We start from the raw sequence: 72089 nt of genomic DNA on the forward strand, positions 1-72089 counted from the left end.
ATATTAGGCGCTCTGTGCCTAGTTCGCTCCTGGACCATTGTACTATTGTTTTGACACATTTCTCTTGGCGCTTTGCACCAGTGTTCTGTTGGTGTCAGTGTTGTCTCGTTGCTTAGCACTAAAACTCAAAGCACCAATGTTTGTATCCTAATTTTTATTCTCTCGTCTCGGGTCGTGGGTGTTCTCTCTCTCTCTCTCTCTCTCGTCTCCGATCGTGGGTGTGTACTCTCCTTGCCGACTTGCATGGGGGCTGCTTACATACCATCACGGTGGTCCCCCAAACTCCCAAAAATAGTAAGAGATATATGCACACATGCCAAATTAAAAATATATTTATACTTATGTTAAGAGGTTTATTTATTTATTCACGTCACATCACATTACATATATTACATTAACGTAAATATTTATATATATGTATTTCTCACGCATATATACATTCATGATGTCACAATATATTTAACATATATTGTGATTATATATTTAATGGATATATAATTGTAATGTAATAAATATACATATTCACAATGATAAATATATACTTATGTAATTGTATTCTCGATGTAAAATTATTTATTTATATATATATATTTACATAATGTATTTTGTTGCGTATATTGACAACTATTTGATCTTATCCTTGAGGAGAGGCTTGGTGCATCGACAACTCGCACTTGTTGCCATTGCTATGCAAGTAGCTTTCCTTGTTACATGGGACTCATTTTTTGAAGGTTAAGATTTTCACATCCTTGCAAGGGTGAAATCGTTTGAAAAGCGTCATGTGATTGGTACTCTATATCATCTGGGAGGTTGGACAGTAGTGAAGGGTCTCATCTAAAGTGGTGCCACCTAATGCAAATTGGCAAACGTAGAGCTTGTTCAGGATAAAAAGAGTCACATTTTAGGTGCAATGTCTCAATTCATCTTTTAATACTTTCTTTCTTCCATGGTCTCTATCTTCGGAGTCCTCGAATCACTCACCCCCTCCTCTTTCTCTCTCTCTCATGGTTTGTGGCTAATAGTTATCACGACTTTTTGCTTTTCCTTTCCACTTGCATGTTACATGTACCAACAAACTATTCAACTCTTGTCCATTTATTTTGCAAAGGATCGATTCCATGGTCCTTGATTCAAGGCTTTCTTGTGATTGTAGTATCATGATGCATTATTTGTAGCATCTACATCTCAATTTCCTTGGTTTTGCATCCACACATTGCACACACTCACAAACACATGTACATATTAGCACACAAGGTGAAAAAAAAGAGGAGAAAAAAAGAGAATAATAATGGAGAGTAGACACATTTATGAGACCGCACAAATAAACACATTAAGCACATATGCATATGTACATGTGCATATACATAGAGCATAGAAAAAACAAGAGGCAAAAGTGAAAAATGTATGTCATTTGTATACATACATATATTCACATACACATACGCATGCATATGTGCATGGAGGAAATGGAGACAGAGAGAGAGAGAGAGCAAAGGAGAGAGATTGGACACTTATATAACACCTACTTAAATACATGCACACTCGCTCATATATAAACACACGTCCACACAAATATATACATGTACATATGCATATATATACCTGTATACATATGCACATGAGGTGAAGAAAGATGAGAGACCATAAGGAAAAAGGAGAGAGATGATGAGAGGGAGAGAGGGGACACATGAGACCACAAATAGACACATGTATTAAACACACACAAATATTTATGAGACCACACAACTTGACATACATGTATTAAGCACATATATATACATATACATACGAGAGAGAGAGAGAGAGAGAGAGAGAGAGAGAGAGAGAGAGAGAGAATAAGTCAATTCACTATTAATAAAAAATATATAATTGTATTTCAATTAACGTTATTAATTATGAGAGAGAAGAAGAATAGTTTATGGATTATCAAAATTATGGAATGTTGTACGCTCAATATGTGAGTATAATATATATGCCATGATGGGCTCAATGTGAATAGAAATCACTATTGAATGTGTTTGGCTTTGAGGAACTTTGAGAAATGATCATAAGGGTTCTTTGGAGATATAATTTAGGCTTTGATCATGTAATGTTGGTCTTTCAATTCCCTATATATTAGTGAGTGTCACATCCCCATATATTACATTTTTGTGAGTATCACATCCTTATCACGCATTCAAAATTGTATTGGTCTAAGTTGCCAAAGCTTTCGAAGTTCAACTTATGTTGCGTATATCAACCTCCCATGAATCCTCTTACCACATGGAACATGCTTTTGAACCTTGATGTGAAGTATTAAGAGAACACCCATGGGAAGTATTGGGATAATCTAGGCCCAGAGTGCCTAGTATTTATTATTTGAAGATTTTCTAGGGATCACCGAGTGGAAACCTCGTGCACTCTACCATAAAACCTTTGGAAGGAACTTCGTGAGTGCCGTGTGGTATCCTTTGATCCCCCCATGTGTATGCGTGTATCATGCCCATAATTCAAAACCTTTATATATTTGCTCCTCTCGACCTTCTCTTTCTTTTGCTATAATCCCAAGACTCATCTCCCCTTGTGTGTCTGTGAAGAGTCGTGTGGGGGAAAGAAAGGAATATGGAGAAGTGGAAGGTCATGATTCTTGAGAATCGATGATGGCTTTGGAGTCTTGGTTTTGTGTGTGTGTACATGGTGATGCTTTCACCTCTCCTCAAACCCTCGAGCTTTAGACCCTCTAGATTAATCCCCAAAGGGCAAGATCATGGGGATGAGGACGATGTTGATGATGATATTGCTACTTATTGTTGCATGGTTCGTATAGAAATTATCCCAGTTTTAGTTAGTAGCAATCTAGTAGCAAATTTGATAAGGCAATGACCTTGGTCTATAAAAATAAAGTTTTTTCTCATCAAGAAGGGGTGGTGGAACATTATCAATGGGAAGGACAAATGCCCAAGAGTTCCAAAAGAAAAGGAAATATGGACCACTAAGACTGAAAATGCACTGGCCACTCCAGTGCTCAGTATGGGGGATGATTATGTTCACCGCATTGGTGATTGTGATACTACTAAAGAAGCATGGGATATTCTTGAAGAAACATTTTGTGCCAAGGGAAAGGGTACACCAATGTATCTTCTTTAGTCTTATCATGGATATTGGAGTGCCATTTTCAACCTTCTCAAACCATATGAGGAGTCTTAGTTCTTAGATCATTAGCCAAGGGGAGACTACCTCTGAAGAAATCTCCATTGCAATTCTATTGAAGAGTCTTCTATCAAGCTATGCTATGTATGTGAAAGATGGATCTACTTCAAGATCTAAGGACAAGACTACTTGCAATCATTGTGGTAAGCTTGGACATCTGGAGGATTGCTGCTTGAAAATCAAGTGCTCTATTTGTGGGAAGATTGGACATTCAGCTTATTATTACTTTAAGAAGAAAGAGCAAGCAAATGTAGTTGACGATGAAGAGGCCAATGCTCATAGTTTTTTATCATGATAATAATGAATATGATTGGGCTTTTTAGACTTTCCTTTTATAGTATTAATAAATTTTCCCTACTTTGTAATAGCTTTTTGGCCAAATAATCCTTGTAATAATAGGTTAGTATCCAAAATGTCGAATCCCATGCTTTCTTGGAATAGTAGTCAAGTTGTAGGACCAAGTAGGGATACTTGGAGTCATAGTTTGATAGTAGTAGTCAAGGCATCAAACTACTGGTCAAATATGGAATTAGTCTAAAGGGGAATGTTGAAATTATCCACTTCCAATTAGTAGAGATCTAATAGCAGAAGCTATATCTATGATAGTGGAAAGGGGAGCCAAGTTTGGTCAAATAACTTAGGTGGATATTAAATTATGGTCTTCTAAGTAGTTTGATCTCAACACTTTGTATTTGCTTATAAAAGACACCTCAACTCAAATTAAAATTCATTCTTGCACTCTTTTTTTTTCTCTCATTATCTCTCCCTTCATTTGCAAGATGTGTCCATCTTGGTTCATTGATTGAGCTATTCTCTGGTTTCCAATAATTTCTTGCAAAGGGCAATATACATGGCTCTCTCTCTCTCTCTCTCTCTCTCTCTCTCTCTCTCTCTCTCTCTCTCTCTCGGCCTTGCGAAAGCAAAGACACGATGCTATGACATGAAGACTTGCATTGTATACATGTATTCTTATGAATCAATCTTCTTTTGTTTTTGCTTTTTACGATTGTCTGAGATTAGAATATAAGAAGGTGCAAAGTGTGCGCTAGCTTTGCAAAGCACGAGGCCTCATCTCTTCTTCGAGTAAAGAGATCAACCTCTTGACTTGATTGTCACTCCCTCCCCTCTATATTCCACACACAACACACACACAACAACAACAAAGCAAGGTAAGAACTGTGGGCAAGCTATGTTGGTAGGTAGGGGATGTTCACAACATGGGCAGTTAGGATGGAAGAATAAGAGGCATAGGAACACACATGCACGCATGCACATGCACACAGAGAGAGAGAGAGAGAGAGAGAGAGAGAGAGAGAGAGAGAGAATGTATTTCATATGACCTTTAATAGATGTATGTTTTTTGATAAATTTAAAATGGCTTGAATATTAACCTTTCAATAATATAAAATATTTTAAAGTAATATAAATATTTTATTTTAATATAACACAATATTTAATGTTAGCATTGGCATTGCATTTTAATGGTTCTTTAAAAAATTTAATTACTTATATTTTATGACTTAAAAGGTTAATATTAATGTGAATAATATAAGTTTAATTATTGTTAATATAAAATGCTAATGATATATTATTAATGTCTTTTAGCTTAATATAGTACTTTAATTTGATTATATTATAATATATAATAATGTCGTGTTACAAAATTCTACAATATAATTATGATTTATTACAAGAAACTTTGTACAAATCTCATGATACAAGTGGAGGCAACACAAAAGGTGTCATGAGCGATACACTTGGATAACCAAGACCTCAATATATACTCTACTAAGCCTGTAGTATGGTAGTTTCATGTTGCAACTCACGACCAGCTACTAGCAAAAAGAGGGGTACTATTCAGGTGTGTCAACCACTAGATTACATGGAGGATTAGAACAAGCTCATCTTAAGTGCTTACCTACCCCTAGTCATGTTTTAGCTACTTCCAGTCTTCCCAATCTCTCTTTGGGCTGCCTTGGATCAGCCCCTAGCCATTCTCATTTGTGTTCTATATTTAACCCTACCCATTTAATGGATCTTCACATTGTCTCACTAAGGATTAAAAACTCTTCATATTTAGAAGCATCTTCAAGATGGAGCAACTCAACCTAGTGCGCAAAGAAGTTGATGCAATGCTTTCTCGAGGCCCAATACTTTGTTATGGAATAATTACCTACTATGCACCTAGAGCACTACACTATTTTTGCATTTTTGCCAATCATACACTTTTCCATTTAAATCTCCTTGAGAGGGCCATTGAGGAGAGTCCTAAATGAGATCAAATTTCATTGCTCATTCAGCTTATGAGCTCCTCATTCTATGCATGGGAGCAATGCCCAACATAGCTTTTGCGTGCTCTCTTGGCTAATATTTGGTTGAAAGGTGCACTCCCCCCCCCCCCCTTGTGGGCATTTGTGTATATGCACAAGTGATCTCAAGAACAAAGAAAAAGTTATGCATGCATTTGTATGCCTCAACACATCCATTTGCATAAATTGTAAAAAAGTTGTAATGAGAAAAAAAAACACGGGTGGTTCTACACAAAAAATGCATTGATAAAGCCATAGACAACGTAAGGCTAAGAACACTAGACAAGAGGATAGGCATCACAAAAATGGAGAAGATTTACTCAAATTCAACCAATGGTCAATCATATGATCATTGCATAAATTCAAACAAACAATAACCAAAGCAGAGCATATAAATTATGACACGTGTGTGTGTGTGTGTGTGTTAGATGACAATGATTAAAAGAAAGTTAGTCTAAAGGCCCTTTGAATTTGTAACAAGCTTATCCTCCAACATTTTAAGACCCACTTCTCTTATTATTTAAAGATCTTTCAATGCCATCCAAATTACACAAGGTGGCAAGAGGCTCATCACCTGATAGGTTGCATTATTTAGGGTTTAGCAACAATAAGCATTTAGATTTGTTTCAATACACACACACACACACACACACACACACAAACGATCATGTTGTTACCACCTTGACAACCTTCTCGTCTCTGTTATAGCATGGGAAGTTCGTGTTTGAACCTATTCTTTTATTGACCTCTATATCCTAGTAGTTGTAGAGGGAGAATTCTAATCTGGGCATTATATACACCTACCATCTTGCTAATGGTCTTGTAGGCATGAGGTATCACTTTGCCCATGACCACCCTTTCCCTTGCTAAAAGCATGTTTCCAATTTACAATAACAATTTGCCATTGGTGTACATGTTCAGTTAAAATTCTCAAGATAAAACATTGCAACATTCATTTGCTTGATCTTTCAAGGCTAAATGTTGCAATGAAGCAAGATCACACACTAACAAATCTACATTTAGGCTGTACAAGTGGCTTGCAAACTAGGTTCTTAAGCTTGCATCATCTTAAGTGGAATTTATCATCAATACTGAGATCTCATGATTTGTATGTCTTGCTAAATTACAAGTGCATATGATTTGCATCATCATATAGTAAGGAAGGTGCAAAGCTTAGGTCTAAAAAGAAACTGCAACTTATATTCACTTCATCCCCATTCTTCCAGTAGTAGCCAAGGTGCTAGACATTTTGTAACCCTGCTAGATTACCAAATTAAGAAGTTTAGAAGCTCCCTTCAAAAGTTCAAGTCCTGCATGCACGACTTTCCTACAATTAAAATTCTACTTATAGATGCTTTTGGAGGTTCTGAAACTGGAGTTGTTTACAGGCCTCTAAAGAGCAACACCACAAATACTTTACCATGATAGCACATATTGGCTCAATCATAATTACTTCAAATTAGACGTAATCTTTTCCTTTCCTTCCCCTAGCACATAACATTGTTTTGCATTTTGAAGCAAGGTTTTCTCAGCATGTGGGTACCCGCACATGCTTATGAGTAAATGTAGACAATTCATAGCTGATTAAGGTATCACCCTCACTTGTGCCCCAAGGCTTCGTACATTATTGCCTGTTCGCTCCATTTCATGAGACAATCCCTTAGATATCTTAGAGTTGCATTCAGCCCAAGCTTTTCTTGATGTGCTACCAAGCTTACTTGAGATTTATCAACAACCTATGTGATCAAGATGATGCTGCCATCTTGCAACAAGAGATTTCGCGAGCATGAAACGAATATGATTAGTCCTTGAGACACCTCTCTAGGGAGATGTAGCACATTTAAATGCGGAAATTTGATCCAAATTTAGCTTGTCATGAATTTTCACCAGTCCATTGATACTTCATCTTACTCTGTCCACATGATTAGGCAATAAGACTTCACCTTCTATATTCACTGCTTCTGTTTGTACTATACAAAAGTTCATTAGGATTAGCCTTTCAAAAAACTGCTGTTAGACTTTTAAACAGGTAATATATGAATACAATCTACTCAACAGATTATGTAGATGAAGTGATAAGTAAAAAGGTGCAAGCACAGCCCACAAGCCACTAAAAGGCACTGTACCTGATATCTGCAAAATTGTTTGGCACGCTAAATCTTAAAAAGTGCCTCTTTATTTACAGCACTAGCAAACAGCTCGTCTAGTGTTTGTGTTGAACTACAAATGGTTGAATAATGTGAAAAATAGCCCAATGATTTGGATGTAACGTAAAAGCAAGGGCGGAATCGCACTCCTACTTCCACACCAAGTCCCCAGCACTTCTTTTAAGTCCGACATTTGCAGGAACCTGTACTACGCACCAGTCTACAAATGACCCAAAAGCAATGCATGCCTACAACCTTTGAGCACTTTCAAACAACAGTTCCTGGAACCTCTGGTGTCCATGTCTGTTTAAAATTTGAACAATAGGTACCAAATAATGACCTCTTTGAACAACTATAAGGATGTAACTCGAAGACCTACCTAAACAGAGCCTTACTAAAACTGCCTGCACATTCATTTGCTGAGTAAACAAGTACACAGTTTTCAGATTCAGCACATGTCATTGAGGCTTTGCAACAGAAGCTGTTTCAGAAAATCATGGGCGTTCGATGCAACCTCAATGAGACAACCTTCTGTCTCTTCATTAGAAACCTCATACCTGCAGAACCATAGGTAGTCACAAGGGACTTGAGTTTGCACGTGGATACAATGGCTCAATCAGCTCTTCTCTTGATTTGATTCTTTGTTGTTCCCATATTTGACAGACTGTTGTGGTCCACTTTGTGCTTTGTGTATCCTCTCCTTTACATTTCAAAACCATAGGACGTAAGCATTTCATTCAATATAAAGCAAGTATCTCTCACGTGCAAAAGCTAGAAGAAACCCAACTTACCAGTAACGAGCTGTTTTCAGATGATAGTTTCTTGCATAAATCATTAAGACGATTCACTTCTGTTTTCAGAGTATCATTTTCAGCCGTAAGAGACTCTACTTTAGCTGAGAGGTCTTCGAACTCTGCCTGTTGAACTTAGAGGTTGAGGATTTGCTAAGGAGAAGACGCTACATTTCATTTAGGTGGAAAACTGTGTTCTGCTCTATGTGGTTAATATATCAGTCCTCAAATATGGTCAAACAAAAAACAAGAGTAACCTGCTTGCGCATTCTGGATCTCCTTGCTGACTCCCTATTGGCCTGTTTTCTTCTTTGTCTTTTCATTTCCCTCTCATCCTGCACATATCCTGAGTGTATTAACCAGTATGAAGCCATTTGACACAGCACATGTCACAGACCTCATACTGTACCTAGGACCAATTTTCATCACTGTACCTGTACCCATAGTTCTCCAGAGCCTCCATCACTACTAGGACCACTAAAAGCAAGAGACCCAATGGTTGGCACTAGACCACCTGGCACACACTGGGACTTGAACATTTCAAGTTCAGCTGGAATCGCATGTGTGGCTCCTGGACCATTCCAATACTCCGTTCCGATATTCAGGCTTGGTGTTGACAAAGCAGCCTTCTCGGCCATCATCATATGTGAAGTAGCTGATGGTGGATGCACAGGCATGATTCTGTTACCTTCAGGAAGCCCTAGATGAATGTTCACAGTAGACACATTGTTCCCTTCAGGTCCAGAAGCTGTTGAAGTAACAGTAGACTAGTTGGCACTTTTTACACCAAGCAAAGCAAATCAATGGCTGCATACCATTTGCTATGTGAGATAACAAGAGAAAACAGGCAATTTACAACAAGAAAAGAGCTTTAATTTCGCACAGATTCATCGCACAATCAAATCTTTACCACATCCTACAATGTCAGTGCATTATATAGAGTATTTGCATATCCATAATACTTCCAAAGTCTGCTTTAAGCCACAGGGAAAACAAGGAACTAAGGCACATGTACATCCTGCAAGGGAAATGATACAATAATGTATACAATCATTCAACCGATTTTCTTTCTACATCTTTTCCAAAATTAAAAACTACTTACCTTCAGTAGTGGGCTGTTCCAAGCTTTGCTTCGGAAGTACCTGCTATGTTCCATGGAAGGATGTCAGAAGACTTTTGAAAGCAAGTAATAAGATAAAATGCAACATAATATTGAGCTGATGAGCAGAAAGAATGTTGCCTTTACTTACATAGTCCCCATTGTTATGACTCCTATCATATGAATCTTCACTTCCATTCTCCCCGCTAAAAGTCACAAAATACATGAAGCCATGGGACAAACTGAGTACAAAAGTTACTGCTATATATTTCACAACTCAGCCAAACAGAACAACCAGATGTCCTAACAGGATCCATACCTTGAAGAATAAGCACCACCATCTGCTTGCATTTCCTTCCTGTTCAAGCCAAAACCTGTCCTGAATGCCACGTCAACTAGTTTAACATCTTTGCAATGACTCTGATACAGAGAATAAGAATATAGGACAGTACGTTTTTACTTGGAGTTCAGACTGCTTGGCACCACACGCCCAGCTGCAACATGCACACAATTATGTGTTCTTTTTTTTTTGGGCAGAACTTTTATTATCTTTGGGAAATTCCAAATAGGGTGAAAACTCACCATGAAGTGCAGTCAAAGACTACAAAACCCTGGTTAGTACACAGACCTAGGGTCACTTGTAGAAAGGAGAACTTCTCCAGGGGTGACCGTGTTGCTATATTATTAATGGAAGATGGATGGCATTGACTAGGATGATCTAACCATCAACAGAAGTAAGTACAAAATGGTTATCCCTTTAGGATAGAAAGATACTCCCCAAATTGTGTTTTGATCACTATACGGCCCAGTTTGTGAGGAGTGAGGTAATGGGCACACTTTCATGAACAATATCTTGTGGTGACAGAGGATCAGGCTCCAATCCTTGTGGTAATTTCTGCTATCTGAGGTCCCAACTCCCACCAATGCAGTAGAATAACATGTTGGCTGAGATATATTGACATCTTTATCTTAATCCATATTGGATTGAACACCCATGCATCATGAGGGCAGCAAAAGAATTTGAGACTGACTTTCGGTACATGTCCTATATGCTCCAGCTTCCATATGTCATTCCCAAAATTGAGGTGGAGGGAGGCCACCTTGAGTGCAATTCAGCCAAAATGTTGCCTGCAGTGAAGCAGCAAAGGCTCCTGGCAAGGGAGGTAATGAAACAGGCGCAGAAAAAGGAGTGAGGCCACAGCAAACAACTACTCCTGTGACTTACAGGCGGTGAGTGAGGAGAGGGGGGAGTGAGAAGGGGGTGACAGCAGTAAGCAGGGAGACAATGTCTGTGAGGGGCTGCTGCAGATGGGGGCAACAGTAGTGAAGGCTGAAGGGGGAGGCGGGGCTATACTAACATCACAATGCCCTATTGTAATCACACAACAATTCTTCCCAACAGAAAAATAAAAAAAGAGAAAAAAAATTCTGTTGAATTAAGAGAGACTGATATCTCCAGTGGGATCACAAGTAGATAGGCGTCAAAATCTCCTAACAGTCCAACACAACCAGACTAAACTGATAACAGACTACAATGCCAAGGTCTCACAAATCTCAATGCTAGTTAGGCACAACTAGAAGCACAAATGTTATAAGACCACATTCTAACTGCATAACTCAAGTAAGATGAGAGAACCCAAAAAGCAGAAAAGATCCCCAAATCTGTGAGATTTTGCAACAGAAGAGGAACGCAAACAAGGAGACAGAAGGGAATAGAGAGACTGAAATGAACACAGAGAAAGGAAGGAATAGATTGCATTGATCTGAAAATGACTGCTGAATACAATGAGGACTGATCAGTCCCTGCACACAGCTCAAGGCATCAATGAGGGCATTGGATCAGGTCAATGAGAGAGAATGGCAGGCTGAATGGAGAGAAAAAAAGGGCGACGAATAGGCAGCAGTAAGAGGGGGGTGACTATTTATCGCAGCCAGAACCCCAAAACTGGCCAACCAGAAGGACTGACAGGCCAACCTGCTGCAAATGCTGCTGCCTCATCAAGGCTGCTATGACAGTGTGAACACAGCCACAAAACTGGTGCAAACTGAAATGCACCAAACTGGATCACTGCTTGCCAGTGTGAACACACTATAAATGAAATACGAGGCTGGAAACTGAAATGCAAGGGCTGTCAGAGCTCCAACGCCTCCATCAAACTCTGATGGAGCTCACAACCAGGAGATGACCAGCATGAAATGTAAGGAATGATAACACCCCCCTTGGATCCTAGAGAGTGGCTGAAGACTCACCCATCTCATGTGATGGTGCAAAGACACCTTAGACAAAGGCTTCATGAAAAGATCCGCTGCATTGTCCTCCATAGGACAAGAGCACTAGCTTGGACTACACAATCCACTTGTTAGAATTTGACAATTCTAGGCAGTGCCCATGTAATTTGTGTGGTGTGCACACTTATTGAAGTGTCAATGTAGTGTGCGTACACCTAGTGTCTTAGGACATTAAAGTGGTGACCCTAGGGTCTAGAATAAGTAAACCTAACTCTAGTTAGTTGATGGAAGGATGGTTAGGTCAACCTACGACCTCAATTGGAGTTGTACTTTCACTCTATCCTTCAATTCCAATACACTCTAAACTCTTGCTTCAGCTCACTCATTGTCATTGTCTCTCATTTCTCTCTTCTCCATAGCTAGTGCCATTTCTCACGTTAGGTATCAGAGCAGCTTCTACGCGCCGGTTCCACCGTCAACTGATTCCGATCTGCCCAAGGTCTTGCTGCCACCAGTTTCCGTTCATGCGAGGAAGAGGAGCAGCTGCTGAAACTGAGAAGCCGCATGCCACACGTCAGCTCTGCATCGCCATTTGCCTACCGCCTAAACTTCTTGTGCCAATTAATGTTGGGAATAATGGCCCTCGTGCCTTTTAAATGTGCACGGGTGTGAACACACCCTTAGCACTTGTACTTTCATATATATATATATATATATATATATGTGTGTGTGTGTGTGTGTGTGTGTGTGTGTGTGTGTGTGTGAATCTAAAGAGGTACACTCATCATTGTACCCAAATATCGTATTCACTCTCCTCACTACTCTGCATTCTCTCTCTCTCTCTCTCTCTCTCTGCTGCTAGTAAGCACTGCGTGTCTCAATCCTCGCGTCACAAAGCTCAACAAATTGGTATCAGAGCGGCAAGGAGTGCACACTTCTCGAGACGAAGCGGTCGACAAGTGCAAGAGAGTCGCAGGTAGGCTTGTGTGCAAGAGAGGCAATCAACAAGTGCAGAAGAGGCAGTCAACTGGTTCCGACTGCACGGTGGGTAAGTCAAACGAGCTAGCGATGACCAGTGTGACGCAGACTTGACTAGAGGCGTGGACAGTCAACGACCAGTCGAGCGGGGGAGCATGTGTGCCGCAGCACACGACAGGACTGCGTGACGACCAGTTGGTGGACAGCGACCATGCGTAGGCGTGGACAGTTGACCGGACAAGACTGCAACTGACGAGACGGCGAGACCAGCGGGCGACTTCACAGGCGACCTGCACGGCGGGTCAACGTACCCCCCCCCCCCCCCTCGTCACGTTCCTTTTTCTTTTTTAACAAAAAGGGGAAAATCAGTTTTTTACCCCTATTTCCTAACGCGGGGTTCGCGCGCGCAAGCAGAGTGCGCAGATTTGTGCAGATTTAGGCCCAGAAACTTGGGGCTTGTCCAGATTGAGTGTTGTTTGTGCGAAATTGAGGCATCAGCGTCAGAAATTGCAGACATCGTGCGCATTTGAATTGGGGATTTCGCCAAATTTATTGAAATTTTGCTCATTTGAGTGAAATTTCTTAACATTGGACCCATAAAATTTGGGGCCTTTACTGTATTGGTGAAATTTTGTTCAGCTGAGTCAAATTGGCTGACATTGGTGCACATTTGGACCAGAGCAATTTGGGGCTTTTGCAAAATTTTGTGAAATTTTGCTAATTTTGCCCGTTTTATGCTTTCGAGAACATGTATTAATGCAATTGGGACAAATCAGTCAGTGAAATTTGGGGGTTTTGCTGAAATTGCTCTATTTTGGCAAAATTGGCTTGTTCTATGCATGACAGAGACAGTGCAGATGTATTGTTGATGCTTTGAGCACAAAAATTTTGGGGCTTTTGACCGTGTGTGTCAAATTTTATGCCCGTGGGTACATGTACAACAGAAATTGCAGCTAAAATTTGGGACTTCTCATGTAATGTGATGTATTTGCCCTTGGAACAGCCGTAATCAGTTTTGGAATGCTGTAGCACATGGTTTGGTGCTTCTGAAAATTTACTTACAGATCTGAAATTTCTGCTTCTACGTGGTCATTTATTGCTGGTTGGTACTTGTTTGTACCTTGGTCACTTGGGTGATAGTTTGGGCCTGCATTTGCTGAAATTCTGGTCACATTTGGGCTGAAAATCATGGCTGGCAGCACTAACAGCAGTAATCTCATGCACATTAAAAAGCTTGAAGGAAGAAGCAAGCAAAGCCGATTAAGACCAAAGGGGCAAAGCCTGCTGACATGGAACAAGAAGATTGGGATGAGTTAAATGAGCTTGCACGCTCAACCATCGAGCTATCGATTTCTAATGCCTTGCTGTTTAACATTGAAGGTTTGGATTCTGCATATGCTATTTGGACTCGACTGGAAGAACTGTATGCACAGAAGAGTGCTGCAAGCAAAGTGTATTGGCTGAAAAAGCTTATGGATTTGCGTACGAAAGAGGGTACAGCAATGTCTACTCACTTGCGTGAGTTTAACTCCATTTTCAGCCAGCTGGCTGCCTTGAAGTTCTTGATTGAAGAAGAATTTAAGGCTACGTTCTTGCTTTGCACTTAGGACTGCTATGAGCAATTCTAATGCGATTCTTTTGTATGCTGATGTAGAGAGTGCTCTACTCATGGAAGAAATGAATCGGCAGAACAATGCATCCAGTGAGTCTTCCAGTGCTTTGCATACTAGAGGCAAATCATAGCAGAAAGGCAAATCTAATAGCAAGGGACGCAGTAAATCACGTGGCAAAGATGTTGAATGCCATCATTGTGGCAAGAAGGGTCACTTTAAACGTGACTGCTACAAATGGAAGAAAGAGAAAGAAAAGGGCAAGAAGACAGATGATAGCAAGGAAGAGAAGAAGGAGAGTCAACCTAAAAAGAGCAGCGTCAAAATTGAAGAGGTGAATGTAGTCACTCATGACAGTGACACTGGGAATGACATACTCTTAGTCTCTTCACACTTTAGTGCACATGCTTTACTTGTAAATACAGATGAGGACATGCACACTTGGATTCTCAATTCAGGTGCTTCCTTTCATGTCACCCCTCATCGTGAGTGGTTCTCTGCCTATACAGGGGGTCGACATGGTGTTGTCTATCTTGGGAACAACTATGCATGTGACATTGCAGGTATTGGCAATGTGCAGTTGCAGTTTCAGCATGGTTCTGTCTTCACACTTCAGCATGTACGGCATATACCTCTGCTCAAGAAGAGCTTGATTAGCACAGGGTAGCTAGATGATGATGGATTTCATACCACCTTTGGTGATGGGAAATGGAAGATCTGTAAGGGATCTAGAGTGATTGCCAGAGGTTGTAAAAGTGATACCTTGTATCCTCTCCACGTATCTAGTGTGAGTGATCATGTTGTTGCCGTGACCGAGCAGCCAAGTGTTTCTTTGTGGCACGGCCGGTTGGGACACATGAGTCAAACTGGAATGAAAGTGTTCTCTCATTTGGGTTACTTGCCTTGTCTTCGTTATGCTGTTTTTGAGCATTGTGATCATCGTATTTATGGTAAACATGCACAGACGTCTCATAAAAAGTCTCTTTCGCTATTCTCCTCTAGAGTTAGTACATTCCGATGTATATGTCAGATGCCAGGATTATCTTTAGGGGGAAAGAAATATTTTGTCACCTTTGTTAATAATGCTACACGAAAGGTATGGGTTTATCCTATTCATAACGAGGATAAAGTGCTTGACAAGTTTAAAAAATTCTTGGCATTGGTTGAAAATCAAACTGATATGACACTGTAGCGTCTTCGCTCTGACAATGGTGGGGAATATGTATTCAAGCCCTTTCAGGCATTTTGTGACAACAAAGGAATCAAGAGGGAGCTCACTACCCCTCATAATCCACCCGAAAATGGAATTACAAAGCGTATGAATCGGACCATATAGAATAAGGTCCGTACGATGCTGTCTCATGCTACATTACCCCATGGTTTTTGGGCAAAGGCTGTTATGATAGCCGTACACTTGATTAATCAATTACCAAACTTTTTTTTTGGGGGGGGGGAGGGGGTCGGGTAAGCCACCTTCATATACTCACCTGAAAGTGTTTGGCAACGAGGCTTTTGTGCACATTCGTAAAGAAAAACACAACAAACTTGAGCCAAAGTCCTATAAATGCATTTTTCTAAGATATGGTGATGAGAGTGAAATGGGGTATAGATTATGGGATCTTGAGAAAAAAAAAGTAGTACGCAACAATGATGTTATCTTCCAAGAAGATCGCATGCATAAACAGCCCGAAAAGACTGAGGAGGTCTGTAGGGTTGTATTCCGAGAAGTACATTTTTTACAGCAAAATGTGCACACTGTACAGCAGCAAATACCTGCTGTAAATGAATCTGTAAATGCAGAAAATAATGCTGGAAATGATCAGCCAGCTATTGCCCATGATAATGAGCCACTACATGTGCAAAAACAACCAAGACAGCAAGCTGAAAATGCTCAACAGCTAGCAAACAATGATCATTGGGTTAGGAGATCGTCTAGGACTACTAGACGACCTGATAGATTCATTCATGGCGCAAACAATGTGGCTGATTATGTCATGTTGATAGACTGTGATGAACTGACTTGCTTCAAGGAAGCAATGAACAAACAAGACAGTAAGAAATGGTATAAAGCCATGTTGTCGGAAATGGAATCTCTTGAGAAAAATGGCACTTGGGACTTGGTGCAGTTGCCTAAAGGGTAAAAACCCTTCCATGAATATGGGTTTACAAGATGGTCACTTCTAGTTCCTCACCAAAGTACAAAGCAAGTGGTTGCGAAGGGGTACAAGCAGGAGCACGAAATTGACTTTGATGAGATCTTCTCTCCTGTAATCAAGATGACTACATTGAGAACCATTTTGGGCTTGGTTGCAATTGAAGATATGGAGCTCATACAAATGGATGTAAAGACTGCATTCTTACATGGTGTAGATGCACGAAGACATATATATGCAGCAGCCTAAAGGGTTTGTGGAAAAAGGGAAAGAGAAGACTGTATGTAAACTCAAAAGGAGTTTGTATGAGCTAAAACAAGCACCAAGAGAATGGTATCATAAGTTTAATACATTTATGCAGTCTCAAGGTTTCCATAGAAGTCAAGTGGATCACTGGTTATACACCAAGAAGGCAACTGATGGCAGTCTAATTATCTTGGTTCTGTATATCGATGACATGCTGATTGCTAGCAAGGATACTCATGCCTTGGACTCACTAAAGCAAAGTCTTCATGGCAGCTTTGACATGAAGGATCTTGGTGATGTAAACCACATTCTTGGTATGCGAATACTCAGAGATAGGTCTCAAAGTGCATACAGATGATAATCCTACAGACCTTCTCATGAAGGGTCTCCCAACAGAGCGGTCTGCTCATTGCCGACACATGATGGGAGTTCGATAGATATATGTATTTCAGCTTTGTACATACCTAGACTTAGCTGATTTCTTTCTCCTCTTAAGGCACATTGCCTTTAGGTGGGAGGTTGTTGGGAATAAAGGCCCTCGTGCCTTTTAAATGTGCTCGGGTGTAAATACACCCTTAGCACTTGGACTTTCATATATATATCTATCTAAAAACCTAAAGAAGTACACTCATCATTGTACCCAAAAATCGTGTTCACTCTCCTCACTACTCTGCATTCTCTCTCTCTCTTACTCTCTCTACTGCTAGTAACCACTGCGTGTCTCGATCCTCGCGCCACGAAGCTCAACAGTTAACACCTCCAATCCAACTACGCCTCTTGTGTGCCATTACAACCTGTAGTTCCGTCTCCTCATCAGCACCTCCCACGGCTCAACTTTGCCAATCCCTATCTTTGATTTCCCTATTAGTAAAAAGAGCTATTATTTCACATATTCAGTCTTATAGAACCTCAAAAGCAGCTTGGGATGTACTAGAGCATTTGTTTGCAACCTATAATGAAGCTAGGATATCTTATCTACTGTAATATTTCCACGCAATAAAAGTTAGTTGGTTAGTTCGAAAGTTAGTTAGTCAGTTAATAAGTTAGTAAGATTACTAACTAAAGACTAACTAAGGTAAAAACTAACATTAATAACTAATAATTTTTATTTAATTAAAAATATATTTAAAAATAAACCAAGAGTCGTAATCCGACATTTTTCTCAGATTGACAAGGACCGTAGCAACCCTTCACGGAAGTTACAACATGAACGAGACTTATGAGCCATATTGATCACTAGTATTAATATGTATAGTTTGGATGGTCCAAAAATATTAGAATTTTGGGAAAAAAAACTAGTATATTTTAGATATTATCCTAAAAAGATAGAATTGAAAGTCACTTAAAAGAAAAGACAAGTAATGTTTTAGTTAGTTTTCGAGATTTTATAAAAAGAAAAAAATAAAGAAAAGTGACTGGCAAAATCGCGTGCGCCGCGATCGCAATCTATAGGTAGTAGACAACACTTCGAATAGAGAAAAGAAAAAGGAGTGAACTGAGAGCTTTCTAACCAAGTGTCTTGGTATCTTGGGGTTTTACCTCCCTTTTGAAGCCAATGCAACTATCAGATTTATGATCTGAGCATCAAATCACTGAGTCTTCTAAGAGCCCCTCCACTCTTATTCTCAGCCTTATCCCCTCCTCTCTAATTCGTTATAAATATGAGGCATGGGGAGGCACAAGGAAGCACAAGGAGACCCCAAGAGGCTGCGAGAGAGAGGTAGAGAGAATACCCCTCCAAGAGATTGTGAGAGAGAGCTTGAGAGAAAGAGAGAGAGAGAGAGAGAGAGAGAGAGAAGAGTTACCACGAGAGGCTGCACAATTCTCTCTATCTCAATCCTCGACTTAGCCATCTTCTCTTACCCTCTCCCATCTTGAATCTATTCCGTCTTCTTAATCTCTTGAGTCTACTTACGGACGATAGCCTCCAAGCGAAGAATGTCGCGTGCAGATGGCAATCCTACAATCAGCAACGAAGCTTCGAGCGAAGGCATCACTGTCAATCCAATTGCGATACCGATCGTAAGTAATGTATTTTCAAATTGATAGATGCTTGTTTTGATTCTTGCATGAGATACATTAGGCTCCATTCTATGATGGACGAGAATAGGTCATGGGAAGGGATAGGTCTCTTCTCACATATTTGAAAGATAGAATTTTCAAAATACATATATCAAGGGAAGTTAATTACACTTAGTTGCGAATTGCTTATTCGTTGATAGAGCAATTGGTCAGGGGTTATTATGACATAATCGTAAAAAGAATGACATTAAGAATTGTGCATAAGAGTATTAAGAAAATTTTTCATAGAATCGCTCTTTGATCCCAAGGGGAAGAGCGAATATGCGATGGAATTATTATCGCGTCTATTATTGTATTGTTTGGAAAAAATACAATTAGTTTATTGGTTGATTGGACATCCTAAATGCTTTTCTTTCAATCAACTGATTGTTGCATTGTGATTTGGATAAATATTCCAAGTGTTGATAGCCAATGCATGGCAGGAGTCTGTAATGACAAGTTGCCATGGAAATAAAGGAATGTTTTCCTAAAAGATGATATTAGGGCTAATTGCCTTGATTGTGCTTGACTCTTAATTGGATTAATTAAGGAATGATATTTTGCACGCATGGATCATCTCCAAGATCGCACCGCAGATTACCCCGAGAGGGCACTGCTCGATTCACAGGCCAATGGTCGAGTGGTCAAAAGGCCAACTACGGAAATTGCATCTCACTCCTAGACCGCTTGTGGGTCAGGTGAAGCTTTGGACACCCTTGCTTGTCCAGAATGGAGTTGGAGATCCCCGTGAGCCCAACGTCTAGCGCGTTGGAAGATCCTATTCTAGATAAATGATGGTAATTTTGGTGCTATGTGATTTGGACCAGATACTTTTGTTGGACAGAAGGGATACATAATTCTCGTGTATGGGCAAGAGACAAAGATTAACTTGAAGATAAGTTAAGGAACTTGTTTGTCAAAAGGACTGCTTGTTTTGTTTTCATGTCTATGTTGTAAGTTATGCGAACGAACCATGTTTCCTAAAAGACTTAATTAATGAAGCTGGTTTTAAATGTCGCACATAAATGTGGTAGGACCTAATTAGAAAACTAAAGCTATCAAGGAAAGCGGGTGGGCGGAATCCCCGACGGATCCATCCTACGACTCGATGGTCCCAGAGAACTGAGAGGCTTCTCACAAGGTTTTACCAACGATGACTTTAGGTATTGTTAAGTTAGAACCCAATTCATGCCATTTTAGGGGACCGGAATGGGACTATGCCCTACGGGCAGAGAGGTTGAGCAGCGCATCTCTCTCGTTTCCCATTCTCTTTGAACCAAGTGCGGTATAGATCTGCTTCGGATTGGATATCTCTGCGTAAAGTAGAATGTCCAAAACCAGACGCTAGAATGTTGTTACGAGACCTTGACAACTAGGAACTCAAATTTTAGGTCGATCGTAGTGGGTTCGGCCACGAATGTTCCGTTGTGAGGCAGACTCAAGAAACCCTAGGCGACAAACCCCGGAACATTCCATGGGAGTGCCGGGCAGCGACGCTTAGATTCGTTTCTCGATGGACCGCTAAAACGTGCTTAGATAGCCAATAGGCGAGCACGTTACATCTACGCAAAGAGCTAGGTAATGTAAACATGGAAGAAGGCAACAACATGACTAATCACCTCACACACATATAGGATTTGAATGAGCAGAAGGTTCGTGTTGATGAGATCATTCAAGATGTAGAATTGGTGTCATATCTTGGATTTCACATCTTGTTGATGTTGTCTCTAAAAAAAAACAAAGAAGGGGACAGGGGGGAAAGGAAGTTGGGATATATAGCGGCCCCTTACATTTGTGGAATTGGAAAGCCTCTTGTTACAAGAGGAACAAACTCGGAAGAATGTTGCATTGTGTTCTGATGATGTGGCTATGCTCTCAAAGTACAAAGGCAAAGGGAAAGTCAAGTAGTATGTGAAAAATCAGCAAAAGGCTGATGTGGGACAACTGTCAAGTAAGGCTACCCAAGACATAGAAAAGTCCAAGAAAAAAGGAAAAATGTTATTATTGCAAAAAGCCCAGTCATTATATTGATGAATGCAAGAAGCAATTGGCCATAGAGAAGAAGAAAGACTTCACTCTGGTTGTTGAGGAGACATCAACCAGCAAATCTTCGGATAGTGATGCTACAACCAACTTTGCGGAGAAGGGTTATACATTTCTTACAGACATGCAACATACATGGTATTTTGACAGTGGGATGTCCAAGCATATCAATTCTACAAAGTGTCTCTTCAAATCTTTGCATTCAACCCCTGCAGGAAAACATGTTACATGTGCAAACAGTAGCAATCAGGATGTATGTGGCATTAGTTCAATTATGATTATTATTGCAAATGGTTTCAATTTCATGCTCCTGGATGTCTTGTTTGTGCCTGCATCACAAAGAATTTGTTGTCTATATCTGCTTTCAATAAGCGTGGCTTTCAAGTCATCTTTGAAGATGACAAATGCATTTTCAAAGATAGAGAGATGGATTATGTACTCAAGCTATCTAGCACCTTATATAAGGGTCTTTTCTTGTTGGATACGTATAACAAACGGTCTCATGATGCTATGGCAGTTAGTACTCTTTCGCTTGCAATGCGAAAATGCGGAGCTATGGCATGCTCACTATGAACATATGAGTTTTGGCAATCTAATGGCCCTTCAATAGTGTCAGATGGTAGATGCATTGCCTCTAGTGGAGGCCCAACCTCCCCATGCATGTAAGAGATGTATTTTGGGCAAAATGCATAGGTTTACTTTCAAAAAGGATGGTGCCATGCGTGCTATTTGGAAAATGCAGCTTATCCACTCCGATGTTTGTGGTCCCATGAGGACATGTGTACTTGGGGATCATCTTTATTTTGTCACTTTTATTTATGACTACTCACGATATACATGGGTATATGGGCTGAAAGTAAAATCTGATGTGTTTATGCATTTTAAACATCTTATTGGAAAGCTTGAGGCTAGCACTAGTTTGAAAGTGCAGACACATTGCACGGATAGAGGGGAGGAATACATGTCTTATGCTTTTGAGACATTTTTACTTGAAAATGGCATTACACATTAAGTCACTGTTAGCATGACACCTCAGCAAAATGGCGTTGCTAAAAGGAAAAAGCAAACACTTAACAGAAATGACTCATTGTATGCTCAAGAGCAAAGGGCTACCACACAAATTTTGGCTTGGAGGTCTTCAGTGTGCGAATTGTGTCTTAAATCATGCAGCCACCAAAGCACTAAAAATGGTCACGCCGTTTGGAGCTTGGCATGGCAAGAAACCCAAGATTGATTACTTTCAGGTGTTCGGATGCATAGCCTATGCACATGTTCCGAAAGAGCTTCGTGGAAAACTTGATGACAAAGCAGTAAAATGCATTTTTATTGGCTACAGTTCGAAAAGAAAGGGCTATCGTTTGTATGATCCACGCAAGAAGTTGTTAGTCGGGATGTTATATTTGCTGAAAATGCTACATTTTCACATGATTAGTTTGAGATGCCAACCACCCATGACATTGGTGATGTCTTTGAGGGTCTTCTATCACTTTCTTTGGAGTTTGTGACAATTATAAATGGCCAAACAGACATATTACAGCAAGTCACCACATGCTCCCAAACAACATGCACTTGATCTTGGATTGCCTCATGAAGTGGAAGATGCAGTACAGCATGAAAGAGCTGCTGTAAATGCTGTTAGCAGTCATGTTTATCATGCCTTGTCATTTCTTGCTTGTGAGCCTCAGTCTGAGTCAGACAAGGACTTTAGGAGCTGTGAGGTCCTTTAGGAGCTGTGACTTGTCTATCACTTGTTTTAACAGAGGAGGTAGCTCATTCTAGAGCACTCGGTTTATTGCATTTCAGTGCATTTTCTCCTCTAGTTGGGATTTTATGTGCATTTCCCGAGGCAGTTTCTGCATTCTTCAGCCTGCCTCACTTGCTGGACATTGTCCACCCTTTCCGGGGTTTTTTTGAGCATTCGTGGCATTTCTACCAGCATTAAATGCTGGTCAGACATATTTTTGGCCTCAAATTTCAGGTCGGCCAGTTTTTGGGTTTTTTGGCTATTTATAGCCATTTCCCACTTGGCAGTCAGTTGCTTCCCTCCTTCCTTGGCGGGTACACACTCTGACTCTATCATCTTCCTCCGTCTTCGGTGTTGCTTCCTTCTTCCGTCGCGCGCTCTCACAAATGCAAACTAAAATAGTCCCTAGATGGCTATTACGCACTCTCCAGGAGAGTAGAATGGATACTACCTTACCTCAGTGCACTAGAAGGGCTACTAGACATGTAGCATATGATGCAAGGGGGGCCCATTAGGCTGATTTTACGGAAGTAGATGATGTTTGTGATGAGCACGTGCTCATGAGCTCACTGTTAGACGAAGATAAGCCTACCTCCTTGGACAAAGCCAGCAAGGTGTACATTGGATGCAGGCCATGCGAGAAGAGTTAAGACTCTATTGCCACTAACTCTGCATAGGATCTTGTGGATTTACCACCTAGTAAAAAGGCTATTGGCACAAAATGGGTTTTCAAACTCAAACGCAAGGCTAGTGGCACTATTGACAAGTACAAAGCATGGTTGATAGCAAAAGGCTGTGCATAGAAAAAAAACATAGATTAAAAGGAAACAACATGAAGCAGCCCAAATCTAGCCGATCTGGTCAAACAAGGGGTAAAAATGTTGGTTGTTGTGACAGAGTGCGATGGAGTGCGAGACAGGAATGGAGCAGGAATACAGTTGAGAGAGAGTGAGAGAATCCGAAGGCGAGTGTATCAATAAGTGTTACATTACACAAAGAATGAAATGTATTTATATGTTAGGGTACAAATAAGGGTGCGTTCACACCCGTAAGTTTATACACATGGAGATTAATGGGACTTTACACCCAACAACCTCCCACTTAAAGGCCCGAAGTGGTACCCTTAAGCTAGCCAACTCCCACTAATCAAATGCAATGCTCATATTGAGCCTTTGCAATACTTTTAGGAAGAACATCTGCAAGGTTATCTTGGGTTTTGACCTTAGTCAATGTGACAAGACCATCATCCAAGACCTATCGAATGAAGTGATATCGAACATCTATGTGTTTGATACGTGCATGGAACATGGCATTCTTAGCCAAACATACTCCACTCCGGCTATCACAACCAAGCACTGGAGTACATGAAGAAAGACCAAAATCCTTGACCAAACAGCGAAATCAAATATCTTCCTTAGAAGCTTTTGTGGCTGAAATATATTCACTCTCTGTAGTACTCAGTGCAACAATTTTCTACAACCTTGAATACCAAGAAATAGCCCCACCAGCCAAAGTAAAGACGTATCCATTGGTAGATTTTCTAGTGTCAACATGTCTTGCCATGTCTGAATCACAAAATCCTTGCAACTCTAGTGTACCCTTTCCATAGCATATACACTTGTCTTGTGTACCTTTTAACTATCTAAAGATACATTTCACTACTTCCCAATGTGGTTTGCTAGGGTTAGATATGAATCTACTAACAACTCCCACTGCATGAGCAATGTCAAGGCGAGTTGCAACCACGGCATACATCAATGAACCACAAGCTGATGCATAAGGTCTGCCCTTCATAGTAGTAGCAGTTGCATCATCTTTTTGGCAATCAACTTTGTATATGGCAGTAAAGGCATACCAAGAGGCTTAGCATCAGTCATATTTAATCTGTCAAGTCCTTTGATGATGTACTTCTCTTGGGAGAGAAACAAGAAGCACTGCCCTCTATCTCTTTTAATGCGCATACCCAAAACGGGTTCAGCTGCTCCCAAATCTTTCATTGAGAAGGCTGAATTCAGCTGCCTTTTAAGAGCATGTAGAGTACTCTTGTGCTTTTCTGCAATCAACATGTCATCCACATATAAGACCAGCACAATAAGGCTTCCATCATCAGCCTTTTTAGTGTATATAAGCAGTGATTTGCATGACTACGTTTGAATCCATAGCTGAGCATAAAAGTATCAAACATTTTATACCACTGTCTAGGGGCTTGTTTCAGCCCATATAAGCTGCGTTTCAGTTTGCAAACTAAATGCTCTTTTCCTTGAATAGCAAAACCTTCAGGCTATTTCATGTACAGCTCTTTATCTAGGTCACCATGAAGAAAAGCAGTCTTTACATCCATCTGATCCAACTCTAAATCCAAGGATGCAGTGAGAGCAAACAAAACACGGAGCATAGTCATCTTCTATCAAAGTGCAGCGGTGCGGAAGTGTAGGACTGAGAGAGAGAGAACGCAGAGAGAGAGAAGAGAGAGAAAGAGACAGTGGAAGATGAAGATCTGCTGTATAAAGTGTGCTGTATACAAAGATATGCAGATATATACACGGGCGCAATGCGCTGGATTGCGTGTTTCCACCTCGACGATGCAACTTGCTGTTCACCTCGAAGTCCGCTGCAGTCTGTACGATCTCCTGTCTCAAATCTGCGAACAGAGACGGAATCTGCGCGAGCCTCCAGCCTGTAATCTGCAAGCAGAAGAATGCATGAGACTACCGGAAAAATTGGCTATAAATAGCCAAAAACCTGGGTGCCAAAATATGCAGGTCGGCTGCATTAAATGCAGCCGACTAACAGGAACAGGTCGGACTGCCACGTGGCAGTCCGACTGGCTGCCGGCCTAACGGCTCTAATCGCTAACACCCCCTCTCAGAGCCTGGGCGGGGCAGAAGCCTGAGGGATCTGGCATGTCTCCGAAGTAGAGCCTGGGGAAGTGCCTTCGTAAACAAATCTGCAAGATTGTCCTCCGTCTTGCAATACTCCACGGTGATGGTCTCATCCAGAAGCTTCTCTCTGATGAAGTGGTACTGGATCTCTATGTGCTTCGTCCGGGCATGAAAAACAGGATTCCGGGCCAAGGCAATGCAACTCTCATTGTCGCATTGCAGCAAAGTAGGACGAGTCTGGGGGCAACCAAGCTCCTCCAACAATCTCTGAAGTCACACACTCTCACATGTGGTGGAAGACGCGGCCCGATACTCCGCCTCAGTAGACGAAAGGGCTACCGTGGGCTGCTTCTTGCTACTCCATGAGATGACACCTGCACCCAAGGTAAAACAGTAACCTGTAGTAGACCGCCTGTGGTCCACATCACCGGCCCAATCGGAGTCGCTCCAACCTGCAAGAACAAGATCGGAACCACCTGTGCCTGCGGCATAATGAATCCCTAAATCAGACGTCCCCCTCAAATACCGAAGTATCCTCTGAGCAGCCTGCCAATGCACCGTCTGAGGTTCACTCATGAACCCCGCCAAGAGCCCAACAACAAAACAAAGATCAACATGAGTGTTGAGGAGCCAAATCAATGATTCAATCAACTGACGATAGCAGGAAGCATCCGCCAGGGGAGAAGCTGAATGGGAAGTGGCCTTCCAGTTCGGATCCATAGGAGTAGAAAGGGTCCGACAATCCGCCATCGCAAAAGAAACCAAGAGCTCCTGTATATATCTCTGCTGAGAGATGAAGATCCCCCTCTGAGACTGATAAATCTCATGGCCCAAAAAGAAATGGAGTAGACCCAAGTCCGTCATCTCGAACGTCCGATGTAAAGCTGCCTTCGTCTCTTGGACCTTCTGTGCATGATCACCTGTGACAATCAAGTCATCAACATACAACACAAAAAGCACACAACCAGCCTCGGAAGTGTGTACATAAAGCTGCGGATCGGCCTTAGAACGCCGATAGCCCAACTGTGACTGAAGGAACGAATCAATCTTCTCGTTCCATGCACGCGGAGCCTGCTTGAGGCCATACAAGGCCTTCTTCAACCTGTAGACTTTCCCATTTGAAGATCCAAAGCCAGGAGGCTGCTCGACATAGATCTCCTCCTTCAAATCACCATTGAGGAAGGCCGACTTCACATCCAACTGGTAGACAGGCCATCTCCTATGGCCAGCCAAGGCAAGAACAGCTCGAATAGTCGCCATACCAGCAGTGGGGGCAAAAGTATCATGACAATCAATCCCTGGGCGTTGTGCAAAACCTTTAGCAACAAGGTGAGCCTTGTGCTTGTCCAAAGAACCATCGCTAAGGTATTTGGTCTTGAAGACCCATTTGACGCCAATCACCTTCTTATTCGGGGGCCGTGGCACGAGTGACCAAGTGCCATTCCTCTCAATAGCCTCCAACTCGGCTTCCATAGCTTTCTTCTGGTCCATAATCGTCTGGAACTCCAAGTCAATCTCTGTAGACATCTTCACCTGTAATGCCTTCACAAACGCAAAAGCAGCCCCCTCTGATTGTGAAAACGCAGCCTGCTAGGGCTCTTCTGCGTCCCGAATCTTCTTCACCCGCCGGAGGCGATGAAAAAGCAAAACCTGCACTTGAAAGCTGAAAACTCAAACTTCCTCCTCGTCAAACAACAGTAAACAGCAGCAAATCCACCACCTGGACTCCTTTCCGACGCGCCCACGCTCGCTTCAGCCTTGTTCCGAGGTGCAGCCCTCCTGCCTGCCCTCAAACGCTGAAAACGCAGCCTTGTGTCGTGATGAAAACTCCTCTTCAGGTTGGTTCTGCACTCAGTCAGCCCTTCTACACTACTCTGATACCATGTCAGAGTGCAGCGGTGCGGAAGCGTAGGCCCGAGATAGAGAGAACGCAGAGAGAGAGAAGAGAGAGAAAGAGACAGTGAAAGATGAAGATCTGCTGTATAAAGTGTGCTGTATACAAAGATATGCAGATATATACACGGGTGCAGTGCGCTGGACTGCGTGTCTCCACCTCGACGATGCAATCTGTTGTTCACCTCGAAGCCCTTAGCAACCAAACGTGCCTTGTATTTGGGCTTCCCATCAATATATTTCACCTAATAAACCCATTTATTAGGAATAGCTTTCCTATCCTTGGGCAAACGTGCAAGCTCCCATGTCTTATTCGCATACAGAGACTTCATGTCTTCCTGCATAGCAAGCCCCACTTTCTCTTGTTTTCACATGACTATGCCTCTCTAAATGTCAAAGGCTCACCTTCATCAGTCAATAAAATACAATCCAAAGATGGCTGAAACCTCCGTGGCTGCCTTTTGACACGTGTAGACCTTCTTACCCAATGATTTGTATTGATAGGCAATGGGCCTATGTGACATTAATGTGACATTAAAAGTGATATTTAATGTCACATTAAGGTCATAAATATGGAATGTGACATTAAAAGTGATATTTAATGTCACATTAAGGTAAATCTAGGGGAACATGCACGAGAATGACCGTCCGGGCTCTTGGGCGCCCGAACGGGGTTAAGGGGAGCCTAGAGAGTAAGAGAGTCCAGGAATAGTAGGACTCCAGGAAGTTGACGGCTGGCAAAGGGATCAGCTTAGGGGGCCAGCACTGATCTAGGCGTGGTTGGGAGGAGAAGGACTCGTGCTTTCATCGTTTTTTGTTTTCTGACTTTCCATCATCTAACATTGGTATCAGAGCTTATGGTTCTATGTCTCAGATCGATAATCGTTTGTCAAACTGTCAGAAATTCGTCAGGTTGTCAGTCGCCAGTCAGGCCGCCAGTCTTTGTAACGTCGCGTGAGCACCAGGCGACGGGCCGTGAAGAAAAACGGACGGAAGAAGTGCCACGTCACATCGCGTGAGTGTCTGGAACCAGGCGCCGTGAAAACGCGACGGGCCGTCGGAACGGGCCGTGAAGGAAAACAAAAGAGAGGAGTAACGCCACGTCACATTAATGTGACATCTAACGTTTCTGGCATCTAACGTTACGGGCAGAAACGTTAGAAACGGCGACCCATTTCTGGTCCGTCGACTGGCGAAAGGCAAAAAGGGGATTTCGTTTCTGGTCAACGCCTGCACAACGAACCAGAACCAGCGCGAGATAACACGATTCCGTTTCTGGTCAATAAAAGAAGAGGCGTCAGCTGCATCAGTCGAGAAGCATCAGCCGTGAGGCAAAAGTGATCTGATGGTGCTCAACGGAGGCAAAATGTGTCACGATTGCTGTGCGTGAGACAATTGCTGTGAGACAGACAGAAAAATATCATACACGACTGAAGCCACAGCCTGCCATTAAAAATCAGGGAAGTACTTTATCTTGTATGCAAATTTCTTATTTTTGCTTTCCAATTCCAGTGTATTAATGGCAGAAAAAGGGAAAGAAAGGGTAATGGAAAGTTCTAGTTCAGGGGATCAACCTATGGTAGATCCCCATGAACCAGATATACAAGAAGAACAATGGGAAGAATTTTTTGCCACGCGAGAGCAATTTGATGATCTTACTGCTCGTGTGCAAACTCAGGGGGTTCAAATGGAATTTTTAACTCAAACACTTACTGAAATAAAATCTCAGTTAACTTTATTGTTGGAAAAAGATAAAAATAAGAAAGAAATCTCAGATATTCCATCTTCATCGAAAGATTTAGATGTGACTATGCGAGATCCTAAAGAACCCCAAACTTACCATAAATTGAGGGATAATCCGGTTTTAAAGGATATGAAACCACCTCAATTTTACGGGGAGGAAAAAGATAGGAATAAAGATACAATCTTTAATTTCCTCCAAAAATGGGAAGATTTACATAAATTAAAAAATACCCCACCACATCTCCAAGCACTGGAGGCCAGTTTAACTTTGGGGCCCAAAGCATATAAGTGGTGGCGAACTTTAAAGGAGGCGAATAAAATACCTGAAACTTGGGCTCAATTTGAATCCGTCTTTTTAAAAGAATTTCTTCCTGAAAATGAAATGGAAAGAAATTGGGAAGATTGGGATTATGTCAGACAAAAGGGACGACCCCTACTGACATATTTGGAGGAATATCGTGAGATAATCCTCAAACTGGAAGGAATTGATGAATTCCAAAAAACAAGAGGATTCATTAGGGGACTGGATAAAGCCTGTAAAAAGGAAGTAAAACGGAGTTTACCTAAGACGCTTGAAGAGGCAATTAAATTTGCATTAATTTATGAAGATAGTATGCGTCCAGGTACACTCACTAGTCTCACTAATACGGAGCCCAAGTCTAAGGAATTGGAAACCTCAAAATTTGTAGGCAAATTTAAAAGGAAAATGCCATTTTTCAAGGGTAAAAAACAACCTTTTGAAAAGAAACCATATATGAGGCCAAAGTTAAGTCCTGATGACTTTGATAAGGCCAAAAAAGAAAATTTGTGTTTTAATTGCCTATCCCCTAACCATGCTGCTTGGAATTGCCCTCAAAAGAAAAAGGGGGAAGACAAAGGAAAGGACAAGGGCAAGGGAAAAGAAAAACAAATCCATGTAGTGCAGACCTTAGAATTAAAGGGCCATGAAAATTATAAATCTTTAGAGGTCCTGCACATGGATGTACAACATAAGTGTTGTATGTCAACTTCTATGTGGCAACCTACTTTTGGGCCACATGATTTACTTAGAGTACATGGATTGATAGCTGGAAAATGGGTTAGAGTCATGATTGATGACTCTGCCACACATAATTTTATAAATTATGCACTTGTCAAAAAATTGAAACTTCCCCAACAAAATAGTGAGCATCAATATGTTGTTCGTATGATGCAAGGCCAAGACAATAAAATATGGGATATAATGGTATCCAATTTGGAAATCGAGATTCAAGGATATAAAGATAAGCTTGATTTCCAAATAATGAACATGGAAAGAGCTGATATTGCTCTAGGGAGGGAGTGGCTATGGGGATTGGAACCATCCTTAAAACGTAGCTATCACCATAATACACTAGAATTCGAAAGGGATGGTAAGACTTTTGTTATTCAAGGTGAACATGAAGTATCTGATAATCCTTTGCTGTGTTCTACTGAAGTTCAGAAGCTGATAAAGAAGGAAATTTGTGAGGTATATATGCTATGGTCTCTTCCTGTACAGAATACTTTTACTTTCTGTAATATAAAGCAACAATTTTCTTATGTTTGTGAATTGAATGTTAATAATGAATTGAACAGTTTGTTAGATGATTTTAAAGATGTGTTTCCTTCTGATTTACCAAGTGGCCTTCCACCAGATAGGGGTGATATAAATCACCCAATTGATATAAATAAGGATACACACCCAATTTCAAAACCACCGTATAGGTTAAGTGAAACACAGCATCAAGAAGTTGAAAGACAAATTAAGGATTACCTGGATAAAGGGTTTATTCAACCCAGTAATTCTCCTTGGGCTTCACCAATTTTATTGGTAAAGAAAAAAGATGGTTCTATGCGACTTTGTGTTGACTATAGAGCACTTAATAAAATAACGGTGAAGAATAAATTTCCTATGCCCAGAATGGAAGATCTTTTTGATCAATTGCAAGGGGCAAAATTCTTCACAAAGATAGACTTAAGATCAGGCTATCACCAAATAAGAATTAAGGCACAAGATGTTTTCAAGACGGCATTTCGTACTAGATATGGGCATTATGATTTTTTGGTGATGCCTTTTGGCCTCACTAATGCACCAGCTACCTTTATGAAGCTGATGAATAGTGTTTTACGGCCCTATCTAGGACATTTTGTAGTAGTCTTTTTGGATGATATCTTGATCTTTAGTAAATCAAGAGAAGAACATTTGGAACACTTACAATTAGTATTCCAACTGTTAAGAACACATTCCCTTTATGCAAAGAAAACTAAATGTGAATTCTTTGCACAAGAGGTCAAATATCTAGGGCATATTATCTCGAAAGAGGGAATCAACATGGATCCAGAAAAAGTACGGGCAATTATTGAATGGCCACCTCCAAGGAACCTGGAAGAGCTGCAGATCTTCCTAGGTTTATCTGGATTTTATCGTAGATTCATTCGAGATTATGCCAAAATAGCTGTTCCAATGACAGACCAACTTAAAGGGAAAGGGAAAAGTTTTAATTGGGGAACAGACCAAAATGAAAGTTTTCAAAAACTTAAGGTAGCTATTGCTACAGCTCCAGTATTATTAATAGTGGATCCCAATAAACCATTTGTGGTTGAAGCTGATGCCAGTGATAAGGCAATAGGCGCGGTCTTATTACAAGAAGGTCGACCAGTTGCTTTTGAAAGCAAGAAATTAGATCGTGCAAAACAGAATTATTCTGTGTATGAGAGGAAGCTGTATGCAATAGTACATGCAATGAAGAAATGGAGGCACTATTTGTATGGTGCCAAACTTTTGATTTTATCGGATCATGAAAGCATTAAGTGGCTTAATGATCAACCAGATTTACACGGGCGTAAAGCCAGATGGGCCGAACTCCTCCAAGGGTTCGACTATGAGATAAGATATAGAAAGGGAAAGTATAATATAGTAGCTGATGCACTCTGCAAAATGCCCATCATTAATGAATTGAGTTTTACTCAGTTTACTTCCAACTTGCTTGAATCTTTAAAAGGGAAATGCCAGGTTGATCCGGCATATTCCAACATATGGGAAGCAATAAAAAATGGGGATCCAAATGAAAGTGCTTCTACTGAGGAAGGAATATCTGAGGATGTTCAACAAGGAAATGGAGCATCAGGGGTTGCTCAACCTGGATTCAAGTGGAAGAATTTTACCATTGATAATGGTTATTTACTCTACAAGGGTAGGGTATGTGTCCCGAAAGATATAGAAATAAGGCGCCAGATACTCTTTGAGTGTCATGATACCCCTAGTGCGGGACATCCAAGAGTTAATAAGACTTATAGTCTTATTAAAAGGCAGTTCTATTGGCCTGGAATGAATAAGGACGTCCTTGACTATGTGGTCAAATGTAATAAATGCCAGGTTAATAAAGCTGAAAAATTAAAAATGGAAGGATTTCTCCATCCATCAGAAATTCCTTCGGGAAAATGGGAGAGTATCTCCATGGACTTTATTGTTGCTCTACCTAGAACACAGAGGGGGCACGACTCTGTGTGGGTGATTGTGGATAGGTTAACCAAAATGGCTAGGTTTATTCCAACTTCAACTGATGTTAAAACACCAGAATTGGCTAGATTGTTCGTAGAGAACATATACCGATTGTATGGCCTTCCGGCAAATATAGTTTCTGATCGGGATAGAAAATTTGATAGCCATTTTTGGCGTGCGGTATTTAGGAAATTGAATACTAATTTTAGCTTGAGTACGGCGGATCACCCGCAAACAGATGGGCAAACTGAAAGGGTTAACCAAATTCTTAATATATGCTTAGGGCATATGTAAGTAAAAGGCAAACTAATTGGGAAGAGTATTTACCGATAGCAGAGTTTGCATATAACAGTGCCAAGCACTCTTCCATTGGATATAGCCCATTTATGTTAATGTATGGGTTTCAGCCCAGAGCTCCTTTTGCAGTAGGACTGCATAAGGAAAAGGTTCAGGCAGCTAAAGATTTTTTGGAGGATATGAATAGTATGTTAAAATTTGCTCAAGAAAATATTAAAAAAGCTCAAAATCGAGCTAGAGCATATGCAGATCCTCACCGAAGAGACATCTCCTTTGAAGAAGGAGAATTGGTCTATCTTAAGGTGCCTGAACAAACCAAAACTATGAAAAAGGGACATTGTCCCAAGCTTTCACCAAGGTATTGTGGTCCTTTCATAATACTTAAAAGGGTGGGAGAATTGGCTTACAAGCTCCAACTACCTGCTGATAGTAAAATACATCCAGTTTTTCATGTAAGCAAATTAAGGAAGAAGCTGGGTGATTTGGATAATCTAATCTTAAATGATGATATTGAGGAGTTATTCTATGACCAATCTAACCCACATGAACCAGAAAAAATATTAAATGTTCGTAATAGACGAACGAGGAATACTATTTATCAAGAATGTTTGGTTAAGTGGAAAGATTGTTCAGAAGAAAGCTCAACATGGGAGCGAGTAAGTACTTTAAAGAAAAGGTTTCCCGATTTACAGTTAGACCTTCCAAGCATCGTTTTCGAGGACGAAACCGATTCTTAAGGGGAAGGAAATGTGACATTAATGTGACATTAAAAGTGATATTTAATGTCACATTAAGGTCATAAATATGGAATGTGACATTAAAAGTGATATTTAATGTCACATTAAGGTAAATCTAGGGAAACATGCACGAGAATGACCGTCCGGGCTCTTGGGCGCCCGAACGGGGTTAAGGGGAGCCTAGAGAGTAAGAGAGTCCAGGAATAGTAGGACTCCAGGAAGTTGACGGCTGGCAAAGGGATCAGCTTAGGGGGCCAGCACTGATCTAGGCGTGATTGGGAGGAGAAGGACTCGTGCTTTCATCGTTTTTTGTTTTCTGACTTTCCATCATCTAACAGCCTACATCCTCAGGCATGTGCACACCATCACCTAGTGACTGATTTTCAACATTTTCTTGCTGTTGTAACCATAGTTATCAAGTACGAAAGGTACGATACGGTACTAAATGGTACCTTAGATTTTATAAGGTACGGTACGATATTAGTACGGAAAAAAATTAACTTGATTATTTTGGACTAAAGATAATAGAATAAATGTTTAAAGTCTAAATAGCAATGCTATGACAGTATATAAGATGAATATTTAAGGGTAACATGCCAAAACCTTATGCCGCATGCTCAACGTGCACTGCTATTACCTACAAGTTACAAGTACATATGTCATAGATGAGAGTGCATACATCATACACGAAGGATCATACAAATAAGAGTAGACTTGAGAGAGGATTGAGAAAGAGAGAGGCTAGAGAGAGAGAGAGAGAAAGAGGGTGTCAAAGGCTTGAGAAAGAAAGATATATTAATGTCTACATAAGGCCAATGTGGCCTATGAGACAAAATCCAAAGTACATCCATGTCTAATGTCATCTTATCAGTAAGGTAAAGATAACATTACAAATAAGTGGGTGGCCTATGAAACAATACTGAGAATAACTATGCGATGGGACTATACTAGGGTTGAACCTTGTGTACTGTTGTTCCATCGATAGAAAATAAAAAGGAAAGGAAAGGAGAACCAGATCTGATAGAACCATGTACAAAAGTGTGGTGGAGACTATGGGTTGTAGCTGATCTCAAGATCTGCACATGATCTCAGTTATGATACGGTCCCTAGTTACTTCACTAATATGCCTGGTGGTGAGTCTTCGGTGTCTCGTGATAATGGCTCTAATCCGAATGTGGTGTGGCCTCTCGGACGTGGTCCTGGTAGACAGGGTCGTCATGCTCAACGAAGGGAAATGGCTCTATCCAATGTGACTCCACGGTGTGGCTTGTAAGGTGTCTGGCGGGGTGGCTCTGTCTTTGCTAGGCTAGTAGTGTCAGTAGGGTCGGCTCTGTAGAAGAAGTCTGTCATTGCTCTCTGTGTGTGTCCCTCTAGATGAGCTGGCCTCCTATCTCGCAATAGTGCAATTCGGCGCCTCTCGAGCTTCAGGATGAAAAGACCTAGGCATCTCTGGTCCTCGTACTCCATGACGTGACAAAGGGGTCCAAATCCATCACGGAAGAGCCAGTGGTACCGTCCTCATATGTCATAGTACACTGTGCATCTGCATATGTAGTGTTTCTCAGGCTCTCAACCACAAAGCTGGCAAGTCCTATCCTCTGCTAGGGTATTTGTCCATCTTCCTGTCTCCATTTGAAGCCTATGTGAGGAGGTGTGAATCTGTCCGATAGCAACTCGTACACTAGAGAGAGATGGGTGTCCATATATGCTAGCCGAATAGTGAAACCATCATAGAGAGATACAAGAAATGACTCCTGTAAAACTCCATCCTCGATCTTAGAGGGAGTGGTGGATGGATCCATGTCCTTGCTGTCTCAATCCTCAAGATATCAGCTCAGATCACTTGATTCAACTCTGATCGGCTAAGAGAAAGTGTAGGGCAGTCAAGGCTATAATCCAAAGGTGGAAGACGGTCAATATCCAAACCATGTAGGCTCATCCAAATAGCCGGCCATCTATGAAAACCAACAATTCTTCTCACCTTCTGCTGCTAGTTATCTAGATGAGGTTAGTGCCAATCTAGAGTATCTATGGCATGGAAGTTCCCATAGTCTGTGCCAAAAGGTCACTACCCTGAAGAGTGCCTCCGTAACTATAGGTGTTGCCTCTAGCTCTGCTCTAACAATGGGATGTGGGGTGGAGGACTTACTCCTAATCATGCGTGCTATCATCATGATCAAAGGCCTTTCCATGCTATCCCAACCATCATAATAATCCCTCTCTACTCCAATCTGATCAGTGAGTGGACTAAGACGCCTGTGGTACAAGCTACAATCCCATACCTTTGCTCCATATAGTAATGTAGGTGTGACTAGGGTGTCAAACAACCAGAGTTTGGTGTGGGGCTCCTAGAATTGTATGTGAGCACATTGACTCTCGAGTGCCCCTAGTGCTGCGTATCCACGTGTCAGACGTGCCTCTAATGCCCCTCTCAACGAAAAACGTGGGCCAAAGAAGGTGACTCCCAAATAGACATATTCCCTCACATGCTCTAGTATATCTCTCCCAAATGTGAACTGGTACATAGATCTAGTCACCCATGCTGCTGAAGTATTAAAAACCGTGGTTTTGGTCTTCCCAAGGTTCACTGTGAAGTCTTTATCTCTACAAAAGATGTGCAAAGCATCTAGATGGCACGGCAATCCCTCCGGTGAATCTGAAATGAGAACAATATCATCTGCATACAGTAATATCGGTATCAGCACCCCTGCCAGGCTGGCTCAAGCTCCTCCTCCTCAGTCTATGTAATCAGACACTTCATCTATGTATAGACCAAACAATGTGGATGAAAGTGGACATCCTTGTTTCACTCCTATGGTACAGTCAATCCTCTCTGATAGCCCCCCAGGTGCTCATACATGACCTGTCACTGCCTCATATAATGCATAGACACCCCATCGTATACCCTCTAGTACTCCAATGCCCTGCAATCTCTACATAATACGTGTACGAGGCACTGTATCAAAAGCTTTGCGAAAGTCTACAAAGCAACAATAGATCCTTTTGTCTCGGGCTCTCGACCCTCCTCAAGAATGGCTCTTAAGTGTAAGAATATGGTCCAACGTGGTATATCCTCGTCTAAAACCTGCCTGTCCTTGTGCTCTCTTGCCATGCATTTCAGCCCACTCACTGTTCATGCTGCAATATAGATCCATATATCTTGGCCAAAGTATGACCGATCATGATAGTCTTGTAGTTGCTAGGAATCAAGGGATCACCACTCTTAAATAGTGGAATTATAGCATTGGCTGACCAACTCATAGGGAAACCTTCACATACTGCTCTATTGAACATATGTGCTAATATGGATGCTAATATGTCACAAGCATGTGAGAAATGTTCTGCTACTAGTCCATCCTCATCTTGTGCCCTCCCATTTTGTAATCTATAAATTGCATCTCTAACTATTTTCCATGTAAAGAAAGACCACTGTGTTGGCCTACAAGCTTGTGGGGGCTGCATAGATGGCTGTCCTAGCAAGTCATACAGTTGTCTCCCATGGTCAAGCCAAGCATTTGGTGATGTAATCTGTATGGAGGGCTGTCTTTCATGAAACATCTTCCATGCGCTCTTGCTATCCCGCCCCAAAAATAGCTGATATATCTCTGCTTCTGCTTTCGCTAAGTAGTCTCGTTTCTTCTTTCGCACAAGGCGTTTGAAGAACGCCTTTGCTTGGTGATGTGTCTAAGTGCCTAGCTCCACTTCTCTCTGTAAGCAAGCGCGGGTGACTACACTCACCATCATACCAGCTATTTTGGGGAGCAATAGATCGTGTGGGTCTATATCGGGGCAAGGTGTGTGGGAATGCATACATGGTTGATCCATGTATGGCCTCTGCTAAATCCCTTGTACATTCTTCCAACGATACAGATAACCACTGTAGATGTGTGAGGTGTCTTCTATAAAGTAGTATTTGGGATATTTAGGGAGGCATGATGTTTCATGTTTCATATGTACACAAGAGAGCATGAATGTCAAAATAGTATAATCTACTGCTATGCCAATTGGTCTCTTAGATATCTTAAAGTTTTGGATGTATGGTATCAATGTTGGTGAGCCTATCAAGTAGTCCACAGTACTTGCCCCTCCCAAAGTCAATAGGTGTGTCCCATAGATACTCACTTCTATCCTGGGCTCTCCTGCGTAGGCCTATTTCATCTATGTTGATCTCTTTGAACATGGCATTATCATGCATATAAAAGTCACTTTGTCCAGCTCCAGTGCGTGCATTGAAATCTCCTACTGTCACAACTCTATAGAAACAGAATTTGTATCCTTTTTCATTAATTTATCTATATGATGATTTATTAAATTTGTTTCCTTTGCACTAATTAGATATAAAGAAAAGTGCATTGGAGCTGGTCACAGGTTATGGTGGACCCACGCGGTGGGTTAGAGAAAAGATAGTTCACACTTCCACCTATATGGCCCGATTGGGCGCCTATGACCAAAACTCACGCATATCAAGGTTAGACTCGCACACAGAAAGGATTGATGCCTTGAAGTGTGGGCTAGATCCGCCAGAACAGATAGTTACAATCAGCAAGATGGTATGATCATGAAATGCTTGTATAATGTGCATGTGTGGGCTGAAAGCTTGAAATGCACATTTCTTTGCATAGGAAAGTCACATGAAGATTCTGATACCCTTTTTGCGATGTACACGGAAAAAGCTTTCATATGACACCCATATTGGAAGGTCCCTAAATTTTAGAAGGTCCCCAAATTTTAGGAGCCTCGAATTAGCCTAAAAATGCTAGTCCTAAAAAATAGGGATGTCATTCTAAAAATAGTAAATTATGTACTCTAACTGTGCTTATAAATTTGGTTGTTTCTATTCTTGACAGTATTCAGCCCAAAAAGGAAAAAGGAAGGCCATAGAGAAGAGACAAGTGTCAAGACACTTGTCACACAAGTTTCCAAGAGTCCCACCACTTGTCACATCTCATGACATGTGGCTGGATACTTGTCTTGTGCTACTCCACTTTCCCCTTTTGTACTAGCTCTTCCCTCTCCTATAAATAAGAGCTCGTTTTTCTTCATTCGGCATCATTTTTCTTTGCTGTAACCTCATGTACAGCACCCACAAATAGCCAGAAACTGGCCCCATCCATCCCCATCATCATCCCCCACTTTTCCATTATCAAATTCCTCCATATTCCCTCTTCTATCACTGCTGTTTTACAGGACAGCAAGCCTATAAATTCATTACAGCACCTCCTTCTCGAGCTCTTTCTTCCATTTTAGTAACAAGAAGCAAGCCCTATCCATGTACTGCTGATCAGCGATGGAGAAAGGCTGATTTCTCCTCTTTCTTCTCTCATACTGTAAAGAAATCAGTTCTTATCATTGCATAATAGATAATGCATGAGTGTTTGTACATCTTTGCATGATCTTGTGAGAGTGAGAATTACTTCTCCTCTCTCTCAGGTTGATTGTAACTGAGCTCTTCCCTAAGGAACTTGGTTTGAGCAGAAATACATTCCTTTGGGGGGGGGTTGCCCATCTTCAACCCTCAATCTTGTCTCCATTACTTTTACATTTTCATGGCTGTAATTTTGTGAGTAATTTTCATTTTCAGCTTTAAGTGTTCATTCTCTTTTATATTAAATCTCGAAAACAAGCGAATATCATAATTGTTAAGCATACTACGTTGTTCGGGGCGTTTACACCTACTAATAATATATCCCCAATGCTAGCATATCTCATGATATCCTCATAAAGTACATCAAAGGGAGATCCATCTTGTGTGGCATAGGTAGAATTTGCAGAAGGAAAATAGCATACTGCGATGAAAATATCACGTGGTCTTCCTGCATGTATCCTAATCCATAAATATTGTGCATCATCATCTCTTTTCATTACCTGCACTATCCCTTTGAGGTCTTCCCAATATAGTATGGCCACATCTCCATAACCCCTAGTGCTTCCTGGTTTTCTAGCTGCTGGACGAAATGCACTTTCCCACCTATATCCCCACACGTCTGGTAGTCAGCTACCTTTACATTGATGTGTTTCTGTGTACATTGCTATATCTATGTTTTGGAAGCTATCTTCAAAGTAACCAGCATCCAAGCGTAGGGCTCCATTACAATTCCATATTGACATCCAAAGTGTCTCATAGGCCTCATACCGCCATGAAGCCCTTTTGTCAATGATAATGACTCGTCCACCCCTATAAACAGCCCACTTTCCCTCTTTGCGAGCCTCCAATACCTTGGGCATGTGTTCTCTGCGATGCACTACTTATGTTGGGATAAGGTCCTCATCCAAATAAATCTTCTCACCCTTGAGGGCTCTCCTCTTGGAGAGGAAGGCCTTTTTTTTCTCTATGTCCCCAAAGCGAAGAATTAGAGCCTTGGACTTAGAGTCCTCTTTCCCCACTCTCCAAGCATTGACGATAGGTACGTTTGAAGCCCCAATTTTGTCAGCAAGTGTCTTGACATCTTCCTATGGGCTGCTCTTCTCCTCCCATCCTACTACCCATACATGTAAAACCCTAGCCCATCTCTCCTAGACTCTTCTTCCAAGGTAGCATTCATTACTTCAGGTTGTTCACTGATATTCCCTTATTCTTTTTTACTATCTCAATCCAAGGGTTGGCTTCTTCTATCTGCTTCTGTATTGTCTTTGCCACTTCTGCCCATGAGTGAACCTCCCTTTCACATGCCTTCAAAGCCTCTTTCTCTTTTTTTAATTCTTCTTGCACGTTCATTTCTTTTTTCTTAAATGTATTCAATTCTTCCCCCAGTTTTAAGATTTCAGATTTGTAGGCATCTACCACTTTCAGCATTTCAGTTTTCAGCGTGTGCATTTCGGACAGCATTTGTGCATGTAAGTCATTCTTAATCTTTATCTGCATGTCTTGCATTTATGCCCTCTGATTTACTATCAGTTCGGCTTTCACCTGCTCTCGTATTTCTATCTCCAATTCTTGTCTCATAATTCGTAGTTCAGAGAGAATCATGAGATGAATTTCTTCGTATTTATTTTCATTCATGGTGCGTGAGGTCTTTCCATGCCTGTCAGATGCTGGGGAGACGGTCCAATCACAGACCCTACGGCCATATGTCTTGTACCATGTGTTCTTAGAAGGGGTGTTGAACATTGCTTCCATGGACGCTTGTATTAGTCCTTGATCAGATTCGTCTCCCAGATATTCATTTTCCATAGCTTGATGCTTACATTTGTCTACATTATCCATCTCTCACACACTGTGTGCAAAGCCACTCAGCTTGTACTTTGTATTGTCAAATCAAAGCAATTTCTGTGATTCCTGCAAATTTTCAGGGTTTCCCTAACCCCTCACTAAATTTTTGCAAGCCCAGTAATCTTTTACGAGCCCAAATGCCTTCACATTGTTTACAGTCACTGCAGAAATACAGTTTGCAGCCCCAGTCAGTGCATTACTGCATACTCGAGGACATGATCAAAATCAAAGTCAATGCATCATTGCCTAGTCCACAAGCCAGTGCATCAATACATTCACCCAGGTCTGCATTCATGTCATTCTGAGTACATTCGTGTCATATCAATCTGATTACGTCTGCAATCTCAGTACATTGGCATTTGGGTCTGTATCAGTACATTACTGCATACAGTACGCGTGCGTCAATGCATTACTGTATTACATTGGCATTTGGATCTATGTCAGTACATTACTACATACAGTACGCATGGGTCTCTGTCAGTACATTGCTGTGTTAGTGCTGTTGGAGCTCCCGCCGGACAGCACTCGTCTCACGCCAGCGTCCAGTCGGGCAGAGAGAGAGTAACGTCCACTAAGACCAAAGTCCACATCAGTCACATCAGGCGTCAAGCGTCACTCACGTCAAGCGTCATTCACGTCAGACGTCAGGCGTCATTCGCGTCAACATCCCGTCACGCATCAAGCGTCAACATCCGGTCAAGCGTCAGGTGTCAGCATCATGTTAGGCGTCAAGCATCCCATCAAAGAGAGAGGACTATTCCGAGTCAAGCGTCAAGCATCAGCATTCCGAGAGAGAGAGAGAGAGAGAGAAGAGAAGAGAAAGAAAGTTATATTAACGTCTACGAAAGGCCAAGTTGGCCTATGAGACCAAAACGTTACATACAAAATATCTCGGAAACTTTCCAGGTCCCAGTAAAGCTACCATCCAATGCTATGATAAACTAATTGAGTAGGCACAAAATGGTATATAGACCGGGTACAATTCATATGTGTTCCAAGTACAGTGTGGAACTGCTCATGGAGCTTGGTCATCCTAAAATGTCCCGCATGGGTCTATCTAACATCGAGAGCCTGAATCCGCGGGGCAAGGCCCTCCGGTGGCAGCGTAGTATCCCTTGTATCCTCAACATGTGCCTCCTGCGGGGGCAAGGGCCAATTGGGCGTGGGCGCTGGGCTTTGCTTCTTGTCGTGGCTATGGCTACGATGGTCCCCCCACGGCCGGGAGGTCAGAGAGAGAAAGAAATATGTAGGCTTGGAAAAGAGTGGCCAAAAAGGGCCAATTCTTTCATACTAAATCATACGAATACATACAGTACAGTACATAGATGGGAATGGATATATCATACATGAAGGATCGTACGAATAAGAGTAGGCTTGAGAGACTTCTGGTTGTGAGACACACAAAGAGAGAGAGAGAGAGAGAGAGAGAGAGAGAGAGAGAGAGAGGCTTGAGAGAGAAAGAAGAAAAAATAATGAAAAAAAAAAAAGCAGAAAGGAAGAACGAAAGTTATAGCCTTGGGAAAGAGTGGCCAAAAAATGCCAGTTTTTTAAATCGTACAAATACGTATGGTACCGTACCGTACGGATAGTGCCGTAAGAATCAGTTCATACTACGTACGGAGACGACCCTGGCTGTAACCTGTTTTCAGCATGTTCTTCTTGCTATCCTATTCCATCATGTGCCTCTATTTGCTGTCCATTATCTTCTGGCTGTAGCACAATAGGTTGCTGCTCATTTTCAGCATCAAAAGGGACAAAATCTTCAGCTAATGGTTGCTGAATGGCTGGCTGTTCATGCTGAAATTTGACATTCTTTTTGTCAAGATCACTATGTAGCATTTTTCAGCAACTTTGCCTCATTAAATACTACATCTCGGCTACGTACTATCTTCCTGTCTTGAGGAAGCCAAACTCTATAACCTCTCTCTCCCTCATCTCCATATCCCATGAAGATGCCCTTGATGGATTTCATGTCTAGTTTAGTCCTCTCATTTACAAGAATATGCACAAAGGCATCACAATCAAAGACACGCAAATGGTCATATGAAGCAAGTTTGCCAGACCAAACCTCTTCAAGAATGCCATTTTCCAATGCATGATTAGGAGAGCGATTGCACACATGAACTCTAGTTTTAAGCGCCTCTCCCCAAAACTGTTGTGGGAGATTAGTTGTGGACAGCATGCATTTGACTCTCTCACAAAATGTGCGATTATATCTTTCACCCATGCCATTTGATGCTGGATTGTAAGGGATTGTCAACTCCCTCTTAATGCCATGCATCTCACAAAACTTTTTGAACTCATTAGAAACACACTCGCCCCCATTATCCGTTCTTAGCTTTTAACTTAAGCCCTTTTTATGTTGTGACAAAAACATGAAACCTTTTAAAAGCATCCAACACTTCCTTTTTGCGCTTTAATACATATACCCATAACTTTCTATTGAAATCATTAATAAAAGTGACAAAGTACCCGGCGTCCCCATGTGAATTAATAGACATAGTGCATACATCAAAGTGTACTAAGTCAAGAGCATTGGACTTCTTAATGACACCAGAGCAATAAGGAGACTTCACATGTTTTCTATATATGCAATCATTACAAAAGTCGAGACCAGAGCCTTTTACATCAAATCTCCCTAAAGAGGAGAGAACCTGAAGGCCTTTCTAGCTCATATGGCCAAGTCTTTTATGCCAAAGTTCCATCTGTGAATGAACTTCAGCCACAGCCAAAAACTTGCCAGGTAATGCTTTACAAAATAATACAAAGTCCCCTTTTTGTTGCCTTTAACAATCAACATAGAGCCTTTGTGGACCTTCCAAGATCCACCACCAAAAGTAGTAAAATACCCTCTTGGATCAAGTTGCCCAACTGACAATAGACTTTTCTTTATGCTAGGTACATATCTGACATCTTGCAAAATCAGCTCTTGGCCATTTTCAAGGGCCAAGTGAATGGTACCTACACCCTCTATTTGACAAGCATAATTGTTGCCCAAGTAAACCTTGCCCAAGCAACTCACAATGTATTCAGAAAATGACTCCAAAGAGGGAGTAACATGAAAAGAGACACCGCTGTCCACTAAGGTATCAATTACCGCCTTCTTAGTGATGTGCATATCACCTGCTACTGCCATAACATCTATATCATTACATGAGGCTGCAACAAGTATCTCTCCAATGTTAGAGAGCTCTTCAATGACCACACTAGATGCAACATTTGCCTTTGCAACTTCTTTTGAGGAAGAGCTGTCATCCTTCTTTTTCTTTCCTTGTTGTTTCTTTCTTTCTTGCTCTTTCTTGTAGTACCGACAATCGGCTTTTTATGCCCTTTACATCCACATTGATAGCAAGTAACATTTTGTTGTTTGCCCTTGCTTTTACTCTTGCTTTTGCCTTTATTTCTTGCATTACCCCTCTTTTCTAACCTGGCTCTAAGATGATAGGTTGAACCACTGCTTTCTCCACAAAACTTTATTCTAATCTCTTCATTGAGATAGAGCCTCTAACACCATCAAAGGTTAAAGCAGGATTGTTGATTAGTGAAACAACCAAAGATTCCCCGCTATCAAGCAAAGTCACCAACAAGAAAATAGCCATCAATTTATCATTGAAGGGCTGTAAACCAAAGTCCTGCAGCTAACTCAAAATCCCTCTGAAACCACTCAAATGCTCTGATAACTTGCGTATGCACTTGATTTACTAGAGTTGTATTTTCATAAGTGTCCATCAACTTTTTCCGTATGGCATAAGCCGTATCAAGTCGCTTAATATCTGTAAGTACATTATCAGATACAACCATTTTAATGTATGCAATGGCCTTCTTGTTGATTCTAGCCTAAACCTCATCTGTAATAGTTGCCGGCTTGACTTCTAAAAGAGCACCATCACAATCCTTGAGAAACAAAATCCCTTGCACCTTGTCCTTCCACAAGTTAAAGCCAATGCCATCAAACCTCTTGATTTCAAGAAGGGATTTAGTGTCACTACTGCTAGACGCATTTGCAGCCATTTTTCAGCAATGCACCCAAAAATCAATGCTGCAATTTATGACAGCAAACAATGAGCTGAATATTCAGCTAATATCAGCCCAAATTTTCAAACAATAAGGGCAAGATTCAGTCCAAGTACATGTACAATAGTAGAACGGATGACTTTCAACAATATAACTAAAATTTCAGTATACATTTCATGGATACATCACTGCCAAGTGACTCCCACTTCAGCAATATCACCCAAAATACATCTGCAACAATCCCAGATCTGCAAATGATCACTAAGACTGCTGCAACATGACTATTCAGCAATACATCAACTTAATGGGAGCTGCCCAACGTGTGTACTGCATACATATGTGACCAAGTAAACATCCGATACACAAAAACACAAAAAATTCTCTGCAATTTCTCCAAAATCTCACAAGTGGGAGATAAATCTCACTGCTTACAGCACCAAGGTTGCTTCAACAATGTTCCCAATGTACATTTCAGACATCAATTTTGCCCAAATTCTCAAATTTCAGCAAAACCCCAAAATTTTACTGACCAATCTACCCCAATTGCATTAATACATGGTCCAAAGAGCATAAAAAGGGCAAAATTAGCAAAATTTACCAAAATCTTGCAAAAGCCCCAAATTTCTCAAGTCCAAATATGCACCAAAGCCAGTAAATTTGGCTCAGCTGAGCGAAATTTCACTGATATAAGAAAAGCCCCAAATTTCAAGACCAATGTGCACAATTTCTGCAATTTCCAGGTCAGATTATCCTATTCTGTATCACAGTTCCCAAATTTGGGAAAAGCCCCAAAATTTTAGCCAAGATGGCACATTGTGCTTGCGCATACGAACACCCAGTAAGGAAGGAGAAGAAAAATTGCAGATTATTTTTAAAAACCAGAAGAAAACAAGGCCTGTCGAGGCGTTGACCAGGCCCTGTAACCAGTCGATCGCACCCGCCACTAGACCTACGCACATGTAGTGACTTGTTGAACCTACACGTGGTCGCCCGTCTGCCCGTGCCCCCACGCCCTGGTGTCCACCTGGTCACGACAATGCTGTCGTCTGCCTTCGCTAGGACAACCCAGACCTGCTACACCTGGTCCATTGACCTATTGCACAACTGCCCATCCTACGATCTCACACATGTCGACTATTGTTCACGTTGTTGAAACCGTGACAAACACGCCTGATCAGTTTGATGTGAACGATAGTTGGCTTGCTCTCAGTGAGGCTGATAGGAAAGGTGAACAGCTTCTCGCGTGCAGAATTAACTTGCACTCTTGGGAAGCACAAACACTGTAACCTAGAGCTCTAATACCAGTTTGTTGTGACAGAGTGCAATGGAGTGCGAGACAAGAATGGAATCACGAACAGAGCTGAGAGTGAGAGTGAGAGAATCCGAAGGTGAGTGTACCAGTAAGTGTTAGGATACACAAAGAATGAAATGTATTTATATGTTAGGGTACAAATAAGGGTGTGTTCACACCCATAAGTTTATATACATGGAAATTAATGGGACTTTACAACCAACACTGGCTGACTTACATCTAGCGAATGAAAGGGTGAAAACGCTAGGAAAAATGTTGATCACCATCACAAAGCTGGTCGCCTCATCCTATGTGGTGTAAACACAATCAAAAACCACTGGAAAAAAATGCCAAGGCTGGAAACTAAGCAGCTAGTATGGACACACATAAAACCTGACTGAAAAAGAAATGTATGCTCTAAATAGAGCTGCCTCCTCCGTCAAAACACACAACAAATTGAATGTTAGAGCTCCTAATGTTCCCGTCTCACTCAAAATTAAGTTTCGCAGGCAAGAGATGACAATGCATGAAAAGTATGACTGCTAATATATCCAATAACTACTCTCGAAGATCTTTAATACCAATGATATAGGCATCCATGCTACCTCCTTCATCCATGCAGCTGCCTACATTTTCCTACTTCTCGCTTTGTGCAAGCTAGGCGACAGTATTTTCAAGCTTTTCTTAGTGATTATTGGCTGTAATCTTTCTTTTTTATCCTCTGTTGGCTGTGTTTAATACACTTTTGCCTTCTTGCAGCAATCATGTTGTGATTAGTTGTCTATCCACTGTGTGAACTGATGATTAGTGCAATATGTGCTATCTTTGGTTGTACTCTCTCTCCCCCCTCTTCCTTTATCTTCTCATTCTATCCTCTCCAAATGGCACCTCCTTGTTGCTCTATTAATAATAAACTTCATGGCCCTAATTTTTTAACTTGGAGTGCTGTCATGAAAGCATGGTTTGTGAAGAAGCAATTATGGTATGTGGTTTCTGGAGCTATTGAGTAGCCTCAACCTCCCAATCCTCTTCCAAATGATTGGGACCTTGTCAACCATAAGGAAGTTGTGCTTACATGGGATTATGATGATACCTGTGTGTATTCTACTCTTCTCCAATGTGTCTCTAAAGTGGTTCTACCAACGGTTACCTCTTGCAAGGCAGCTTCCACACTATGGCCCATGGGAGATGTGAGTGCAACACAAGAATCACATAGAGAGAGAGAGAGGAGAAAAGATAGCAAGAAGAAGAGAAGTTTGTATTGAATCTGAAATGAACATTGAATACAAGAGTGCATTGATCAATCCCTACACGCAGCCCAAAGTGTCAATAAGGCCCTCAATGGAGACAAAGAAGACTATTGCGAATTGTCGGACCACCTGCAAAAAATAGAAGATGATGATCTACCCAACCTTGGCGACTACTATACGTAGTGGAAAAAGCAAAAAATTGGCTGACTGTTTGATCTGGCTGACCTGCCAAATCTGGCCAACTGCGAATGCAGTATAGCTGCATTTATGGAGCAAAAATGATGGCATGGAAAGTCCTGGGAAAAATAGCAGCAATTTGGAGCTGGAGGGCATCTGTAGGGCAGCACATGCTATGAAATGCCTAACAAACACTCCAAATGCATACAAAAATGAATAAAGACACAGTCAAAGCTGCAATGTCCTTGTTAGACTCTGACTAGGGCTCACAACTAGGAGATGGCAGACAAACAAGCTACATAAGCCTAGTTCATGGCAAGGGCTCTCAGCATATAAAGCCCACCCTCCTACGTATTTGTCCAAAGAACCGCTCCTGTAAAAGCACCCTCCACAATCACTGCATCCTATGTAAAAACAATGCCAATACCTAGCTATGTAAGACCATGAACCACCCCAAATGTTGCACATAAAAAACTTTGGTGGGCAAATGCTACCAATCTAGGAATAGGAGAATGGTCCCTACTCTATGAACGGGTACAAAAAAATTGTCACCAATGGTGATAGATCCCCCTATAGAACTCATGTCCTGAAGCCAATCCTATCAATAGGTCATGTGGGAAGAAACCCCCCTATCCACAAGCCAAGGCTTCTCCACAAAGAAGGAAGCAAGAGTGGTATCCTCCTCCTCAAACACCTGTATGAAGACAAACTCAATAGTAGTTGAGGTAGTTTTCTAATCCTTACACCCCTTCTTGGGCTTCAAGCCGGGATACTTTTGCCAACACTTTCCTCTAGATGGGTGCCCTTCCCAAAATGGGGGCACTTGGACAGCTTCTTATCATCCTTCTTTTACTCATGTTTCTTTACCTTTAGCTTCTTCTTCTTCTTCCCTTCTCCTAAACATGCTGTGAAAGCCTTCGTGGAGTCAAATCAACTGGCTCCTACTTCTCTAAGCTGCTCATTGTGCTCCCAAGACTAGTGGGGCTAGCTCCTCCCAAAGAAGAGTCTCGAGGGTCCTCAATGTAAGAAGGCTGGTATAGAACACATCAAACTTTGGAGATAAGAACTGAGTCAAGAGAATTATTGACATATCCTCCAAAGATATTGTCCTCCCGAGGGATACAAGCTCATCCCTCTTGTCCTCTCGAGGGATACAAGCTCATCCCTCGTCCTCCAATTTCGTGATGTGATCCTTCATGGAAGGAGAGTCATCATCATTGAGCATCTGAAGTTTCCTCTCAAGAGTGATCATGTAGCTAAACGTCTTCCAATGGTACAAAGGTGCAAGATTCTTCCACACTTCTGCCGCTATCTTTAACTTGCAAACATGCACTAGGATGGAATCCTATAAGCTCATGAAAAGGAAGGATCGGGCTCGAGAGTTGAGTCGATCCATTAGGGCTGCACAATCCATTGATGATTCCTCTTTGGAATCCTCCATGGGGCAGGATGTAGGTAGGGTTACAAGCTCCCAAAGATCCAAGGTGTCAAGGATGCATTCCACCTTACATGACTAGAGCGAATAGTTAGCACCATCTAGCTGGTTCTCATTGGGTAAAGAGGAGACAACAAGCACTAGTATGAGAGGTGCCACGTTAGGCATTATAAAGCCAATAGAGCAGGCTTTGTGTGAAACATGGAGAGAGGGGGGAGAAGAAGGCTGCTCCAAATGATGAGACCATACAAAAAGGGCTTAGTGACCTTCATTCTTCGTAGTAGAGCAGGCTTTGTGTGAAACATGGAGAGAGGGGGGAGGAGAAGGCTGCTCCGAATGATGAGACCGTACAAAAGGGCTTAGTGACCTCCATTCTTCACAATAATCATGTTGCCGTTCAAAAGAGTGATGAGAAACCTCCTCATTCATGTCATCAAAGCCCTGGAACCGGTGATAAGACATCTTCGTACAACCTACAAACACACAAAGGCTGCTACGTTTTGCTATAGGAGAGCCTAAACGGAGGAAAAATTAGAAACACCTACTAGAGAAGAGTTGTGGATGTCCCGCCTTTGTCGAAAGCATCCATTCACTGCAGAAGATGTGCGTTTACAGCAGCGAACAATAGGCTGAATTTGAGTTTTCAACAATAGTGTGGTCTCCTCTTTGGTTGGAAACTTCATCTCCTCATGTAGGTGATGATACCATGTGAGATTGTGCAACTGAAGAGAAACACAAACAAGGAGAGAGAAAGAGAAAAGAAGTCTGCACTGAATCTAAAATGAATGTTGATTACAAGAGTGGCTGATTAGTCCTTACGCACAGCCCAAAGCGTCAATGAGGGCATCGGATTAGGCTGAAAAATGATGACAACACCTGTGTCGACAGAGACGGTGATGATGATGGAGACAGACAATGTGTAGCCTGCAGTCCTCGATGTAGATGGAGAAAACTGCTGCAAACTGTTGAAGCACCTGCTGAGCCCTAGTGACTACTATAAATAGCAGAAACAACAAAAAACTGGCCGACTGCTGATCTGGCCAACCTGCAAAATTTGGCTGACCATAACAAATGTAGTACAGCTCCATTTAATGCAACTAAAATGATGACATGGCACATCCTGGGGAAAATCACAGCAGTCTGAAGCTGGACAGCATCTAGCAAGGCAGCACAGGCTATGAAATGCCTGATGAACATTGAAAATGCACACTAAAATGAATGAGGACTCAGTCAAGGCTCCAATGTCCCTATCAAAATCTAATTAGGGCTCACAACCAAGAGATAACACACTGACAAACTAAATAAGGCAAGCTAATAGGAGAAGCTTTGATGTTGTACAAGGCTCCCTCAACCATGGATGTCGTTACTGAAACCAACCTTCCTTCTTGGAAAGGGTGGTAATTCCCTAATTAAGCACTTAATTACAGCAATCAACAAATTAACATAACTTAAAATGCACAAATTACCTTAATAATCTCGAACATTGGACACCTTGTTGGCCCCAAAACTGGCGCCCCTTTTGGTATTTCTTTAACGTGATTGCTAATGGAATGGGTACCAGCTGAGATTTACAATCTCCTTTGCTATTCCAAAAGCCTCTTTGCTGTAGCAACAATTAGCAATCAATTCAAGCCAATTGCCCCTTGATTTTTCACCCAAGACTTGCATGAATGAAATCTCCAACTCACCAAATGCTACCCCAAATTATGAATGGGCTGGCATCTGAATTCCCTGACAATTACACAAATTTCAAGTGTTGAATTCAGTATACAATGCCTTCACCAATTGGCATGAGTCTCGAGGTGGCTATCAAACCCTAATTTCTACAAAAATTTAGAGTTTACAGTAGAGATCTCTCTGCTGTCCACCAAATTTGGCTGAGATCTGCTCAAAATGATTGAGAAATGCTGAGATCTCTTGAGAATGGGTTGGAGAACATGAGAGAAAGTCAAGATGAGAGAGAAATCTAATTTTCTTTGCGAGAAAGCCCTAAATTCTGCATGCTGCCTGCTCCAGCCTGCATTTAATACAATCACCCTACTGCCAAACACCTCCAAGTTGCTGTCACCTAATCAGCAATGTTGTTGCCATCCCTTGAAAGGTGACTCCTTGTTGTCACCTACCTACTGAGGCCCCCAAATGGTTGTCTTCTACAGCAAATTGCTATCCTCTAATTAGAAAATGGACCAACATCTCTCTCTCTCTCTCTCTCTCTCTCTCTCTCTCCAAGTTGTAAACTAACTGAATGGCTGAGACCTAGCCTCCAAAAACGTTTTCTCGGTCTGCATGGGATTTTTGCCAAGTGGCAACCTTCTAAACCCATTTTCCAACATTATCCTGTTAGCAGATTAGTCAGCTCAAGTGTGAATCTGTGTTGTAGAGGCTACTGCATTTTATGTAGTATTTATTTGGCATTTTTTGGTGTCCTATTTAGGGCTAGGGAGCATTTAATGCTAGCCGACTGCATTTATTACTTCAACCATCATTTGTGAATTCTTCTGAGGAGAGAGGAGCCGGTGCCAAGGTGCCCACACAGCCAATGACTCACTGTTGTATGCTATTGTCTCGTGTTCGATATGGATTCTGTTTCCCGGGCATACATCTGAGTTCTCATCTGTATTTGTGTTTATTTTTTCTTGTCTTGTGTTTCAACAGTTTATTTCAGCCTGTTGTTTATGCTTCCATTGCTGCACCACTTCTAACATGGTATCAGTTTTCAGGTTTTGTGTTTCTGTTGTATTTTATTGCTGATTTCAGGACTGATTTACCCCTCTGCTGCCCTGGCGACTGCTGTCAACCTGATTGCAACCAGATTTTGGTTTTCATACTCTGCGTTTTGGTCAGCATATGCATCACATGCCTGTCCTACACCTCCTGCTGCCTGTGTTTTCCTCATCAGGCTGCTGGTGACAGTTCCCTACACCTGTTTAGGGAGTGTACAGCCTGTGTTTTGCTATTTACAATACTATTTTAGGCTGGGCGACTGGCAGAACAGGCTGCTTTTGCTGTTTCTAGCAAATTTTCAACTGATTTTTTGACTTTGTGCAGCAGATTTTGGCTTATTTTGATCAGTGTTTGGGATATACTACATGTGAACTCTTGCTTTTTGCAGTCTATGCTCATGGTTTGGCTGTGTTCCTTCTCCCAATCCCTTCTTTTCTCTATTTCTTTTCTAAATCCTCTCCTGATGGCTCCTCCATGCACATCCACTGATGACAAGCTCCATGGACCTGATTATTACACGTGGAGTGCAGTGATGAAGGCTTGGTTTATTCAGAAGCCGTTATGGTACGTGGTTAACGGAGCTATGGCACATCCTCGACAACCTTCTCCAGTTCCATCTAATTTTGATGAAGACAACCATGAGGAGGTTGTGCTTATATGGGATTCGCATGATGCCTGTGCTTATTCGGTGTTACTTTAGTGTATTTCCAAAGAAGTCCTACCTGTGGTCACCTCCTGTACAACAGCTGCAGATGTATGGTCGAAGTTACAATTGATGTACAAGGCTCCTTCCACCATGAGGGCTGTTACTCTCTATGACTAGCTCCAGCAACTGAAATTTGAATCCAAAGATACGATTCAATCCTTCCTACTTCGTGTTACCCAACTCCAAGACCAGCTTTGTACTATGCAATCTGCCATATCAGAGGCACATCTTGTTGGTATGGTACTCTACAAGCTTCCTCGGGAATTTGATGTAGTGGCGAATGCTCGGGCGCAGACATCTACGACTCCTGTCAGTTTTCTTCGCATGTCCTCTATGCTGCTTGAGCATGAGGCTACTTTACGACTACAAGGGAGGCTTCCGTCACATTATGGAGGTTCAGGTGAGGCTTTTGCAGCTTCAGAGAGGGGTTCAAAGATGAAGAAGTCGAAGGCCCAGTGTTACCATTGTCACAAGAAATGTCATTTACGGAAGGACTGCAAAGAGTTAGTGGCTTCCAGGAAGAACCAGGAGCAGAAGACGAAGCGGGATGCGGACTCCTCCGACGAGTCATCATCTACCCCAGATTCCAATTCCGATCCTCCAGCCAAGGCGAAGTCCAAGGCACGGAAGGGATCCTCTTCTTCGGATCGAGGGAAGGGCTTAGTGGCCCCTTTCTCAGCTGCTTTCTAGTGGTGGTGATGCGGATATCCCTCACAACTCTCCAGTGCCAGAGAGGAAATGTGAGAGGGTGGTAAGATGGAGCAATCGTGCCTCATCTATATGTCTATACAGATGCACAGGATCTAGAGAGGGACATCCCTGACGCATCGCGCGAAGTCTGGCAGGTACAAATCCTAGAGCTAGGATTGACATCCAGGTTCATGATGGGCTGGTTACTTGATAGAGAGCAGGAGGCTTTCGTCTGGAGCTCACGTGAGGGGACACTTTGGCGGTTCTGGCTGAAGGTGGGGATTCCATGGTCACATGTTCAGAGACATGTTTGGCAGATTGGTCTTGTATATCCTGAGTGACATAGGTGACATAACACAGAGCTACTATGATTCTTCTCTATTTTCAGGTGGTGCTGTTATGATTGATATCGCTGTTAGATACTCTCTAAGGCATCTTGGTGGTGGGCTGGCCACTCACTGCTTGGATATCCATGGTTCTTCTGGTGGTTCTATGTTGTATAGTTTATGATACCCCATCATTGTACTATTGTATTGTATCAGATCACCCCTGATCTGAGAGAGGGTGTTAGCAGGTTAGTCAGCTCAAGTGTGAATCTGTGCTGTAGAGGCTACAACATTTTATGTAGTATTTATTTGGCATTTTTTGGTGCCCTTTTAGGGCTAGGGAGCATTTAATGTTGACCGACTGTATTTATTGCTCCCCCTGTTTTATGCCTATATATTGTTAGGGCTCCTCCTCCTCTTCTGTACTTCAGCCATCATTTGTGGATTCTTCTGAAAAGAGAGGAGCCGGTGCCAGGATGCCCACACAGTCAGTGACTCATTGTTGTATGTTGTTGTCTCATGTTCGATATGGATTCCGTTTCTCGGGCATACATCTGAGTTCTCATCTGTATTTGTGTTTTTTTTTTTTTGTCTTGTGTTTCAGCAGTTTATTTCAGCGTGTTGTTTATGCTTCCATTACTGCACCACTTCTAACATCCAACCATTTAATTAATTTTTAAAATTAAATAATCTTGAAAATTAATTTCAATGCTTCTGACCCTACCCAAAATTAAATGTACCCATCTATAATTAAATTTGTTGGGCCATTTGTAACTTGGAGTGGTCCCCAATCTCTGTTGACCCTTAGACTAGCATTAATTAATGCTAGTCTCTAGTGTCACCACCAACACTTATTAACCAAATAACTGTCCTAGGGTCAAAACTGTCACCAACTAACCCAAAACCCAGCTAGCATAACTTATCACAACTTTTGCCTTTGACACCCATTGCATCCTTGGGGTCCTTGGCCTATTACCATGAAATAACTACCATGTGCATCACATGTGCTAAATAACCTTGCACATTTGATTAATAACTTAATCAAATGTTATCAGCAAGATTAAAGCATCTCAAAATTTCACGTCCTCGTGACAGTTACCCTCTACAATCAACTCGAGCAGATCAATTTTAAGCCAAAGGATACTACCTACTATTTCTTACTTCGTGTTACACAAGTATAGAATCACCTTCAGCACATGCAGTCTACACTTCCCAAGGCTCATCTTGTGGAAATTGTACTCTATAAGTTTCCTATGGAGTTTGATGGAGTAGCCAATGCTTTGTGGGCCCGAACATCATCGACCCCAACTAGTTTCACTGACATGTCCTCGATGCTACTTGATCATGACACATCATTGTGATTACAAGGAAGGCTTCCATCTTGTATGGTAACAAGTTGTACGTGTCTTTTCTTGCCAATTATACTCTTCTCAAATTGAAGTGCGCCAAAGCATCTATGGAACAACTCCTAGCAAGCTACACTTCAATTCTTTAAAGAGAAAAGCCATTCAAAGGATAGAAAGTATTTTTGCTTTGATACCATGATTCATTAATTCTATTTGGATCCGATACTGACAAATGAAACCATATTTCCCCAATCCTTTACAAGTAAAAGAGTCCTTGTCATCAAACAATAGCCAATGAAGAGAAGGCTTCAGCCAAATGACAATGGAGGCATGTCTCTAATGCTCCAAATATTCCAAATTTCCTATACTTCTTGTGATTTTGGATGACAATCAGCCAATGAAGAGAAGGCTTCAGCCAAATGACAACAGAGGCATGCCGCCTAATGCTCCAAATATTGCAAACTTCCTACACTTCTTGTGATTTCGAAGTGCTTTCTACTTTCTCTATCGCTACTTCCCTTGTCAATATGTGCCAAATTTTTAAGGCAGACAATGAATCATTAGGACAAGCAAATCCAGTCATAACCTAGGTAGAGGATATAAGATGACGACTGCAAGCCCTTACCTCACAAAACCCCCCACTTGACACATGTTCTCAAGACTTCTTTCAAATATTGTAGCACAAGCAGTTCACAACGGCAGGCACACATGTACATAGAGGCATTGGTTTAAGAAAGACAAAGCCTAGGCATGAACTAGAAAGAGGATACAAATGATCCTGGCACCAATTAGTCCCACTTGACTTTATAATGACTCGACCACAGCACCTACACTGAAAAAGTTTCCTTCCACCTTCCCTAAGTCTCCCTCCCAAAGCACTACAGGCAAAGACAGAATGGCTGGCACAAATCTACAACCACAGGCTCACAGGGACATCAGCAATTGGAACATTCACCAGATCAAAATCCCATTGCGCTCCGATTTTTCTTTCAATTGTGGCAGGTCGATGACTTCACAGGTTTAACTACTTCCAAATCATTGTTCTCGTTGGTATGTAAATGGCATGATGCTCGGATATGTGAATTTACAAGATTCGGAAATTTCTTACAGGGCCCTAATGCAAACCAATCCTTTCTTGCAGTGCTGGATTCAGACAACAAAGCATCGCAAGGGAAAGGAAAAGGCCGGCCCCAAGGCTCAGACAAAGAACGCTGAATTTCCTCTTCATGTATGGATAAAAGAGGGGACAAGAGACTGCATACCTCTCGAAACAGAAAAGGACAGTACGCAGGTTGTTGCCCGTGTTCTGCTCTACGTGGGCTGCTTGATGGAAGGCATCACTGCGAATTCACCATCTTCCTTCCTCTCTCGCTGGCTGGTCGTGGTCGATAAAAGTGGAGCAAGATTACAGAGGCAAAGAAGCTTCAGCTACATTTGGGTAGTAGGTGGCAGCGGCAGAAGAAGAATAAGAAGAAGGGAGAGTAGAATCTTGTACATGCTGCAGGTCTTCTGCAGGTGTACTGCCACAAGCTGTAAGGCCTATCGCAGCAACAGCAGCCTCTCTCTCTCTCTCTCTCTCTCTCTACTTAGAGAGCGTTGATAGCCTTTCTCAGATTTGCCTTTTAAAGCCCCCTCGCCTTTGTTTGCCGGACCTCTTCTGAAGATTTTGGCCATCAAGAACGCCTGCTAGCCTAACACAAGAAATAATTTTCTTCTCTTCCTTTTGCCTTAACGTAATGTTCGTTCTTTTTCCCTTTTTGTGGACGATTGCTGAATTTCCAGGGCTTGCACTTCAGAGTTGTTTTTCCTTGTCAAATGCAATAAAAAAACAGGTTGTAAGACCACTTTCATATCAAATGACATGATGAGTTTGTCATAAATATTTATGTCTTTTATCTTGTATAAATGGTTTTTTTCTTTTTTTAAGTGGAACTTTCTTTCTCATTTCCAAATTAGGGCTTAATGCTTACTGCAACAAGTATTAATTGGTTTTTTTTTCCAGAGTGGAGCATTTATTTAGAAACAAAGTTTTCTTCCATTTGGATGCAACTATTATAATCTCAAAATGTCAAGCCATTGTTTTGAGTCATTATCAAGGACTAGCTTTCAAGCCCTAGATTAGAATACAAACTAGTGTTCCCCAACCTACGGTGCTTGATCAAGTGGAATGGATGTTTGGACTTCAAATGTACGCAGTTGCTCTTTCACATACTTCCTCTCTCCTTGTGCAAGTAATGATTCTCTACAAAAGCTGCCCACTTTCCACTGTCGGCCAACCCTTGAATAGCTTTTAAATACAACTAGATATAGTAAAGGCTCCTAATAGCAACGATGCCTACGACTTTGATAGTTTGTGTTTACAACCCGCACCATACATGATTCACACATAGAAACATTTACACGCGCGTACATGCTCTCTCTCTCTCTCTCTCTCTCTCTCTCTCTCTCTCTCTCTCTCTCTCTCTCTCTCTCTCTCTCTCTCTCTCTCTCTCTCTCTCTCTCTCTCTCTCTCTCTCTCTCTCTCACATCCATGTATAGAACATAGCCTGATAATTAAAGATAGCAAATCACATAACCAAAAATTTTATTGTTGGCATGCACGTACATGTAGGATTTTGAAATGTATCATCACAATAGATACAATCATAATGCAAATCACCCTTGATGTGTGGGAATACATAATAACTGCACTTTTTGATGAAAAGCAGCACAATTGTCCAATCTCATCTTGCATGTTCATGAATCATACATAATCACCGAGCAACGTGCCTCAACCCAAGATAGCATCATAGCATAAGTGACCGTATTGCTACAACTATTTATGCACAGCATCACTATTAACTTGTGGAGCTATCTGCACTTTCAAGTATCAAAATCATTGCTATCACAACCCAAGGTTCATGATGATTTTGTACAACTCACATACATTGCATGGCTAAAATGTGATCTTGATGTTTCTATAGCTCGATGAGGAAGAGCCCAAGGTCATGTTGGTTTGAGAAGTCCATCACTTTGGAGTGGGAGCCAAAACCATCCTAAAAGAGGCCATGGAATCATCCTTGGATCTTAGAGTATACTCATCAATGACATATGTAGTGCTCCTCGGTCTATAGCTCCAATTGGCATAGATGGCAAAGTTGATCCTCAAGAGTAATGGGGTAGCCTCATATCATATGATTGAGTAGAAGAAAATAAATGGTGTGGCATTCTAATGTTGCTATTGCATAAGGTAATAAATAATGTGACATTTGAGTGCAAATGAAACAATAAATATTCCAACAATGAATGCAACAATGGATCCAACCTATGATGATCAATCACTCTCATCTTCACCCTACTTTTGTAGGGAGAGAACGACAATAAGAAAGACAAACATATTGCAATGCACATTCTCATATTACAATACTAAATGACCTTGTGACCCAATGGTTCCACAATCACAACTCCATGCTTCTCAATCACCCTCCTTGGCAAGATCCTTCCTATAGTCTTCACCTTAACTAGTTCACAAACTCGCCATTAAAGAGTTTTGCTCAAGCCTGACGACTTACTTCTTTGCTTGAAATAGAGCACTATAGTGAACATAGTTCTACACAAGCACATAGGTCTTAGATTAGGTTTCCGAAGCTTGCCAAGAGAACAATCATTTAACAAGTCCCCCATCTAAATGGCTATTGGGATGGTCCAAAACCTTTATTATCATCTAGCATTAGTACACCTAGGACTATCGATAACTTGGATTCCAAAGGAATGTGGCAACTTCTCACTACTTCCTAGATATAAATTAGTTGTTTTGACTTCTAAGAATTGTTAGATATTGGATTATGTGGACAAGAAATAATGATTTAGTTTTAATGGCATTATGACTCATTCTTGGGTCAAAGGTATAGCTTATATTTTTTGGACTATGGCCATGATAGCTTGGTAGATGTAATTTCACCTTATTCATCATTGAGGGTATGTAGACCAAGTGTTGTACTGATTGCAATTTGAGTATAATTTGTTTTGCTAGACTTGTTACATCCTTCTTGGTTCACTTGCACATTAGTAGTTGTAAGACATGTATAAATCAAAATCCCACCAGCACATGAATATTTTGCAACTAAAGTGGGACTTTACATGCAACTTTTTCCATGCTATTTGTTGCCTTTGAGAATGCAAAAAAGAAGGTTGTTGTTTTATATTAAACACTGTTAATGCAATGATTTGACTCTAGTGTAGACATTAGTCATTTCCAATTAGATGCATTGTAGTACATAGGGGAAAAGACACTACTTGAATCCTATGGCCTTACAAGAAGAGAGTTATATCACTCATGAGTATAATAGAACCATTGAAAGAAAACCATCTACAAAAGCCTAATTGCACATGTAAAGAAAATCATTTCAACTACAAGGATGCATGAAGAGTATTTATTAGCATATTTATCAGGGATTTCCTTAAAAACAAAGTTTGTTACAATGATTGATTGGAGAGGTATTCTATTTGACTATATGATTATAAATTGTGTTATTGATTAGATGAAGAATAGCTATCTTTACATTGGAGCTTGCAAGAGGATTATATAATCCTATCATACTGATGTGGTATAAACATACAAGATTATTTATACAAGGGATAGCATTGAGACATTCGCAAGCTTCCTCTGTATATAAAGATAATGAACTCATTATTCAAAGCATCACTTATTTCCAAATAACAAGCCATGATATTCAAACTCGTGCCCTTCCTTTAGTGATTGATAATATGATTGAATCATCTACTTGAGTCCAAGCTAGTACACCTCTAGCTATTTATTGTTGTCTGAATTGTCTAGTTTGGCTCCAAGCTAGTACATCTTTACTTATTTATTTGCTAGGCCTAAAAACTTTGCATAGTTACACTTAGCAAACCATTGATGTGCCAACTACTCTTCGCACCTTCCTGCGTGTGAATTTGCACTTGACAATTGTTCTATGTATTATATGTCCTAAGCTTTTTCTTAAACTTTCTAAATGTAAATAAAGTCATTGTGGAAGCAAATAACTTAGATTACTTTGGTACTAGCAACATCTCCTTTCCAAAGTTTCTTCTCAAACATCCCATTTTTATAGTCATGAGAAGCTTTATGCTTTGTTTATTTTGTATCCACCTTTTAGTGATGGGCATGAATCAAGATTAGCAGCACACCTTGGTCATGAACAACACATGGTCATGTGGTTTATTTTTTTGTGTATTCCAAAAAAACCTTGGGTATTGTGCCATGTGCCCATCTATTAAGGAGGATATACACTATGGTTTTGCCTAATAGAGATTAGATATGGATCATAGCTCTTTATGAGTAAGTAATTGATAGAGTATAGACTTAAAAAGGGAACTTAAAGATCATGCACTCCACCATTAAGTTGAAGTAGCGTTGTCCAATTTCTCTGAGGCCTCGTGAATCTTTAATAGGGGATGTAGGAGAGGGGCTCGCTTCATAGCTCTCTAGATATCATTAGTCATTTATGTTAATGCATTTTGCTTGTTGTAGGCTCTCCTAAGATAATGAAAGGAACATAGTTGCATTATGGGCATTTGTAAATATGTTGGATACTTCATAATGGACCTTGGGAAGATTGAGATCATGAACTTCAATATCTCTACATAGTAGGTAAGCCAATCAATGCATAGTCCACCTACAAGGGTGCAAATGTGGAGTGTGTTACTTCATAAACATACTTGGGAGTTGGTTTTAGTGGTTTAACTTTCTCCACAAGGCTAAATGTTTGAGGTGAGTTTTACACAATGATACATAACATTATAAGGTCTAGAATAAATGTGCTCATCACAAGTACAATTTTAGGATCCTAGGGCTGAGATTTGGCTTTTAGACACTATAGTCACACCAAGCCTTTTAAGGTATGGTGACGTCATGCTCATGGGAATAGATGCATAGTTTAGTCACAATGATAGCCATCATGATACATCATAAAGAATTAGTTCCACATGAGATCATTCAAGTGGACATGAGTGCAACACCTATAATAGAGGAGGCCTTTGCTCTCACCTACAAGATCAACTCAAAGGACATAGATTTGCCAAATTACCCCTAAAATCCTCCAAATAATTACTGGAAAAGAGAGATGTAAAAAAGTCTACATAGGCTTACATAGTCTTTTAGTCTCACTATGCTCTTTCTAATAGTTGAAGTGCCCCATCATTAACACGAGAGCATCAAGAGATCATAAGGCTAGTAGGTTAGATCTCACCAAACTTGACAATCAAAGAACATGATTCATGCTCATATAACAATTGGATATACTGTTAGGACCAAAAATGGGCTTAACACTAGCTCTAGGGCTCTAGCCAGGCCTCCTATACTTACCAAACCACCCTCACAGCCTCGTGTGGCTAGGAGTGTCTAGAGGCTATATACTAATCTAGCTAAATCATGTGTTCGTATCGATTTATATAATAATGATTTTTTCCCTTTTCAACTCCAACAGAGGGAGTATATCATACACACATGTGATCAACACCTCACTGCACACACATATAGAGCACCCCCCAGTTGATTAATGTGGCTCCTATGGCTCTCACATACCCCAAGGATTTGGCCCCAGGATGTGTCGTCTAAATATAAAACATAAGTGTAACTTTGTCCACTCTTTTTCCAAGCTGTATGTTACAGGAGATATTTTTCTTTCCTCACATAAGAGTTCCCAAAGAAAATCATTCTATCCTACAACTCAAGAATCCTCACACTCTCATCATTGGTTGATAGTTTTAGCAACCAATTACAATGCATCCAAGAGACTTCTTCTTTCTTCATACCATGTATAAGAATGCAAATACAAGGTGTAATGCCATATAGCACTCAAACAAAGTAGCCAAAAATCAGCCAACATGACATGCAAAAACATTCATTCAATGATTTTCTTTCTAATGTATTGTTGTGTTGCTTAAAAACAACATTGGACTAATCCGTGCTATTGTCCCTATAAAAATATTAAACGAACCCTATATGCTTCATTTTAATGCACAATAACTTATATTTCTATGTAAAATTCTTGATGTTTTCAGCTTCTTTATGTGTTCATTTACTATGTAGGGTGTCTTCTATGTTTTATGATATTTTCTCTATAAAAACACCATCTAAACAACCACTTTAACATACAAATGGATCTAGACCGAGGCAAACCTCATGCTCTATAGCCATTATACACTCACGCACCTTTCTCTAATTTTCAATAAATTTTCTCATCTTTAAACTAAAAAATTTCATAAAAATATTTTTTCATTTTTATCATTTATTTTAATTTTAATTACTAGTTTTTTTTATTTTCAAATTTATGAAGCTTACGTGGATTGTGATTTAGTATTATATTCAATATAACTCCATAGGAATACCATTCGAACCATAAAAATCCATGAAATTATCATTTTCTTATCAAATCCCACATTGTAAATTTTTTTTATTTTGACTTTCATTACGTGAATTACTAGAAATTACTTATTATTCTATTATTTTAGACATATTCAAGTATATTTAACCATTTCCAATCATCTTCCATCACAAGAACTAAAGATTCATCACCATAAAAATTCAATAAAAGATGCTTATGCTATAATCCGCATACGCACACTGTATTTTGAAAACGAGAAGCCACTAATGCTCTTTTATAGCTGTTAACATCTCCTTTGTGCTTCCTTGTTCCATTCCTCATGTCTTGTCTCATGAACTAGCACCCATTCCCCCCATTCTCTCAGCCTATATGAACAATGTTTATGGTGAGAGAGAAAGAGAATAGAGAAAGACTGAAATATGAACTTTTCATTCCTTGCATCAAATCTCGTGTAGTCTAGAGCGAATCGAAGCGTGAAAAATCAGCATCTCAACTAAGAAGGGAGGATGATTCCAATAGTCACCAAAATTAAAATTTTAATGGATTGACAGATCGCAAAAAATAAAAGTGCCCCCCTCCCTCCCATTCATTATGTTTTCTTGATTTCATGCTTCTTTTAATCAAGCTTAAGCTTTAATTTGTAAAAAAACTAGTTTACTCTTGCATGTTCACATTGTTTGGCAAGTGGTTTCGGGATAAACAGAGGGGGAAACAACCTTGGATTCATGATCCGACTAGGTGGGTGATTTCTAGCATCGAAATATGTTACCTTGGCCTCTATCACTTGCTTTTCGGCTTCTAGATCAAGTAGTTACTTCATAATGCCAAACCTTGTGGCCATTAAATAGGGGGTCAAACGGACTCCAATAGATGAAGGATACTTGCATTGGATTCTCGGCATCGAAATTCATCTAGGAAAACTCTAAATCCTTCATCCATGATCATTCCATTTTTTGCCAAAAACGCCTCTTTTATGGATCACGAGCCATTGTTGCACTTTACATTCGGCTCTAAAATTTAGCTCTCAATGGCGATTATGGGATAGGGTGACTTAGCCCGTTGAAACCACAAACTAATTTGCACAAACATAAACGATAAAAAGCATCAAGCTACTTCAAATAAAATATACAACATAGCACCTACCCCCTGAGAAAATTGAGGTAGGAAGTCCACGAAGGATAGGCCTAGCATAGACAGATAGAGATCCGGAGCTAGTTGCTAACCAACCACTCTAACATAGACTGGCTAAAAGAACTATCAAAGGAGTCATCCTAAGCGGTGGTCTGACCTACCTACCTAACCTAGGACAACTGGACCAAGAACTTCTACCAGGCGAGGACTCTTATAGCTTGATCTATTGAAAATCATATATTTTTCTATTTTATCACATTCTTTTTTCTCAAGTACTTTATATTTGAGCATGTAAAAAGGAGAGAGATGAGTGTATTGTGACCCAAGGAGAATAGGGCATCGGGCCTTGATACCCAAGAACCTACCAAGCTTTCGCAAGGTAACACTAAAATTATTTTAAATTATCACTTACTCTTATTTTTACTCCAACCATCCTTATTTTACTTTTTTCTTTCTTTCGGCTAAATGCCACCCCCCAGGAAGACAATGCATTGATCCCAAGTCTGCAACTCATCCCCATGAATCTACTAGGCCTTTGTAAGGCAATGATCATCTACTCATGGAATTTTTCTTCCTTTATTTTCTTATTTTAGGTGTTAGAATCCCTTTTTTACACACCTCCATACTTTATATGTTTTAAATATATTCATTTTTTTCTCTCTTTTACTTAGCAAGCTTTCCTAGCTGCCTCACTAACAGGGATTCCTAGAATAACTGCCTATAGCAAGTTAGCAGAATAGGGTCACTAGGACTACCCTAAAAAATGGATCTTAAAGTAGTTGACAATTTCTTCACAACAGGGAGGCGGGACAACTACTCAAAGCTCCCTAGACACACCTAACCTAACCTTGGGACTTCATGCCTTAAATGTCGATCCCCAACAAAAGAAAAATACTCCATATACATATACATATACAACATGAAAGAAAAGAATTTGTAAAGGAAGGATATCATCTGGACTTGGCCATAAGAAGCTTTTGCACAACAAGAGGCTCGCTCTAGGTGCTTTGTTGAATATGTTTAGTGCATCACTAAAACAAAACCCATGAACCGTACCTGCACCAAACAAACAAATGGCCCTCTTGGCCTAATGAATTCAAACAATTCTCGACAAGAATAAAAGGCCCTCTTAGTCTAAGGAAATGTAACCATGAAGCACACCATTCAACAAACTACTACTAAAAGCAAACCCTTGGTCCCCACATGAACCATACTGAAGCATGAAACTAGACCAAGGGGATGGCCATTTAAGCACTATACTAAATGCATCAAATTATTAGCTAATCCCCCTACATAAATGGCAAGGGGAGTCTGACAAATATGCCATTGAATGATATGATGCATCCATGATGGAATAGGAAAATGGTCAATCGCTATACCTAGTTCATAACCCATACTAACCATCGGTAAGCAAAACAGGACATGTAAGCAACAAGCAATCCCAACAGTAGCCCTGGACTAACATCAAGAGGCAATTGTAAAAACCCCTTAGGACCACAGCTTTAAAAAAAATATTCAACAAAGGCATAATTAGCCAGGGAGTCTGCAAAGCAATTCCATTGTCGGGGAATCAATTGCAAGTCACTCCCTTAAAGATCTCAATAGTGTCCAATGTTGCATGATGGTATATTCTTAGAGTGGGATATCTCATACTATAGGTCCCATTTAATTGGTTAATCACTAATTGCGAGTCACCTTTTACCGATTAACTAGTGAATACCACCATGTCTGGCTAGATTTAATCCCATAATAAGCAAGGCCTTATACTCTACCATGTTATTTGTAAAGGTAGTGCCTAAATACACTCCATTTTTAAAACCATTCGACAATGATGATAAAATCCCCACAAGCTATTTATTAGTACTTTCCCATTAGCTTGGGGTTGTAAGGCATGATCTTATTATGTTTAATCTTTAGAGCTTCCGTCAAAGGCTCGATCACTTTATTCAAAAAATGCATCCCACGATTAGACACAAGTAAGGGCTTCTTCGTGAAATAATCTATCACCACAATGATATAACTCTTCCATGTAGTTGATGAAGAATGTATAGGTCCAATAAAATCGATGCCCCACTTCTCAAATGGTAGTAAAGCTATGATAGGAGTCAGTGGGCACTTTCTATTCTCCCTATTGTCATGTCTCTGATATATATCACATCTCTTGACATATGCAAATGCATCTTGGAAAATGGATGGCCACCAATATTTGACTCTCAAAGCTTTGTGTGGTCAACCGTTCAGCAAAGTACCCTCCACAAGTGGAGTCATGACACTCTTCCAAGATAAACAGAACCTCATTAGGCATGTCACATTACTGATAAACATCATTGATCCCTCACTGATATAGTGTTCCTGCAATCAAGGCAAATTTCAAGGCTTGTTACCTAATTTTTCTCTTTTTAGCCTTTGACAAAGTGATTCTAGCCTCTCCTCTGGATAGATAGTGCATTATGGTAGCATACCAGGATGGAATGGAGACTGTATCAATTTTGAATAGACCCTCAAGGTCACTACCTTTAGCCAAGATTTTCTTTGCTCCCTAAAATCCACAAGACATTCAATGATACCCACAACTTCAGCAGCTTACTCCTAATTTCATAGTCAAACTCATGCAAAGTGATCATCCACTTTGCTAGGCAATCAAGTAGCTATAACTTATTCATCAATAGCCTCAGCCCCTCTACCTTCGTATAAAATACTACCTTTTTATGAAGGATATAGTGCCTGAATTTCCTCATTGCAAAGACCATCCCAAGGCATAGTTTCTCTATGTAGGTACAATTAATCTTGGACACCCTCAATTTGTGACTGGCAAACACAATCAGATGGTATCAATTCTCCTCCCAAATCTAAGCTAAATAGCAGCTAATACTATATATTGTAGCCACTAAAAATATATAACATGTCTCATCTCTTTTATGTGCTTTTAGGACTGGCACTTTTGCCAATTCTTGCTTCACATCCTCGAAGGATACTTGATACAGATCGCTCCAAACAAACAAACAATTAAATGACAATAAATTTGACAATGGCAATGTCCTCTCAGCTAGTGCATTAATAAATCATCGATAATATCCGACTAATAGCAGAAAGATATGCACTTCTTTAGTAGTATATGGCAGACTCATAGCGATGATGACCTTCATATTTTCAGGATCGATTGCAATATGAGCCAAGCTAACCACATAGTCCAACAATAATCCATAGGATACTCCAAAGACACACTTTCTTGGATTGAGAGTAGTGTAGAACTGCTTGTACCGCTCAAAACATTTTCTCAAAATAATCAACTGTCTCTCCCTACTGGTGGCTGCCCCTAGGTCATCAATAAAGACTTTTAGCTCATTTGGAAAAATATCACCAAAAGTTTTATTAAGCCATACATTGCCAAGACCTTAGCGCATTGCATAAGCCAAAAGCCATCACATGATACGCAAAGGTACCAAATATGGTGATAAATGTTGTTCTTAATTTATCTTTCTTCGCGATAGCCATTTGGTTATAACTAGCAAAGCAGTCCATAAATGAATAGATATCCCTATCCATTATTTGATCTAGAATCCGATTAATAAATGGCAACATATAGTAATCATTGACCGTCCGTTTATTAAGCTCCTTGAAATCTACGCAAAGCTGGATTGGATTATTTTTCTTTTTTTCTCGATAACTATTAGTGAACACCACTCCTATTGAGAATAGCAAATGATGCTTGATAAGTCTGCCCATGAGGCTGGATGTGTGCCCAAAAGAGGCTTGCCCATAAGTGGCTTTGTATAAGAGATATGACAAAGATGTATGCTCTAGAAGCTCTAGGAAGAGATGTCCAAAATCCCATAAGCATAATGAGATACAGTGGTACTATCCAAAAGGTATAAAGGCATGTACTTGCTGATGCATTTTAAGAGAATGGTACAATCAGTTTTGAGAGTCACTCAAGATTGTGTTTACGAGTCCTACTAATTTATCTTAGAACCTAATTCACTTGAGTTACAATTTCTCATTTTGATCATGTATCGTGTGTTTGATTTGCATCCACCATAGCCAACTAGCTCTAGATCCGCGTTTCTTGACATGGTATCAGGGCCATGGCAAGCTAGTTCTAGTGTAATTAGTTAGTCATATTCTAATGTAAATGGATAGTAGGAGTTGAACCTACCTTAAGGCCCTTTGCCATATCCATATCTTAGGCCCATTTTCTCGGCTCCTCATCAAAGAATCTATTAGAGACTTTGATACTCCTCCGCTATGGTTCACACATTAGCATGATTGCACTTTGCTGCTTCTCGGTCCTTCTCTCTTAAGTGTTGCCTCTCAGATAATTACTCATGGGTTCTATGGTTGGCAAGATCAGTGAAGAGATGCCCACATACATAATGCTTGCCAAAGAAGAAAGGCTTCATCGAGAAGATGTGCTTCGTGGCCATGAAGCTCCACAGGCAGTACCAGTCTGCAAAAGGAGGATGAAGCATAACAATGTCATCCCGAATGGACACGTCAAGAAGGATTGGCAATCTTATGTGAAGACCTGGTTTAACTAGCCGGCTCGTAAGAAGTGCATACACCTTGCTCGTCAAAAGAAGGTTGTTCAAATATTTCCATGCCTTATTAGTGGTCCATTCAGGTCCGAGGTTCACTCTTAGACACTCAAGTACAACGTGAAGGTGAGGGTAGGCCGTGGATTTACTCTGGAAGAGCTTAAGAGTGCTGGGATTTCCAAACGTCTTACACCCACTATAGGTATTGTTGTAGACCATCGCAAAAAGAATTGATGCCTCAAGAGTTTGCAGCCTAATGTGCAGAGGTTGAATACCTACAAAGACAAGCTGATTATCTTTCCTCCTTTGATCTTAGTGGAAGACCAAGGCTAGTGATACTACTCCAGAGGAACTAGCAAATGCCACACAGATACAGGGTCCAATTCTTCCCATCAAGAGAGAGAAGTGAGTGCTTGAACTCATACATGTAACAGATGATATGAAAGCCAACAAGGCTTATGCAAAACTTTGCTTGGAAAGAATGAATGGATGGATGATAGGAAAGCATGTTTCTAATAAGATACTTGGAGGTGCTTAACTGAAATTCTATAAGTATGATGGTGATCTCAAGGAAATCTTGCTGTTGTAAAGGATAAACTGAACAAAGTAGTTGAGGGTTGGACAAGAGAATAGAAAAACCATTGTCTTGAAGAGACAGAAAAGTCTTTAAAGAATTCATGCAAACTCCTACAATTAATTGTATCACAAACAAAGAATGTGATACCAAGCCATGTATTCCAGCAAGTCCCAAAGCCATCCAAATAAAAATTCATCCATCTTGTGTGCCCAAAGAAATGTAAGGACCTCACAAGGCCAAATGGAACTCCAAAATCTATGTATCTCAAGATCTACATAATGGTTCAATAAGTCATGTCAAGTCACAACAATGTACCTATTTGTAACCATCTCAAACTCATTGAGAAAAAGAAACTCACAAAGAAGACTAAAGCACAAGATAATGAAGAACAAGTCAAAGATGAAGAGCATGAAGAAAAGACCAAGAAGATCGAGGATATCACCAAAGGATGCCAAAGAAGCAAAAGAAAAATGAAGAAGATAAAGAAATTTCCATTGCTGACAATAAAGAATATTCCCTTAGTGGATCATGTTTTTCCCATAGTGGATCTCTATTTCCCGTATGGATCTTTTTTCCCATAGTGGATGTAAAAACCCTTACCAAAATGTAAAGTTTCAAGCCTTAACTTGACTAGGCTACCAAAGAGCTAGTCTCATGGGCCATGTCATCATGTAGGGGGGGCAAAAGCTAGCAAGGGTAGAGACTCATCATTTGAGGGGGGGTGTTGAGAATAGCAAATGATGCTTGATATGTATGCCCATGAGGCTAGATGTGTGCCCAAAAGAGGCTTGCCCATAAGTGGCTTTGTATAAGAGATATGACAAAGATGTATGCTCTAGAAGCTCTAAGAAGAGATATCCAAAATCCCATAATCATAATGAGGTACAATGGTACTATCCAAAAGCTATAAAGGCATGTACTTGTTAACACTCATTTTAAGAGAATGGTAAAATCAGTTTTGAGTCACTCAAGATTATGTTTATGAGTCCAAGCTAATTTATCTTGGAACCTAATTCACTTGAGTTACAATTTCTCATTTTGATCATGTATTGTGTGTTTGATTTGCATCCACCATAGCCAACTAGCTCTAGATTCGTGTTTCTTGACAACTCTGTGTGTTATATAAGAAATATCAGGCCAGCCTTATGCAATTTTTGTAGCTCCTCAAATAGTATGTCCATTAACTCAAGAGGCATATGCCTCACTTTTCATTGAATAGGACGACTACCCTCCTTTAGGGGAATAGTATGCATAGCTATACTTACCCCTCAACTCATCATAGCTTTGGGAAAAAATATCATAGAAATCTTGGCTTAAGGACACGTAGTCTCTTCTCTCTTCCAGATTAAGCATAGATCCTAATTTAATCAGTCATGGCTTATCCAACATATTGAGATCTAGCTCAATCGCATCTACGTCTTTGATTTTGTCTTGAGCTTCTATCAGCTCATTTAGAGTCACTTGGTAGACATCTTTTATAGTGGATCCCTCTCTTGATTCATCATATGATGAAGTCTCACTACCATACAGATCCTCTAATGCATCTAATTCTATCGAAGATAAGGGTACTCTCTCACTCTTTGAGGAGATTCAGGATATGCATCCATTATTACACATCTGGTACCTCTGCCAAAAATCAGATGACTAGCAGGGTATATCAACTTGAGAGTCAGATTGCAAGATCCATGGCCTTCCTAATAATACTTGATAGCTTGGCCGCCCTATAAAACCAATAACCCTAAAGTCTAGAATGCATTCCACATTAGCAACAGTCGTGTGAACTTTAGTAATGCAACCTTTCGGTTGTCTTAAATTGTCATCAGCCTTTCCACCAATTCTAAACTCATTATGTTAATGGAGAATCGTGTATCCACAATGGCATGATCCACTTATATGCCATCAACATATGCTATCACCCTTGGGCAATGCTTTTTAGCATGTTTAAACTAGTCATCTCCCACACATGCTATTCCCAAGGGTTCGACGATATACCCAGTGTGAAGGATCTTCTTAAACTCTTTACGCACTGCTGGAGATAACTTGATCAACTGTACGAGGTTCACATCAAGCTTTACCTTGCAAAGAGAATTAGCTAAGTCAAATTCATCTCTCTTGCCAGACCATTCTTTTTCTTGGTCTTAAGCTTAGGTGCCTCTTTCTTGGTTTTTACCTTCTTCTTTGGCAGCTCCCTATTGGAGTTAACTTTGCCACCAGCAGCTTTTAGAGGATCGGCTTCCACATCAAGATTAAGGACTTGCATCCCCTTATCATCTGATGATGATGAGGCAGTTCAAGTTGCTCTTAAATGGGATTCCACTTGGGAGGACAATGAACATCTTTTCAACAAAAGCCTCTTGATTAAGAAGGAATATGTTAAGACTCTCCCTCAGGAGCACTAGTTATCATGCCGATTTATTCCTTCTTATGTTTCTATGACCAAAATCCAAGACCAATCAATAATTGATGAGTTTGATCAAAAGTGTCATTCCTCAAGTTCGTTCTTGCAGAAGTGGTTTTCTCATCGACTTGAGATTGCTTGCAATGGCAGTTGACTTATGACCACAACTGAGCAATGCCATACAACTAGTATACTTCAAGCTGACCCAACTTATTGTGAGACCACTTCACTGCGCTCTATCATCTTACCTTAGAATCTCACCTTGCCACGAAAGTTGATATACCACCCATTGGCAAGATTCTGATCAAAGAGGAATTACACATTGCCAGCCACTTGCAGGACCCTCTTTACTTGGCGATCTGATTACTTACATTTGTGGACTAGATACCAAACCACATGACTTGGATGCTTTTTCCGAATTGGAGTACAATTTGAATTTCTATGACCTGTCAAAATTTTGATAAGCTTTTGGTGACCTTCTCTCTCTTAGTTTATCAAGCAATAACACTATTGCTAGAACTTAAAGCAATATAAATGAAGTGAGTGAAATCGAAGTGGAAGCACATGAGTGGAAGCAAGAGCTATAGTGGAAGGAGCAAGAGCAAGAGAGAGAGACACACACAATATGTGGAAAATCCAACAGTCACAATGTATGACCGGCCTTCCCTTTATTCAAATGTCACTAAAAGAATAAAGAAGGAAGTGACAATGATAGGTGCCCACCACCTCTATAGTGCATAGGTATACGGATACCCATCAATGTAGTAATACGTGGGTGGCTAGACACATGCGCCTTTATCCCCAATAACCTCCCACTTAAAGGTAAATGTGTCCCTAGTGAGGAAAGGATAAGAAAAAAGTGACAAAATACAAATGTACATAAGTGTACACATAGGATTAGGAAAGACGTCATCTTATCCATCACCCATCAATTTCCTAAGGAAGGAAAAAATCTCCTTTGAGAGACTTTTCATGAGCAGATCTATAGGATTTTAGTCAGTTGAGATTTTGATAAGATTAACACACTTGTCCTCAATGACCTTTCTTTGATGAAGTGGTAATGCACCTCAATGTGTTTCGTCTTTGCATGGAAGACTAGAATCTTGACTACTTGGATAGCAGTCATAGAATCCAAATGCAATGTAGGGACCACATTTGTAATACCAAGGTTACTAGACGGCCTAACCAAAGAGCCTCCTTACAAGTCTTAGTGTCTGCAATATACTTGGTCTCTGTAGTAGAGAGGGCTCTGTATTTCT

The 72089-nt window shown here is 40.7% G+C and overlaps 1 protein-coding gene and 1 pseudogene across 6 annotated transcripts; one reads left to right on the top strand and one right to left on the bottom strand.

Moving 5' to 3' along the window:
- Nucleotides 1-6402: 6402 nt before the first annotated feature.
- LOC148014695 (bZIP transcription factor 16-like) lies at nt 6403-56535 on the bottom strand. Of its 6 annotated transcripts, none has more exons than XR_015688650.1 (9): nt 56085-56532; nt 9855-9914; nt 9687-9741; nt 9539-9578; nt 8871-9184; nt 8694-8771; nt 8437-8562; nt 8203-8345; nt 6403-6755 (listed from the first exon to the last, which is right to left on the bottom strand). XR_015688650.1 is itself a non-coding variant. In XM_087666781.1 (8 exons), the coding sequence occupies exons 2-8, from the start codon at nt 9884-9886 to the stop codon at nt 8262-8264; spliced, it is 681 nt and encodes a 226-aa protein (XP_087522907.1). In that variant the 5' UTR covers nt 9887-9914; nt 56085-56535; the 3' UTR covers nt 8037-8261. The 6 variants fall into 6 exon arrangements, 3 of the variants coding, with proteins under 3 accessions (XP_087522907.1, XP_087522906.1, XP_087522905.1); XR_015688652.1 differs by lacking the exon at nt 6403-6755 and adding an exon at nt 6813-7468; XR_015688651.1 differs by lacking the exon at nt 6403-6755 and adding an exon at nt 6815-7410.
- An 11242-nt stretch (nt 56536-67777) lies between these two features.
- On the top strand, nt 67778-68393 carry LOC148014696 (large ribosomal subunit protein eL13z pseudogene; annotated as a pseudogene).
- Nucleotides 68394-72089: the final 3696 nt, after the last annotated feature.

This window comes from Lygodium microphyllum, chromosome 25 (assembly GCF_053477565.2).
Source record: "Lygodium microphyllum isolate KBCC chromosome 25, Lygodium_microphyllum_v1.1.10, whole genome shotgun sequence".
Lineage (NCBI taxonomy): Eukaryota > Viridiplantae > Streptophyta > Polypodiopsida > Schizaeales > Lygodiaceae > Lygodium > Lygodium microphyllum.

What these genes read in the sequence shown, in the direction of transcription:
- LOC148014695 (XM_087666780.1), bottom strand. Translation starts at nt 9,886, where the DNA reads ATGCAAGCAGATGGTGGTGCTTATTCTTCAAG. An exon ending in GGTGGTGCTTATTCTTCAAG is followed by an intron (nt 9,742 to 9,854) that starts GTATGGATCCTG and finishes TGTGACTTTTAG; the next exon opens with CGGGGAGAATGGAAGTGAAG. An exon ending in GTCATAACAATGGGGACTAT is followed by an intron (nt 9,579 to 9,686) that starts GTAAGTAAAGGC and finishes GGAACATAGCAG; the next exon opens with GTACTTCCGAAGCAAAGCTT.